General features: G+C 40.5%; 1 protein-coding gene across 1 annotated transcript; it reads right to left on the minus strand.

The window, feature by feature from the left end:
- Window positions 1-17,358: 17,358 nt before the first annotated feature.
- NLRP3 (NLR family pyrin domain containing 3) lies at window positions 17,359-53,163 on the minus strand (the record flags this gene model as incomplete). Its single annotated transcript, XM_080804786.1, has 9 exons — window positions 17,359-18,001; window positions 21,216-21,386; window positions 21,861-22,031; window positions 40,758-40,928; window positions 42,285-42,455; window positions 44,665-44,838; window positions 46,948-48,712; window positions 49,200-49,298; window positions 52,881-53,163. 9 exons carry the CDS (start codon window positions 53,161-53,163, stop codon window positions 17,902-17,904), a joined length of 3,105 nt encoding a protein of 1,034 aa, XP_080660912.1. The 3' UTR covers window positions 17,359-17,901.
- Between the last annotated feature and the right edge of the window lie 18,926 nt (window positions 53,164-72,089).

A 72,089-nucleotide genomic window follows, 5' to 3' on the forward strand; every position in this document is an offset into this window, starting at 1 on the left:
TGATCGATTTTCTGTTTCTAGAATTGTTGCTCTTCTTCTCTTCGATTTCCCATTGGATTTGTAGTTGTTCACAATGGTTAGATAAGCTGTCTAGCTGATCTCCTGCTACCTGATGTTGTCTCAGCCTGCTACTTCTCCACCATCTTGACTCCCCCAAGAAAGAATTCTTGAGATGACTTTGGTATAAAAAGGTGATTTTATTAAAGCACGAAGACAGGACCTGTGGGCGGAAAGAGCTGCACCAGGGTCATGAGGAATGGCTTTCAAGTTGGGAGGGGTTAGGGAGAGGATAAGTCTCTAAGGAATTTAGGCTAGCCTTGAAAGGCTAGCTATTGTTGAGAAAAGTCACTTATTACTATCTAATAAAACTTTAGTCATGAGACCCTTCAGATATATAGTGGTAAGCCATATGCTTGGGGGATGATTGCTAACATGTATCTAGAGGGTAGGGATAAAGGAAGTTTCCAAAATAATTTTCATATGTTAAAGTAAACTTTCAGGATCCTGGGAGGTCAGGCTAAGATTGCCAGTTGCCCTTAACAAAGTATCAACATCAAGGCAGTCCCTCAAGAAATAGGTCCCTCAAGAAATATCACTCTACCTGTTTGAAGGACTTGTCAATGGGCTGTAGGTAGTAAGGAAATTTAATAATTTTTCTTCTGTCTTTGTTTCCCACATTAAAAACTATATAATGTAACAAGCCAAGAAGGAAGAATAAGATGTAGGAGGTTGAGTAAAGAAGAGACAACCTTGTTATTATTTGAAGGCATTATCTATATAGGAAAAATGAGTAGATCACTAGATGAATCCACTAGACAAACCACTAGAACATTAAGACATCTCAGTATAACTGTTTGACTAAAGATAAATAGTAAATATTTACATAGTAACTTACTATTTAAGTTGTAGTTTATTTATGTTTATAAATAAATATATATATGCATATACGTGTGTGTATATATATATACACATATGTATGTGTGTATGTGTGTGTGTGTGTGTGTGTATATATATATATGTGTGTGTGTGTGTGTGTGTGTGTGTGTATATATATATATATAATCACTTTCACAATCCAACAGTGACACTACCCAGGCAACCCACCCAACTGAACCCAGGAATAGAAATGTGGTTATATGGGACAGATCTACAAAGGACCCTCTTTGAAGTTTGGACCCCTACGAATTGCACAGGAAACCAAAAAAAAAAAAAAAAATTCTGTGAATGTTCTATCAGCAGAAACACTGGCAGCTTGGAAAAGTAAGGAGGCAGATACAGAGTGAAAGGAAGGAAGGCTGTCAATGTAAGATTCCACTGGCAGGAAAAGGGCCAACTGAGCTATATATCTGGAAATATATATTATTCTTCAAGAAAAGGAAAGAATAATCCCAGAGGTGGTCCTAGTTTAACAAGGCTGTCATTGACATCAGGACCCAGGGGGTAGAGTCTCAGAGGTGGGACTGTCTTTTCCCCGGTCCCAGAGCATAGACGAGGAGGGCAGAGGACAACCAAAGAGGATTATTCTCAAGCCTTCAAATCTAATGAAATTTGCCATCAAGTTGCATACTTGCTTGGGACCAATGCCCCTGTTTCCCTTCTGATTTCTCTCCCTTGGAATGAGAGTGTCTATCCTATGCCTGCCCCACCATCATATTTGGGAAACACATGGCAAGATGTCTGGCTTCATGGGTTCACAGCTGGAAAGGATGAATCATCCCTCAAGTCTCACCTATATCTGATTTAGATGCTGTTCAATGAAATTGGGTGCTGAAGTGAGTTAAGACTTCAGGGGATTTGGGGAGACAGTGAATAATTTTACATGTGAGAACATGAATGTGGGGAGAGATCACATTTATGAGTTGAACTGTGTTTCCCAGAATTCATATATTGAATTCCCAATCCATACAATCTCAGAATATGACCTTATTTGGAAAAACAACATTGCAGTTGTAGCTAATTAAGATGAGGTCATACTAACGTATAGCGGACCTCCTCCTTTCCTACAGGTATTTCTTCAAAGTTTGGTTACTGGGAAATCTTCAATCGAATACCTTGATTCTGGGAGTGAGTGGTACCATTGTAACCCAACTGTACATTTTGCTATTACGGATTGTATGTATTTGCTGGGGCTGCCACAAACAGCATAATCTAAACAATAGACATGTATCATCCCACAATTCTGGAGGGTAGGAATCTGACTGTGGTATGCCAGCAGATTTGGGTCCTCTCAGGGTTATAGGAAAGAATCTGTTCCATGTCTCTCTCCTAGCTTCAAGTGGTCTGTGGGAAATGCCCAGCATTGAATGGCTGGTACATCTCTGTCATCATTCATCCTCACCTGGTGTTTTCCCTGCATGCATGTCTGTGTCCAAATTCCACTCTTTTACATTAGGTCATGTTAGATATAAATTAGGACTCATCCCACTCCCTGTGTTCCCATCTTAACTAATGACATCTGCAACAGCTTTATTTCCAAATAAAGTCAAACTCTGAGGTACCAGGGGTGAGGATTTTAACCTCTGAATTGAAAAGTCCTGGGGGGGGGCAGGGGACACACTACACCCCATAACAAAAGGAAACAAATACAAGGGAAGCCTAATGAACTGGACTCTACAGCTAGATACAGAGGCTCAGTCCCAGCAGGACCTTCTGAAAGACTTGTAGAATGTATCTCAGAAAAGGGGTGAAGGGGGGCCTGGGTGACTCAGTCATTAAGCACCTGCCTTCAGCTCAAGTCAGGATTCCAGGGTCCTGGGATCAAGCCTTGCATTGGGCTCCCTGTTCAGTGGGGAGCCTCTTTCTCCCTCTCCCTCTGCCCCTGCTTGTGTTCCTTCTCTCTTTATCTCTCTCTCTGTCAAATAAATAAATATTTTTAAAAAAGAAAAAGAAAATGGGTGGAAATCTTCATGGGACCCCCACCAGTGTTGGTCAAAGGCAGCTCCACAAACATTCACTTTGTTGTATTGACAGATTGAGCAACAGGGAGTGGTTCTGCATGTGCCCTAAGCAGTGTCACAGAAACCCTATGAAGAATCACAGGCGGCCCACTGATGTGCCATGCTGTCAGATTATATCTCCTGCAGTTTGTGGCATGTGTGGGCATAATGATGGCTGGAGGGAAATGTGGACCAGAGCCCAGCATAATAAGTCTTAAGCTGGGGCTAAAATGTTAACTTTACAATACTCAAAAATTTTACTTTTTAGTGTAGTTTAATTTACTAACTTGTCCTTTATACTGTGTGCATTTTAAGTCTATTCCAAGAAATTCATTCAACTTATATCTTAGATATTTTGCTCTATTTTCTTCTAAATGCCTTTATCCCCCCCGCACCCATGGAAACAATGTTCTTTTATGGTAATTCCATTCTGTTAATTTAATGATCAATGTCAATATGCTTACATGACATGCAATGAAATTTGTTGGCTTTTTTAATCCAGGTTTATATACGGTATATAATGTAATCTTTTGAAACAAGTATGCATTGTGAAATAACCACCACCAACAAGATATTTAACATATCCATCATTTCACATAGTCGCCCTCTTACTCTGTGCATTTGTGTGAATCTGTGTGTGTGAGTGATGAGAACACTTAAGATCTAACTTCTTAACAAATTTCAAGAGTGCAATATAGCATAATTAACTATAGTCAGACAATTCTACATTTAGATCTACTTTTAGAGGAATCTATCAAAATCCTAGAAAATACAGGCAGCAATCCCTTTGACATCACCCACACAACATCTATATTAGACGTATCACTGAAGGCAAGAGTAAGAAAAGCAAAAATGAGCTATTGGGACTTCATCAAAATAAAAAGCCTCTACACAGTGAAGGAAACAATCAACAGAACTCAAAGACAACCTACAAAGATATTTTCAAATGACATATCTGATAAAGTGTTACTATCTAAAATCTGTAGAGAAGTTATTAAACTTAACCCCCCCAATAATCCAATTAAGAAATGGGCAGAAGACATTTCTCCAAAGAAGACATACAAATGTCTAACACACATAAAAAGATGCTCAACCTCACTCATCAGGGAAATACAGATCAAAACCACAAAGAGATACCACCTCACACCAGTCAGAAAGGCTAAGATTAATAACTCAGGAAACAACAAGTGTTGGTGAGGATGTGGAAAAAGGAGAACACTCTTACACTGTTGGTGGGAACGCAAGCTGGTGCATCCACTCTGGAAAACAGTATGGAGGTTACCCAGGACATTAAAAATAGAGCTACCCCAGGACCCAGCAATTGCCCTACTGGGTATTTACCCAAAGGACACAAACATTGTGATCCAAAGGGACACTTGCACCCCAATGTTTGTAGCAACAATGTCCACAATAGCCAAACTGTGGAAAAAGCCCGGATGTCCATGGACAAATGAATGGATAAAGATATAGTATATATATAATGGAATATTACTCAGCCTTTAGAAAGGATGAAATCTGGCAATTCATAATGATGTGGATGAAGTTAGAGTCAAACAAGTCAGTCATAGAAAGACAAATAACATGATTTTACTCACATGGAATTTAAGAAAAGAAACAGGTGAACATAGGGAGGAGAAAGAGAGAGGCAAACCATGAAACAGACTGTTAAGTATGGAGAATACACTGAGGGTTGATGGAGGGAGAGGAGTGGGGGGTGATGGGCTAAATGGGTGATGGGTATCAGGGAGGGCACTTGTGATGAGCACTGGATGTTATATGTAAGCGATGAATCATTAAATTCTATTCATGAAACTAATATTACACTATATTTTAACTAACAGGAATTTAAATAAACACGTGAAATAAAAAAATAAAATCAATAAAATCAATATAATTTAAAAAAATAAACTGTGTCTTTACTACATAGGGAAATTATTTGTATGATATGAGTAGCAGTGTTCCCATGTTTATGGCTATTTGTCACAACCAGGTTCCTTGACTAGTCCTTCCTTTCTTCATCATTTTCAATGTCACAGATGACATTTCCATGCATTCCAATGGCAGCACATGAACTCTATCCTGCCTCTACTGCATAGACCAATTACAACACCTTAATATCTAGTACAGAAGATCCTCCTATGTTGTCAAAATTCCCCTCAATACTCTCCCCATCTATTTTTCATACACATTTTCAAAATCATCTGGCTCAAATCTATTAAAATCCTTGTTAGTATGTTACTAACAATTGCCCTACATTTTTGTTAGTTGGTGGAAATTGGGGAGAGAACTTGCATTGTTGTGTTACTGAAACTTTGGAACCTTGTCATCCATAAATAGTTCTCCATTTACTTAGTTCTTTTTTGTATAGTTTTTATACAATTTTTGATAGATTTACTTCAGGTACCTGATAGTTTTTTTTTAAGATTTATTTATTTATTTGACAGACAGAGATCACAAGCAGTCAGAGAGGCAGGCAGAGAGAGAGGAAGAAGCAGGCTCCCCATTGAGCAGAGAGCCCGATTGTGGGGCTTGATCCCAGGACCCTGGGATCATGACCTGAGCTGAAGGCAGAGGCTTCAACCCACTGAGCCAACCAGACATCCCAACTCCCCAGTATTTTTTATTAGATGGTCAGACCACTATCTAATTTCTGTTCTTTATATAGTTACTATTTTTCTTTTGCAACTGATTAGCCAACTGTGGAGAGATGCTTTCTAACTGTGTAAGTATCCTGCTCTTCACTTATATCTCTCTTTAGAGTTTCGCATCCATTTGCTTCATACCTTATCCAATCTTGACTATGATAGTTGAGAAAAATGATTTGTTTTCCAATTGCATGCTGTTGATGTTTGTATAGCAATCTTCTATCCAGAAACTTTACTCATTTTTTAGTTTTACTGGTATAGAAAGCCTCATGGATTTTTCCAAATTAATAGTCACACTGTAGCATCTTTATTTATTCAGATATTCCTCTGGTGGTTGACAGGTAAACTCTTAATTCAGTTGTAAGTTCCTGGTGCCCAGAAGTTTTTCTCTTTCCAGATTAAATGTGTTTTAATTACATTTTACTCAGCATGTCACAGTGTATGTAGCAGGGAGACACTATGCAATAGTTCACTTCACCAACATGCAAAAAACAAAAATCTACATCAGAGTTACTCCCAAGTGCTAGTCCTAGACAAGAAAAAAGTTTGCAACAGAATATAAATCACACACTGCTTCCTTTATTGATATAATCTTACCAAGAAAAAAAAGCTTATCTAAAAAGCATATTTTGTAATGTGATTGATTTACATTCTTGCACAAGTTCCTTATATCAACAGTCTACAGGCCATGCTTGAGCAGCAGAAGTCTGGATGGCTCATTTAACAGAGGAAGCAGTGTTTCCATCCTGAACAATCCCATGTAGGTCAAGAGTTGTCCCATGTGTAGAGAAGAAATTAATCAATATGAAGTATGGCAGGGGCGCCTGGGTGGCTCAGTGGGTTAAAGCCTCTGCCTTTGGCTCGGGTCATGATCCCAGGGTCCTGGGATCGAGCCCCACATCGGGCTCTCTGCCCAGCGGGGAGCCTGCTTCCCTTCCTCTCTCTCTGCCTGCCTCTCTGCCTACTTGTGATCTCTCTCTCTCTGTCAAATAAAATAAAATCTTTAAAAAAAAATATGAAGTATGGCAGATGAATTGCTCCTCAGATTAGATAAATCCAAGATAAGCTCTTATAATTGAAGGCAAAAGGCATTTTTTTTAATTTATAAGAAAAAGTTTAATTATAAAAAGGAGGCTGTAATTTAAAAGACTGCAAAGACATAACATGCCTCATTAAATTTTGTAAAATACTGTTTTTTTAATTTATTTTTTTTCAGCGTAACAGAATTCATTGTTTATGGACCTATTTTTATTGATTTTGAGGGGCGTTCTTAGCATCTCCTGGATTTTGATGTTTGTTCCCTTTGCCATATTAGGGAAATTCTCTCCAATAATTGTCTCCAATATACCTTCTGCTCCCCTCTCTCTTTCTTCTTCTTCTGGAATCCCAATTATTCTAATGTTGTGTCGTCTTATGGTGTCACTTATCTCTCGAATCCTCTCCTCGTGTTCCAGTAGTTGTTTGTCTCTCTTTTGCTCAGCTTCTTTATTCTCTGTCATTTGGTCTTCTATGTCACTAATTCTTTCTTCTGCCTCATTTATCCTGGCAGTGAGAGCTTCCATTTTTGATTGCACCTCATGAATAGCTTTTTTGATTTCAACTTGGTTAGATTTTAGTTCTTTTATTTCTCCAGAAAGGGCTTTTATCTCTCCGGAGAAGGTTTCTCTAATATCTTCTATGCCTTTTTCGAGCCTGGCTAGAACCTTGAGAATTGTCATTCTGAACTCTAGATCTGTCATGCTACCTATGTCTGTATTGATTAGGTCTCCAGCCTTCGGTACGGCCTCTTGTTCTTTTTTTTGAGGTGAGTTTTTCCGCCTTGTCATTTTGTCCAGGTAGGATTTGCTTTCTCCTGCTGTGGAATTCCGCTGTTCTTGGTGACTGAAGTTGGTTTTGGATGGTTTCTTGTTGATCTTCTGGGGGAGGGGCCTGTTGTAGTGATTCTCAAGAGTCTTTGCCGCAGGCGGAATTGCACCGCCCTTGCCAGGGGCCGGGCTAAGTAATCCGCTCGGGTTCGCTTTCGGGAGCTTTTGTTCCCTGAGCGCTTTCCGTAGAGTTCCGGAGGACGGGAATGAAGATGGCGGCCTCCCAATCTCTCGGCCCGGAGGAGCCGAGAGCTTGGGGTTCCGCTCCTCAGTGCACTCTCAGAGCAAAGCGCCCAATAGCCCCGCCTCCCTGGCTTGCGGTCGCGCCCCGAGGAAAGCAGTCAATTGTTGGAGCTGGAGAAAAGCGCCGGGTCGCTTTTGTCTCCGTGGCCTCCGGCCGCGCTCCGAGCCCACCCAGCCTGCGACCGGCACAAGGTAACCCGGGGCTTAGAGCTCACTCCTCGGCTTTGTCGCTATAGCCGGCTTCCCCGCTCTAATACCTGCGAGCTCTGCGGCACTCAGACACCCCCAGTCCTTCTGTGACCCCGCGGGTCCTGGGGTTATGCTGACCCCGCCTGGGTTTCCCCCCAGTTTAGCCTCTGGAGCGATGTCTCCCAGAGGAGCCGACTTTTAAAAGTCCCGATTTTGTGCTCCGTCGCTCCGCCGCTTGCCGGGTGCCGGCCCCTCCCCCCGGGGTCTATCTTCCCGTCGCTTTGGATTCACTTCTCCGCAGGTCCTACCTTTCAGAAAGTGATCGATTTTCTGTTTCTGGGATTGTTGCTCTTCTTCTCTTCGATTTCCCGTTGGATTTATAGGTGTTCACAATGGTTAGATAAGCTATCTAGCTGATCTCCTGCTACCCGATGTCATCTCAGCCTGCTACTTCTCCGCCATCTTGACTCCTCCCCAGAATTCATTGTTTATGAACCACACCCAGTGCTCCATGCAATACGTGCCATCCATAAAACCCACCACCTGACTTCCCCAACCTCCCATCCCCCACCCCTTCAAAACCCGCAGGTTGTTTTTCAGAGTCCATAGTCTCTCATGGTTCATCTCCTCTTCCAATTTTCCTCAACTCCCTTCTCCTCTCGATCTCCCCATGTCCTCCATGGTATTTGTTGTGCTCCATAAATAAGTGAAACCATATGATACTTGACTCTCTCTGCTTGACTTATTTCACTCAGCATAATCTCTTCCAGTCCTATCCATATTGGTACAAAAATTGGGTATTCATCCTTTCTGATGGAGGCATAATACTCCATAGCATATATGGACCACATCTTCCTTATCCATTCATATGTTGAATGGCATCTTGGTTCTTTCCACAGTTTGGCAACAACGGCCATTGCTGCTATAAACATTGGGGTACAGATGGCCCTTCTTTTCACTACATCTGTATCTTTGGGGTAAATACCCAGCAGTGCAATTGCAGGGTCATAGGGAAGCTCTATTTTTAATTTCTTGAGGAATCTCCACACTGTTCTCCAAAGTGGCTGCACCAACTTGCATTCCCACCAACAGTGTAAGAGGGTTTCCCTTTCTCCACATCCTCTCCAACACACGTTGTTTCCTGTCTTGCTAATTTTGGTCATTCCAACTGGTGTAAGGTGGTATATCAATTTGGGTGTTTTTTTTTAATTTTTTATTTATTTTAAGCGTAAAAGTATTCATTGTTTTTTCACCACACCCAGTGCTCCATGCAATCTGTGCCCTCCTTAATACCCACCACCTGGTTCCCCCAACCTCCCATCCCCCGCCCCTTCAAAACCCTCAGGTTGTTTTTCAGAGTCCATAGTCTCTCATGGTTCAACTCCCCTTCCAATTTCCCAGAACTCCCTTCTCCTCTCCATTCAATTTGGTTTTAATTTGAATCTCTCTGATGGCTAATGTTGATGAACACTTTTTCATGTGTCTGATAGCCATTTGTATGTCTTCATTGGAGAAGTGTCTGTTCATGTCTTCTGCCCATTTTTTGACATGATTATCTATTTTGTGCGTGTTGAATTTGAGAAGTTCTTTATACATCCTGGATATCAGCCTTTTGTCTGTACTGTCATTTGCAAATATCTTCTCCCATTCTGTGGGTTGCCTCTTCGTTTTGTTGACTTTGCTGTGCAGAAGCAAAAGGCATTTCTACATTATGCTTTTATTTATGAGTATAGGTTCCATGTATTCTAAAACCTTCTTTTGCATGATTTTTAACTTCCTGTCCTATCAGAGCTGAAATTTTTACCAGCAGAGTTAGGGTTAAGATGATTTTTCCCCCATTTATTACAAGTGAATCATTTGCCAAAGAGATTTTTTTTAATGCATAAAGCAACTAAATTTATCTTTAGTAGTTTAAAGTAAAAAGATTTCTAGTCACCTTCTTTTAAAATTAAGGGAAAGAGGCATCCAAGATGGTGAAATAGGAGACCTTAATTTCTTCTGGCCCCAGGAATTCATCTAGATAGCTATCAAATCATTCTGAACACCTGCTTACTCAGCTGGAGATTGGAGAAAAGAATAGCTACAAATACAAAAAGACAAGCGATCATTTTCCATAAGGTAGGAGGTGCAGAGAAGTGAATCCAAGGCGATATATGGGAAGATAGACTCCAGGGGGAGGCAACCTCCATCAGCCAGCTACTAGCAAATGATAGAGCAAAGGAGCACAAAATCAGAACTTTTAGGAGTCTGCTTCTCTGAAGGGCATCCCTCAGGCAGCCAAGCAAGAGGTAGAACACTGGCTGGGACTGTGTGGTCCCAGGAGTCTCAGGGTCACAGGAAACCCTGTGCAGCAGAGCTCCCAGGTATCAGAATGGGGAAGCCAGTCCAAAAGTTGAGCCCAGGAGTGTACTTTCAGCTCAGGCATGACATAAAATGTGACCCACAGAATCGTTGGCCCCTACTCCTGGAGCAGGGGCCCAAAAAGTGGCAGAACCAGGGAGAGCCCCCTTCCTCCTCTAGGAGGAATGGTGAGTAGCACACCACAGGAGGCTTCTGGGTTTGGAGACTCAAAACAAGGTCATATCCCTGAGATAGAAATGTTCAGTCACAGGTTGGGTGAGCACAGATTGTGGCCAGAGACCAGGGAGACAGGAGTGATTGACTGCTTTTCTCAGAGGGCTCACTGAGGAGTGGGGCCCCAAGATTTCAGCTCCAGGCCCAGAAATTGTGAGGCTGCCATTTTCATTCTCATCCTCTAAACCTGCAAAGAAAGATTTTGGGGAGCAAAAGCCACGTAAAACAAAGAAGAGCAGGGGCGTCTGGGTGGCTCAGTGGGTTAAGGCCTCTGCCTTCGGCTCAGGTCATGATCCCAGGGTCCTGGGATCGAGCCCCGCATCAGGCTCTCTGCTCAGCAGGGAGCCTGCTTCCCCTCCTTCTCTCTCTGCCTGCCTCTCTGCCTGCTTGTGATCTCTGTCTGTCAGATAAATAAATAAAAATCTTTAAAAAAAAAAAAAAAAAAAACAAAGAAGAGCAGATTACTTAGCCAGGCCACCTGGATGCAGCAATTCCATCTGGGGAAAAGTTATTTGATAATCAACACAACAGGCCCTCCCACAGCAGATGTGTGAATCTATGGAGTTTGGTACAGACAGAGGTGGATACAGATTGACTTGGATGATTTGTTAAGGGGCATGGACCAGGACACTGAAACTCTGCACTGGAGATTCCTGCATGGCCACATTTGCTCTAGCCATCTAGAGAGAAGCAGAAAGATACCAGGGGACAAAAGCCACACAGCGAACCAGCTCACATTAAGTTCATCCCCTTGACAAGGGGTGGGGCAACTCCACCTAGGCTAAGCACCTGAGAAGCCAAGCAACAAGCCTTTCTCCAAGACTGACTGGAAGAACAGATGAATAAGCTTTTAAGCTTATTTCCCAGAGGACTGTAAAACTCCAGTGCCAGGGGAAATAATATAAGGAGCTCCAGGTGTTCCCTTCCAACTTGCTTATACTTTAGGCTAAAATGTTATATTTCTTTAATAGTTTCTTTTCTTATTTTCTTTTTTTGACCCTGCTGCCATTTCAAATAGATTTGTATTTCCCAACCTATGTCTTAAGTCACTTTTTAACTTTTTTTTTTCACATATATATTTTATAGATTTCTTATAGGCTTATACCCCAAACATACTCCTTGGATTCACTTCTCTGCACCTCCTACCTTGTGGCCCATTTTTCACTCTATTCAATTTTATCTTGATATATGTGCAAGTTTTGATTTTTTTGCAATGTAGGGATATACTGTCTTCTAACGCACAGACCAAAAATCAAGCAAAAACAGGCAAATCACCCTGCTGTGTCCACTCTGAGAGGTTATCATCTCTCTCCCTGTCCCCCCTCTTTTTTTTTCTCTTTTATCTTTGTTTTGTATTGTTTTGGATCATCTTGGCTTTAATGGTGTATCTGTGGTAGCTTTAGACAACTTTGGATTTTTGTGGGGGTGCATTTCGCTTGGGTCATGGTTGATATTTTGGACTCTGTACATTCCTTCAACCATTTCTCAACAGAATGACTAGGAGGAAGAACTCCCAACAAAGAAAAGAACCAGAGACAATGGTCTCTGCCACAGAACTAATGGATATGAATATAAGCAAGATATCAGAGATAGACTTCAAGGTAGCAATTATGAAGTCAATTGTCAGGCCTCATAAAAGCATTAGCAACTAGGGGCGCCTGGGTGGCTCAGTGGGTTAAGGCTCTGCCTTTGGCTCAGGTCATGATCTCAGGGTCCTGGGATCGAGTACCGCATCGGGCACTGTGCTTGGCAGGGAGCCTGCTTCCTCCTCTCTCTCTCTCTGCCTGCCTCTCTGCCTACTTGTGATCTCTATCTGTCAAATAAGTAAATAAAATCCTTTTAAAAAAAAAGCATTAGCAACAATATAGAATCTCTGAGGGCAGAAATGTGGTCTAATAGGCCAAACTTAAAAATGCTATGAATGAAATACAGTCTAAACTGGATACTCTAACCACCAGGGTAAACGAGGCAGAAGAACAAATTGGTGTTCTAGAAGATAAGCTGATAGAAAGGAAGGAAGCTGAGGAGGATAGAGATAAACAGCTAGAAGCCCATGAGAACAAACTTAGAGAGATCAATGATGTCATGAAATGCTCCAATGTCAGAATTCTTGGGATCCCTGAGGGGGTGGAGAGAAAGAGAGGACTAGAAGATATATTTGATCAAATCATAGCTGAGAACTTCCTTAACTTGGGGTAGAAAACAAGTGATCATGTCCAAAAGGCAGAGAGGACCCCTCTCAAGATCAATAAAATAAATAAAATCAATAAAAATAAAGCAACACTGGCATATAATAATAATATCAATTATTAAATTGATAACAATAAATCAATAAAAATAAAGATCAATAAAATCAATAAAAATAAAGAAACACTGGCATATAATAATGAAACTTTCACATCTTAGAATCTGTCCTGAGAGCAGCTTTGGAAAGATATTTCTTACATATGGAGGGAGGATCATCAGAATAACATCAGACATGTCCACAGAAACCTGGCAACCCAGTAAGGGCTGACAAGACATATTCAGGGTACTAAATGAGAAGAACATGCAGCCAAAAATACTGTATCCAGCAAGGCTGTCATCCAGAATGGATGGAGAGATAAAGAGTTTCCAGAATAGGCAGAAACTGAAAAAATATATGACCACCAAGCCAGCCCTGCAAGAAATATTAAGGGGGATTTTATAAAAGAAGAAAGATCCCAAGGGTAATATAGACCAGAAATTTAGAGAGATAATCTATAAAAATAGGGATTTTACAGGCAATATGATGGCACTAAATTCATATCTGTCAATAGTTGCCCTCAACATGAATGGCCTAAATGACCCCATGAAATGACACAGGATTTCAAATTGGATAAAAAGACAGGACCCATCCCTACATAGTCTACAAGAGACTTATTTTGAATCTAAAGACACTTCCAGATTGAAAGTGAGGGGATGGAGAACCATTTATCAGGCCAATGGACCTCAAAAGAAAGCTGGTGTAGCAATTCTCATATCAGACAAATTAGATTTTGAACCAAAGACTGTAGTAAGAGATGTGGAGGGACACTATATTATACTGAAAGGGTCTTTCCAACAAGAAGATATAACAATTGTAAATATCCATTCCCCAACATGGGAGCAGCCAACTACGTAAGTCAACTGTTAACCAAAAAAAGGATCACATTGATAATAATACATTAATAGTAGGAGACCTAAACACTCCACTCACAGAAACAGATAGATCGTCTAAGCAGATCAACAAAGAAACAAGAGCTTTGAATGACACATTGAACCAGAGGGACTTCATAGATATATACAAAAATTCCACCCTAAAATAACAGAATATTCATTCTTCTCCAGTGCACATGGAATTTTCTCCAGAATAGACCACATACTGGGTCACAAATCAGGTCTCAACTGATACCAAAAGATTGAGATTATTCCCTGCATATTCTCAGACCACAATGTTTTGAAACTTGAATTCAATCACAAGAAAAAATTTGGAAGGAATTCAAATATTTGGAAGTTAAAGAGCATCATGCTAAAGAATGAATGGGTCAACCAAGGAATCAAAGAAGAACTTAAACAATTCATGGAAACTAATGAGAATGAAAACACATCAGTCCAAAACCTATGGGATACTGCAAAGGTGGACCTAAGGGGGAAATACATAGCCATCCAGCCCTCTCTCAAAAAAGTAGAAAAATCCAAAATGCACAAGCTAACCCCACACCTAAAGGAGAAAGAACAGCAAATAAGACCTAAGACAAGCAGGAAAAGAGAAATAATAAAGATTAGAGCAGAGTTCAATGAAATAGAAACCAGAAAAAAAAAATAGGACAGATCAACGAAACTAGAAGCTGGTTCCATAAAAGAATAAGATCAATAAACCACCATCCAAACTTATCCAGAAAAAAAGAAAAGAAAAGAAAAAAGAAAAAGGACCCAAATTAATAAAATCATGAATGAAAGGAGAGACGTCATGACTAACAGCAAGGAATTGAAACAATTATTAGAAGTTATTACCAGCAACTATATGCCAACAAATTAAGCAATCTGGAAGAAATGGATGCCTTCCTGGAGACATACAAACTAACAAAACTGAAATGGGAAAATATAGACAACTGAATAGGCTGATAACCAGTAACAAAATTGAAGCAGCAATCAAAAACCTCCCAAAAAACAAAATTCCAGAGCCAGATGGCTTCCCAGGGGAATTCTACCAAACATTTAAAGAAGAAATAATACCTATTCTACTGAAGCTGTTCCAAAAAATAGAAACAGAAGGAAAACTTCCAAACTGCTTTTATGAGGCGTTACCCTGATCCCAAAACCAGGCAAAGACCCCATCAAAAAGAATTACAGACCAATATCCTTGATGAACATGGATGCCAAAATACTCAAGACCCTAGCCAATAGGATCTGACAGTACATTAAAAGGATTACCTATCACCACCAGGTGGGATTTATTCCTGGGATGCAAGGGTGCTTCAACATTTGCAAATCAATCAATGTTATACAGCACATTAATAAAAGAAAAGAGAAGAACCATATGGTCCTCTCAATTGATGCAGAAAAAGCATTTAACGAAATACAGCATCCTTTCCTGATTAACGCTTCAGAGTGTAGGGGTAGAGAGAACATACCTCAATATCATAAAGGTCATCTATGAAAAGCCCACAACGACTATCATTCTCAATGGGGAAAAACTGAGAGATTTTCTTTTAAGGTCAGGAACACAACAGGGATGCCCATTCTCACCACTTTTGTTGATCATAGTACTAGAAGTCGTAGCCTCAGCAATCAGACAACAAAAAGAAATAAAAGACATTCAAATTAGCAAAGAAGAACTCAAACTCTCTCTTCACAGATGACATGATACTTTTTGTGGAAAACTCAAAAGACTCCTCAAATTACTAGAACTCATACAACAATTCAGTAAAGTGGCAGGATTCAAAATCAATGCACAGAAATCAGTTGCATTTCTATACACTAACAATGTGAATGAAGAAAGAGGTATTAAGGAATCAATTCCATTTACAATAGCACCAAAAACCATAAGATACCTAGGAACAAACCTACCAAAGATATAAAAGATATATATTCTATAAACTACATAACGCTTATGAAAGATACTGAGGAAGACACAAAAAGTTGGAAAAACATTTCATGCTCATGGGTTAGAAGAATAAACATTGTTAAAATGGCTATGCTGTGGAGAGCAATCTACACTTACAGTGAAATCCCTATCAAAATGCCACTGACATTTTTTTTTTGCAGAGCTAGAATAAACAATCCTGAAATTTATATGGAACCAAAAAGACCCCAAATGGCCAGGGATTATTGAAAAAGAAAACCAAAGCTATGAGCATCACAGTGCTTGACTTCAAGCTATATTACACAGCTGTGATCATCAAGAAAGCATGCTATCAACACAAAAACAGACACATAGATCAGTGGAACATAATAGACACCCCAGAAATGGACCCTCATCGCTATGGTCAACTAATCTTTGACAAAGCAGGAAAGAATATCCAATGGAAAAAAAAGACAGGCTCTTCAATAAATGGTGCTGGGAAAATTGAACAGCCACATGCAGAAAAATGAGACTGGACCATTCACTTACACCATATACAAAGGTAAACTCTAAATGGTTGAAAGACCTCAATGTGAGAAAGGAATCTATCAAAGTCCTAAAGGAGAACATAAGAAGTAACCTCTTCAACATTGGTCACAGTGATCTCTTTCAAGACACATGTATAAAGGCAAGGGAAACAAAAGCAAAAATGAACTATTGGGACTTCATCAAGATAAAAAGCTTTTGCATAGCAAAAGAAATAGTCAACAAAACAAAGAGACAATCCGCAGAATGGAAGAAATAATTACAAATGACATTATGGATAAAAGACTGGTATCCAGATCTATAAAGAACTTCTCAAACTCAACACCCAAAAAGCAAATAATCCAGTCAATAAATGGATAGATGGGCAGAAGAGTTGAACAGACATATCTCCAAAAAGAAGACATACAAATGGCTAACAGACAATGAAAAAAGTGTTCAACATCACTAGCCATCAGGGAAATACAAATCAAAACCACAATGAGATACTACCTTACTCCCATTAGAATGGCAAAAATTGAAAAGACAGGAAACAAGTGTTGGTGAGGATATAGAGAAAGGGGAACTCTCTTACACTGCTGGTAGAATGCAAGCTGATACAGCCACTCTGGAAAACAGTATGGAGGTTTCTCGGGTTATTAAAAATAGAATTACCTTAGGATGCAACAATTACACTACTAGGTATTTACCCAAAAGATAAAGATATAGTGAAAAGAATGGGCACATACATCCAAATATTCATAGCAGCAATATCCACAATACTCAAATTGTGGGAGGAGACAAGATGCCCTTCAACAGATGAATGGATAAAGAAGATGCGGTCCATATATACAAGGGAATATTACTCAGCCATCAGAAAGGATGAATACCCAGCATTAGCATCAACATGGACAGAACTGGAGGAGATTATGCTAAGTGAAATAAGTCAAGCAGAGAAAGATAGTTACCAGATGGTTTCACTCATATGTGGAACCTAAGGAATAGCACAGGGGAAGGGAGGGAAAACTGAATTGGAAGAAATCAGAGAGGGAGACAAACTATGAAAGACTCAACTCCAGGAAACAAACTGAGGGTTACAGATGGAAGGGGAGTAGGGGGATGGGGTAGCTGAATGATAGGTATTAAGGAGGGCACATGTTGTGATGAGCACTGTGTGTTATATGCAACTAATGAATCGTTGTTCATTAAAAACTAATGATGTACTATCATTGAACATAATAATAATAATAAATAATTTAAAATTAATTAATTAATTAAGGGAAAGAAACTATTTAAATCAATAAATACAAAAAGGTTTTAAATTTTCTGACTTTTCAACCAGCTACATAAACATGAATTATTTTATTAGAAAATATAACTGTTACAAAAATTAAAAATAAATAAGTTGCTGCTACAAAACTGCAACATAATATATAGTTTACCAGTTCTCTTATAGTCAGAAAGATAGGAGTGGGTGATAATGGTGATATGGATGAAGATGAAAGGATATGAGGGAAAGGAGATTTAGGGAAAGTAAGAAGAGAAAAACAGAAAAAGTGCTTTATTACATGAGTTAGTTATATGAGGTCACCAACAGGAACATATCCTCTGACTAAGGTTCTATAATGAGAACCACCTCATTTGGATGACTTCATTGTCCTGGTGTCTTCAAGCCAGGGGAAAGGAGATGCTCATATCCTCTTGTAAAACACACCATCAGCAAGATTTCACTGTCCAACCCTGGACCAGAGGAATCGTGGAGTTATGGTCTTCACCTTGGTTGGAGGAGTGCTCAATCTCACTTCTCCACACCTGGATAACAGGGAGCCAAAATGCTGGCATCTGGCAGCTGGCATCTATCACTACCAAAAAGGCTCAAAGACAATGGTCAACTCAGGCTTTTCTTCTTGAAGTGTTTCTAATGCACATTTTGTATCATAATTGAAATACATTTCACACAACCTGTAAGAACAAATTGACAGCCTTGTGTTATATTCTTCAAAGAGCACTCTCAGAGTTTTTGCTTTAAAAACCTCATCTCCTTACTTCCCTTAACCTAACATACTTCTAAGCTCTCTGATGCTACATTTCATGCCTATTGTTTTTCTGTTATTTTTTTAACCTTCAAGTTTGGAAATGTTTAAACATGTTAATTTAGAGAGAATGGTAGTGAATCCCTATGCCTATTACCCAAATTTGACAATTAATAACCCATTGCCAGGGACGCCTTGGGTATCTCAGTCAGTTAAGCATCTGCCTTCAGCTCAGGTTATGATCCCAAGGTCCTGGGGTCGAGTACCATGTCATCAGGCTCCCTGCTCAGTGAGGAGTCTGATTCTTCTCCCTCTGCCCTCCTTCCCTGCTCATGCTCTTGCTCTCCCTCAATCTCTGTCTCTCAAATAAGTAAATAAAATCTTTTTAAAAAATACATTTAAAAAAAACTCATGGCCAATCTTGTTTCATCTATCACCCACCTACTCCTCATATCAATGGATTATTACAAACACAGCATTGCATGCATCTATAAATGTTGCACTACGTGACACTAAATGAAGATTTTTAGAAACACAACCACAAATGCCAATATCACATTTAAAAAGTTAACAGTGATTCCTTAATATCAATATATGCCCAGTGTTTAAATTTCCTCAATTACCTGATATATTTTTTATATTAGGTTCATTTAATCAAGAGCGAAATAAACTTCCCACATTGCAACCATTTTGTATACCTCTCAAGTCTTCTTTGATATATAATTTCTTCCCTCTTGTCTCCTTTTTTTCTTAAGTTTCCCTTGCAACTTAGCTAAGAAATCACACCATTTGTCCTGCACCATTTCTACCAATCTTGATTTGGTTGTGTTATGGATTGCATGTTTGTGTTTCTTCAAAATTCCTACACAGAAGCCCTAATCCCTCATGTGATGGTATTTGAAATGGGACATTTGGGATATAGTTAAGGTTAGATGAGGTCATGAGAGTGGGTCATCACAATGAGATCATTCCCCTAAGGTAAGAGATGCCAGGGCACACAGTGTCTCTGTCTCTGTCTCTCTCTTCCACGTAAGTACATGGGTAAAAGGCAGCCACCTGCAAGCCTGGAAGAAAGCTCTCACCAGAACCTGAATCGGTTGGCACTGTGATCTTAGACTTCCCATATTCAAATCTGTGAGCAATAAATATCTGTTGTTTAAGGCACCCTGAGCTAATGAGACAGGTTGATTGTATCCAGAGGTTCCTTGGTCAGTTTGGAGCCTGTCCCTCATCTGCAGAGTGTCCCTCAGGGCTAGGTCAGTGACTTCAGATACAGTAATGTCTCAGCTTCATTCTGGCCTACTCTTCCCTTTTTCATTCTACTTCTCTTCACTCTGAGAATGTTGGCTTTTCCTGCAGTACCTGTGCTCCACTGTGTCTACATAAGGATGCACACTTCTGTTTATTCAAGCCTGCATTCCAACTGGTTATCAGCCTTGAGGTCATGAACTAGAACAGAAGCCCAGGACTAATAGAATTTATATGATTTGTGTAAGATATAGATAACAAATAAGCAAGAAAGTGATGTAGCAAGTATGTATGATGGTGATCACACTATGGAGGAAAATAAGAAAAAAGGAGGGGATATGCTGGACTGTTATTTTCAGTAGGATGGCCAGAGACAGACACAGAAGAAGACCTCCAAGCAGAGGATTTAAGGATACATGGGAACAAGACACATGGATATCAAGGGGAGAGAGGTTCAGGCAGAGGGAACAGGAAATGCCAAGTTCTGGAGGTGACCATATTTTTGCAAAACTGCAAGATCAGTGTATGTGGAGCAGAAGGAACATGGATTAGGAGACAATGAATTTGCAGAAAGAGCAGAGGCTTGATCACAGGAGGCCTTAGGCACTGCCGTGGATTTGTGGATATTACTTTCAATGTGATAGGAAGTCACTAGAGCATGTGGGCAGGAATGATATAATCACTTGCTCCTGTTTGAGCTGCACCCCGCATCTGCCATGGTCAGGATAGTAATAGATGCAGAGAAGCCTGGCAGATGCCATCAGAACAATTCAGACAAGGGGGACAGTGGCTTGAACTAGGGTAGGAGTCATGAAGCTGGCATGTTATGGAAGCAGAACAAACAGGACATGCCAATGAGCTGACGTGCATGTAAGAAAACACAGGTGTCAAAGTTGACCTAGAGTGATGGGGTTTTTGTTGTTTTTGTGGGGTTGTTTTGTTTGTTTGTTTTTGGCTTGAGCAATTCTCACTGAGTAACCATTGACTGAGATGAGGAAGAAGCAGAAGAGGGGCCAATACAGGTTTGGATTTGGACATGTAAAGTTTAGCACATTTATTAGACATACAAATGAAAAGTTCAGACTAACATTTTGACATGGAATTCCTGCAGGTATAAATTGGCTGGCACAGCATATATATGGTAAAGCCAGAACACTGGATGATATCAACATGGGATAAAGTATAGAGAAAAAAAAATAGCTCAAGGATTGAGTCCTGGTGTTTCAGCATGTGCAGGTCAGGATGATAAAGAGAATCCACAAAAGGAGACTGAGCAGAAATAGCAAATGAAGGAGAAAAAAATCCAGCATGGAGAAGGTGTGGCCCCTAAAGCCAAGTGAGGGAAAGTTCTTCGGTTGAGAACATGATTGTCAGGGTTGACAAAGGTACAGGACTCACTAGGAAGCTCTTACTGGAGAGGTAATGAATACCAGTGGTATCACTAGTAATGAAACACAACACAATGCACATAAGCTGGCTTATGGAATTTCTAATCTTGACGTTTCTGGAACTTTCTTTTCTCATTTTCAAATCCTAAGAACACCCCCACTGTGCAAAGACCTTTGCAATTAAGAGGATCCACGGACTGCTCTAGGTCTACAAAGTACCTTTGGTTCCTTACAGGGTCATATAATTTTATTTGGTCATTTTCACTGGGACTTGGGTTTCTTTCAGGAATATGAATGGAAACTCTTTGACACCCAACTGAATCTTAATTATTCTAACTGTCTGGATGACGTTAAACATGTGGTTTGTGAATCATAAAAGGTCTGCAAAACAGACACAGACCCAACCTCAGTCTGAATACAAATGAAGCCATCCTGGGTTTTGATGACTCATCAACTTGTCCTTAGTACTCTGAACACGCCACATGAATCCGTGCAACGCATACTTACTTCAGGCTTTTTAGGAGGCAGCCCTGCTGTTTCAACACCTCACAGAGCAGCATGACCCCTAGATCACCCAGGTCATTACTGCCCAGACTCAGCTCCCGCAGGCTCTTATTGGAGGTCAGAAGTGTGGAAAGATCCCAGCAACAGTGTGAGGTGAGGCTACAGCCATCTAATCTGCAAGAAAGAGGGTGATTTAAGGAAAATGTCCCCTTAACTATCCTCCTAGACCCCCCAGATCTCAGCCTGCAATGTTTCAATTGCACAAAAAGCACAGGATTAATGAACTTGGAACAATTTTTTGTGCCCATAGTTATTCTTCTCCCCATTTCAGATGAAGGCATTTTTTCCAGTCTCCTGGATTGTGCAGATCAAATCAGTAATAGTTTGTGAACTGATTTTTCCCAAATTCTATGGCTCTCTACAAATTTCCCTTAAACACAAGGGCCATATTGCCCTATTCTTTTGTGGTGAAATCTAGTTTTTACCTTTATACCACCAAGAAGTAGAACTCCTCCCGGTCCCATGATCCTGTAATAAGCCAAACCTTAGGAGATCACCATCACTTCTCAGATAAAAATCATCCCACCATCATTCTCCCCACCTTAGCCACCATGCATCCCCATCACTGTAATTAGCTAAGGGACTTACTCCAATATCTGAAGCTTACAGTTGGGGTGCAAGAGGCCCTCACAGAGTAGCTTAACTCCTGTGTCTTCAAGAGCATTGCCCCGTAGGTAAAGGTGTGTGAGCTTCTGGTTAGTGCTGAGCATTGACGACAAAGCTGGACAACAAGCTGACGTAAGGCCAGAATTCATCAACCTGGAGAAGGAACAAGGAAATGAGGCCTCAATATTCAGCCTTTCTTGAACCCTGCAAAGCTATCTTAGCACAGGAATCTCATCTCATCTAAAAAGTACATCCTTGGGGCACTTGGGTGGCTCAGTTGGTGAAGCGTCTGCCTTTGGCTCAGGTTGTTATCCCAGTGTCCTCTGATCAAGCCCCACATCAGGCTCAGTGGAGAGTCTGCTTTTCCCTCTCTCTGCCCCCCACCCCAAACTGGTTCTCTCTCTCTCTTTCCCTCTCTCTCAAATAAATTAAATCTTTAAAAAAAAAAAAAAGCTGCATTTTTCTCCTTCAAGGTCAGGACCCAGCCTCTTGGATATAATCTGAGGAAAGCATGACTCTTTGTCTCTGGACCCGTAAGAGAGACAAATAATAGTCACAGTAGATGCTTTGCTGGGATTGGTGGAAGGGACAGAAAAAGCAAACTGATTCAGATTTCTTCCACATTCTTCTTCCTTCTTACACATTCTTCTTCCTTCTTACACATATTCTCTCTGCCATGTATGCTCTTTACCACCACACCTTCTAGAAATACATCCCAGATTATCCTTCACTGAAAATTCCAACAACATTGCAAAGAGTTGCCTTATTGGATTCTCACATTAACTGAGTAAGGCAGCAGTGCAGCTGTAACTATTATGTGTCTTTTGCAGACTAGAAATCAGGTTTATCAAATCCTGTCTTTCTCTTAAGGTGAAAGACCAAGTGTTTAGTGGGGAGGGACATGAATTTAAGCCTTATAGGGCCATCCCTCTTCTGTGGCCCTTCTATCCATATCACCCTTCTTTCTGCACTGGTAGGGGGCTCTCAGAGCAGAGAATTCTAGATTTTTATTATACTCAGTAGGACTAAGAAGTTTGGTGGCTGCATTTGGGTCAAATTGAATATATCCTCTCACCCAACAGGAACATGAGGGTTCTAGGAGAGAGAGCTGCATCCCTCTAGCACAGAAGCTCAGAGCTGGGTATACAGTACACAGAAAGCCACTTATGCTAGGCCTTCAACGAAACCATGACTTAACAACATCTCGTGCAATCACATTCTTTCCTGCAGAAATCCTTAACAATAACATGTTTATAAGTTCCAAGATGTCTTAGAATCAGGAAAAATAGAAACATAGAATGTAGCACCAGCAGGTGATCAAAAGAAAACAGAAGTACTTATCTACTTACTGGTTTCCATCTCGGCAGTCAGGGATGAGTCGTAATTTAAAAAAAAAAAAAAAAGAACAATTGAATATGCAAGACAAAGAGGGGAATAAATCCCAAGATGGATGAATTTAAAAACAAAACAAAACAGGGCAAGGCTTCTAGTAAGAACTTTATTTCCAGCTGAGAATAATTTCATTAGATGGTCCTTAATTAATGTGCTGAAGGGATTTGCAAGATTATTAGCTATTACGAGCCAAATGTTTGTGTCATATTGAAATCATATGTTGAAATCTTAACCTTCATTGTGATGGTAGGAAGTGCAGCCTTTAAGAAGTAATTACATCTTCGGGGCACCTGGGTGGCTCAGTGGGTTAAGCCTCTGCTTTGGCTCAGGTCATGATCTCAGGGTCCTGGGATTGAGCCCTGCATCGGGCTCTCTGCTCAGCAGGGAGCCTGCTTCCCCCTCCCTCTCTCTGTCTGCCTCTGCCTACTTGTGATCTCTATCAATAAATAAATAAAATCTTAAAAAAAAAAAAAAGAAGTAATTACATCTTCAGGGTGGAGTCTTCATGATGGAATTAGTGCCCTGATAAAACAGACCCCAAAGAGTTCCCTTGCCAGTATTGTCATGTGAGGACACAACAATAAGGTGGCTGTTTGAAAGCCAGGGAACAAATGATCTACAGGCACCTTGATCTTGGGCTTCCAGCCTCCAGAACTGTGAGTCATGTTTGTTGTTTGAGTCACCCAGACCATGGTATTTTTGTTAGAGCAGCCTGAACAGACTAGATGAAGATGAAGAACAGCAAAGATGAAGACCATTCCAGAAAACTGAAGATACTCATCCAAAAGGAAAGGAAAAAATATTTTGTAAGCTACAAAATGGCAAGCTTTGCCATCATTTCCAGAAAATGATTAGAAGGGATTATGAACAGGTGTTTGACTAGCAGTGCACTAGGAAATGGCAGTACAAGGTGGTTTTGTTAAATATAAGTCACATCTCAATTATCAAAATGTTAATTACCATTGAGATGGAGTGATGGATGCATGGAGTGCATAATGAAATGTTTAGGCAATCAAACAAGTTCTACCCAGCAATCAGCTTGATTAGAGGAATGTAACCAATATAACACATCTTGGTCTCAACCAATCCATTCGATTCAGTTCTACATTCACGGAGTAAAGATATCTTGCCATGTACTGTATTGTTAAATGATTGTGGTTTTTTTTAATTACTAATTATATGCTTATGTTATAAAAATGTGTCAGAAAGAAAATTGAGGAATAAAAAATGCAACAAGTCTGTTTCATTTCTACACAATAATAATATTTGGCTGAAATAATGACTTAAAATGGGATTGTCTCATAGAATTACAACAAAACCAAGATGTAGGTATCATTTTTGTCCTTATTTTTAAATGGAAAAGCTGGGAAATTATTTGAAAAATAAGAAGGAGTTTCCTAGATGGACTATGATGATGGGTGAATACTTTGCATACTAGGCAAAGGGAAAGTGGTAAGCAAAGGAAGGAAGGGTAAAAGAGGTCACATTCTTAGAATTAAAAGCTACTAAATATGACTCAGAATGGAGTGAAGAGTGTGGCAGAAGCAATGATCTAAAGCTGATCAGGGACAACGTTGTATACTATGCTAAGACACAGCAACTACACTCTTACTTCAAAGAACTTTTGAAGTTTGTTTGTTTTTCCCTTTGTTTGTTTTTTTAAATTTATTTGACATAGAGAGGGAGCTAGAGAAGAAATACAAGCAGGGGGAGTGGGAGAGGAAGAAGCAGACTCCGTGCTGAGCCCGGAGCCAAATGCAGGGCTCAGTCCCAGGACGCTGGGATCATGACCTGAGCCAAAGGCAGACACTTAACAACTGAGCCACTCAGGTGTCCCCTTTTGAAGTTTTTTTGAGAAAAAGTGTGATATTATCAAATCTGCATTTTAGAAAACTCCTCTGATGTTTTGCAAAAGAAAGAAGCAGGTAAAGGGAACTCAAAGTAAAGACAATCTACAGTTTTCCTCTGTTTACTGGCTAATCAGCCTTCTGGAAAGTCCCAGTATTCAACAAGGCAGTAAAGAAAAGGCAAGAAGGGGACAAAGGATGACGGTGGAGAGTAAGTTATACGAATTAAAGAATTTTGCAACTGCTCACTATGAGGCACTTATGTAATATGGGAGGGGTAGTGCAAAATGCAACCAAAAATAGAGTCCTAAAATTCAGGACATGTGGCCATACCTAACAAAATATAAAATGCCTTAAAGGGTGACTTCATTAATTATGTTTATAGGTTTCCATCTCAAAAGAAATATCCACACATAAATAAAGTTATATATACAAATATGTTTTTTCATAGTTACTTGTAATAATAAAAAAGGAGAAAGTCACCCAAAGTTTATCATTCAGTAAGAACCTAAATAAATTACTGTAATGCATACTATGTAATATTATGCCCAAATCTGTAGTTCTGTATATGTCAGCATGGTAATAAATTCCTGATGAATTTAAGAAGATAGCATAAAAAAGACTCCACAAAAGATTCCTCAAGAAATTAAAAATAGAGCTTCCCTATGACCCTGCAATTGCACTACTGGGTATTTACCCCAAAGATACAGATGTAGTGAAAAGAAGGTCCATCTGTACCCCAATGTTTATAGCAGCAATGGCCATTGTCGCCAAACTGTGGAAAGAACCAAGATGCCCTTCAATGGATGAATGGATAAGGAAGATGTGGTCCATAGACACTATGGAGTATTATGCCTCCATCAGAAAGGACGAATACCCAACTTTTGTAGCAACATGGACAGGACTAGAAGAGATTATGCTGAGTGAAATAAGTCAAGCAGAGAGAGTCAAGTATCATATGGTTTCACTTATTTGTGGAGGATAACAAATAACATGGAGGACATAGGAAGATGGAGAGGAGAAGGGAGTTGAGGGAAATTGGAAGGGGAGGTGAACCATGAGAGACTATGGACTCTGAAAAACAACCTGAGGGTTTTGAAAGGGCAGGGGGTGGGAGTTTGGGGAAGCCAGGTGGTGGGTATTATGGAGGGCATATATTGCATGGAGCACTGGGTGTGGTGAATAAACAATGAATTCTGTTACACTGAAAAGGAAAAAAAAAAAGATAGGTGGGTGGATGGACAGATAGACAGATAAATGTTCATGTAAAATGTCTGGAAGTTTGCTCATCAGCTCTTTGTAATTGGTTCTCTCAAAAGTGGGCTGGGTAAGAACTTTTGCTTCTTACTTCATGTGTTTATATTATTTGATATTTTATCAATTATCTACATCTCTCTCAAAAGAAAAGAGTAAAAGGAATATTCTCAAACTCATTCTATGAGGCCAACATTAACTTAATATCAAAACCAGACAAAGATATTAAAGAAAAAAATTACAAATATCTCCTATAACCATAGGTTCAAAAATCTCAACAAAATATTACCAAATTGAATCCAACAATGTATAGAGAGAATTACACACTTCAATCACATAGGATTTATTCCCAGTATACAAGGCTAAATCTACCTTTGAAAATTACTTAACATTTAAAAAAAAAATTAAGGGGCGCCTGTGTGGCTCAGTGGGTTAAAGCCTCTGCCTTCATCTCAGGTCATGATCCCAGAATCCTGGGATCGAGCCCCGCGTCAGGCTTTCTGCTCAGCGGGGAGCCTGCTTTCCCCTCTCTCTCTGCCTGCCTCTCTGCCTACTTGTGGTCTCTGTCTGTCAAATAAATAAATAAAATCTTTTAAAAAATAATAAAATAAAATAAATTAATGTAACACATCACATCAAAAGACTATACAAGATAAATCACATGATGATATCAATAGATGCAGGAAGAATTTTTGACAAAATTCCAATATTCATTCATGAACAAAGTATTCAGCCAATTAAAAATAGAGGGGAACTTCCTCAAATTAACAAAGAATATCTACAAAAAGTCTACTGCAACAACATATATAGTGGAGAGGAACTCAAAGCTTTCCCACTTAAATCAGGAAAAGACAAGGATGTCCCCATTCTTTAATTTTTTTAATTCACCTAATGGAAGTCCTAGCTAATGCTATATGACAACAAAAGGAAAAACACAAAGAAATATACAGATTGGAAAGGAATAAATGAAACTGTTTGGAAATGGCATGATCTTTTACATTTTAAATCTGAAAGAATTTACTAAAAAACTCTTAAAATGAAATATATGCTGACATATATCACAAAATATGTACAAGATCCATATGAGAAAAACTACAAAATTCTGATGAAAGAAATCAAAGAAAAACCAAATAAATGGACAGACAGTGCATGCTCATAGTTAGAAGACTCAATTTTGTCAAGATGTCAGTTCTGCCCAATTTTATCTATAGATTTGATGCAATTCCCACAAAATCCCAGAAAGTGTTTTTAAGATACTGACAAATTGACTCCGAAGTCTATATGGGTGGACAAAAGACCCAGAACAATCTACACGATATTGAAGAAAAAGAACAAATTCAGAGAACTGACATTACTGAACTCCAAGAGTTGCTATAAAACAACAATAATGAATACAATGTGGTACCGCCAAAGTAACAGACAAAGTAATCAACAAAGCAGAATAGAAAGCTCAAAAATAGACCCACATAAACATAATCAATTGATCTTTGCCAAAGAAGCAATGGACCAAAGTTAATCTTTTCAACAAATGGTTCTGGAACAACTGGACATCCACGTGAAAAAAAATAAAAAATTTTAAAAAGTCTCTTGACGTTGATCGTAATGCACTTCATATATTTATGTAAAAAAATTTTAAATTAATGCAAAACAGATCTAAATGTAAAACACAAAATTATAAAACCCTTAAGATAACAGGAGGAAACCTAGATCACCTGTGCTTGACAATGAGTTGTTAGATACAATACCAAAGGCAAGATGCAGGGGAAAAAAAAATCAGTAAGTTAAACTTTATTAAAATTAAAATTATCTTCTGTAAAATACCATCAAGAGGATAAAAAGACAAGCCATACTGGGAGAAAATATCTCCAAAGACATATCTGGTAAAGGACTGCTATTTAGAATATACAAAGAACCCTTCACACCCAATAAGAACATAAAAAACCTGATTTAAAATGTGCCAAAGACACCTTACCAAAGAATACACACAAATGACTAATATGTTTATGAAAAGACACTCTACATCATAAGTCATCAAAGAAATGCAAGTTAAAACAAAAAGAAAAACAAAATATGACTACATGAATATTACAATTGCCATGATAGAAAACTGACAATGCCAATTGCTGGTGAGGATATGAAGCAACACAAGTGCTCATTCACAGTGTTTGGGATGCAGAATGGTACACACCGTCTTTAGAAGGCATGTTTGAGATTTCTTACAAAACTAAACATCCTTTAATTATATAATGCAGCAATATCTCTCCTTGATATTTATCCTGAGGAGCTGAAAACTTATTTCCATGCAAAAACCTTCACACAGATGTGTATGCCCCCTAATTCATACGTATCAAAACTTGAACACAAGAGGTTCAGTAAGATGACGGAGTAGGAGAAATTCAGAAGATGGCTGCAGAGTAGAAGGACCCTAGGTTCATCTCTTCCATGAACACAATTAGATATCTAACAAATCATCTTAAAAACCTCCAGAAACTGAGCTGAAGACTGACAGAGCACTCTATAGAACTAAAGGGACATAAGAGAGCACATTGAAGAAGATAGGAAGGTCAGAGACGTGGTTTGAGGGAGAAATGGATCATGGGTGGGATGGGAACCATGGTAACAGAGAAGGGTGAAAGAGAGGAGAGCACATAGGGGAAGTTCAAGGAGAACGATTCACCAAAGACATTGGCTGGGAAACTGAGAAAGACTGAATTTTGTGAGTTCTTGAGAAACAGCAGGGCTTGAAGCTTGGATTTTAAAAGTCAGCAGGCTTGGCTGGGATACAGCCTAGAGGGTGCTACCCTATTCCTAGAGCAGATTACATTGAAAGAGTGATTTGAAAATGCCTGGGGCACACAGTGGGGCAATTATTCCCTCTTCCTGGAACACTTTTCCATTCAAGGAAGCATTCAAGGAGACCCTCTCCAGGAACAAAGGAAATAGTTAGTGCCATTTCCTTCCTCTATCCCTCAGCATAAACACAAATCACCTGCAGAAAGCAAGGCAGAACTCACATCGGCTGCCTAACCTGCTTACACCAAGCCCCGCACCCCTGTGCTCTGGAGACTCTGCCCTTCTCAGTAAAGTTTGCCTCACTCTCAGCATGGTGGGCCCTTCCCCCAAGAAGACCACACATACCACAGCCCACACCATATCTACTGACCAGAGAGTTCTGTAGTGTCCCCTGATCTCATGGAAGTGGTATCAGGTTTCATTTTATAAACAGACAAGAACACACCACATTAAAACTTACCACATGCAAGTCAGGGACCAAACACTGCCCACAGCAGGGAAGGAACGCTTCTTCAAATGACTGGCCCGAAAGAGCAGCCAGAACACAACAGCATGGTGCACGCAACACACACCAGAGATACCCCCTGAAGCACCAGATGCTTGACACTATATGATCTCTCCTTGACGAAATGCCAAGATGGAAGAATTTATCCCAAATGAAAGAACAAGATGAGGGATGGCCAGAGATCTAATTGAAACAGTTATAGGTTATGTGTGGTAGAGGATTTAAAGCAACCAGCATAAGGATACTGACTGGGCTTGAGAAAAGAAGACACTTACCACAGAGATAAAATACCACAGTGAGACCCTTACCACAGAGATAAAAGTTAAAAAGAATCAGAGATGAAGGACACAATAAACGAGACTAGAAACAGACTTGATGTAATGAACAGCAGACTGGAAGAAGTGGAAGAAGGAATTAGTGGCATATAAGACAAGATAATGGAAAATAATAAAGCTGAACAAAAGAGAGAAAGAATTATGCATCATGAGAAAAGACTTAGAGACTCAGTGACTGCCATCAATCATAATAACATTTGTATTTTAGGAGTCCTGGAAGAAGAGAGAGAAAATGGGACAGAAAATTAATTTAAGAAACTAAAAGACATCCTACTGAGTTAGAGAAGATATTTACAAATGGCATATCTGCTAAAGGATTAGTATCCAAAATCTACAAAGAACTTCTCAAACTTAACACCCAAAAAACAAATAATCCACTTAAAATAGGGGCAGAAGACATGAATAAACATTTTTTTCTAAGAAGATATACAGATGGCCAACAGACACATGAAGAAAATATTTTCAACATCACTCAGCATCAGGAAAATACAAATCAAAACTAAAATGAGACATCACCCCACACCTGTCAGAATGATTCAAATCAACACAAGAAACAAGTATTGATGAGGATATGGAGAAAGGGGAACCCTCTTACACTGCTGGTGGATATGTAAACTGGTACAGCCACTTCAGAAAATAGTATGGAGGTTCCCCAAAAAGTGGAAAAAAGAACTACCCTTTGATCCAGCAATTGCACTACTAGATATTTGCCCAAAGGACACAAGAATATTAATTCATAGGGACACATGCATCCTGATGTTTATAGCAGCATTATCTACAATAGTCAAATGATGGAAAGAGCCCAAATGTCCACAGAATGATGTATGGATAAACAAGATGTGGTGTGTGTGTGTGTGTGTGTGTGTGTGTGTGTGTGTGTAATGGAATGTTATTCAACCATAAAAAAAAAGTAAATCTTGCCATTTGCAATGACATGGATGGAGCTAAAGAGTATTATGTTAAGCAAAGTAAGTCAATTAGAGAAAAGCAAATATCATATAGTTTCACTCATGTGTCGAATTGTTTTAATTAAAGATTTTATCTATTTATTTGTCAGAGACAGAGAGCACAACCAGGGGGAGCTGTAGGCAGAGGGAGAACCAGGCTTTCTGCTGAGCAAGGAGCCCAATGTGGGACTCAATTTCAGAACCCTGGGATCATGACCTGAGCTGAAGGTAGACACTTAAACCGACTGAGACACCCAGGCATCCCTCATGTGTGAAACTTAAGAAACAAGACAAATGAGCAAAGGGAAAAAGAAACAAACCAAGAAACAGACTTATAACTATAGAGAAACACTGATGGTTACCAGAGGGGAGGTGGGTGAGGGGTTGAGTGAAATGGTGATAGGGATTAAGAACACTTCTTGTGATGAGCACTGACTGTTGTATGGAAGTGCTGAATCACTGTACTATACATCTGAAACTAATGGTACATTGTACATTAACTAATTGGAATTTAAATAAAAACTTTTTAAAAAGATGGTGTTATAAGAGGATCCTGAGTTCACCTTGACCCATGGACACACCAAGAGCTACATCTGTACAAACAAAACTCTGAAAATAATTGGAAAACTGGTGGAAAAGATATTCCACAGAAAGAAGGCCACATGGAAAAAAGATAGTCATGGAGGCCCAGTTAAGAACAAAATGCCTGGCAAGTCTAACCACAAATGAGATGGACAACACAAGCATGAGGGACTCAAACTGTGAAGACAAGTCACCATAACATCTGGCTTTGAAAATCAGTAGGACTTAACTCTGGGCACTTTAAAAATCAGCAGACTTAAATTTAGGAGAGCCAGAGGACAACAGAAAATGTAATCCTTGCCCTAAAATAACCAACATAATAGAGGTACCTGGCTGGCTCAGTCAGAAGAGTGTGGGATTCTAGATAGGTTTGTGAGTTTAAGCCCCATGTTGGGTACAGAGACTAATTTAAAAAAAAAAAAGCGTTAAAAAAATTAAAATGTTTTATTTATTTATTTATTTATTTATTTGAGAGAGAGAGCGAGAGAGCACCAGTGGGAGAAGGAGAAGATGGAGGGAGAGAGAAAGAACCCCAAGCAGACTCCCTGCTGAGCAGGAAGTCCAAAGCAGGACTCAATCCCATGACCCATGAAATCATGACATGACTAGAAATCAAGAGTCAGACACTTACTGTCTGACACTTACTGGACTGAGCTACCCTGGTGCCCCAACTTAAAAATATTATTTTAAATAAACAACATAAAAGATAATATAGCCCAAAACACAACACACAACTGAAAAGTGCCTGGTCAGGGGGGAGGAGCCTGGGTGGTTCAGTAGATTTTTGGTTCAGGTCATGATCTCAGGGTTGTGAGATTGAGATCTGTGTCAGGATCCATGCTCAGTGGGGAGTCTGTTTGAGATTCTTTGCCTCTCCCTTTGCCCTTTGTCCCCTTTTTAATTAATTAATTAATTCATTAATTAATTAATTTTTAAGTGCCTGGGGTATATGTGAAAATGATTTATTTTCTTATCTAAGATCACCTTCTGGAGGGGCAGTAGTCTTCAGAAGATTTTTCTGAGAGTAAAAGTGTTAGTTGGCACCATTTCTCTTTTCCTTCCTCACCTAGATAGCTGGAAACTAGCTGGAGCCAGCACTAACATTCTCCACCTACCTTACTAACATTGCATGCCCTACTCTGTGTTCCCCTGCGGATCCACCATATCCAAATCACCCACCTCAACAAGTGTCCACCCAAAATGGCTGCCCCACCCAAACCAGCAAACCAGCCCAGCAGGGACCTGCACCACTCCAAGGCGACTCTTGTCCTGCAGAGATAGGAAGATAACCCCACACACCAGTGTAGCCCCAGTTTCAGCAGCTAAGCCTTTCAGCTGGCTGCACAGGAAGAATGGCCTGCCTTTCCACGTACCCATATCTGTAGCAGACAGGCTAAGTCCAGAAAACTAGCCTGATTGTTGACCCCACCTACTTATAAGCCTGTAGCAGCCTCAGAAGCCTCCTCAACAGAGCAGGAACTGCATCTGCATCCATCCACTGCACCTACAGTAGGCACAAGAAGTTGTATGAAGTCCACATAGAAGAGCACACCCGGAATGCTTGATTCTGTTAACCAGGAGCATTGCACCATAAGGAATCAAAGAATCTTTTCCACACACGGTCACTACTTTCAAGACCAGGGGATGTAGACAACTTCCTTAATACAAAGAAGCAAATACAGAGTCACACAAATTGAGGAGGAAGATAAATATGCCCCAAATGAAAAAAAAAAAAAAAAAAGACAAATTTACAGCAAAAGAACTAAATAAAACACAGAAAACCAATATGCCTGGTAAAGAATTCAAAGTAACAGCCATAAAGATAAAGGACTTCAGAAAACAGTAGATGAACTCAGAGAGAACCTCAACAAAAAGATAGAAAATATAAAAAAGAACAAGCCAAATATAAAGAATTCAGTAGCTGAAATAAAATATACACCAGAGGGAATCAACAGCAGATTTAAGGATATAGAATAATGGATCAAAAATCTGGAAGACAAGGTAATGGAAACCAACCAAGTTGAACAATGAGAAAAAAAAAAAAAAAAGAAAAAATTACAATAGATTAAAGTACCTCAGCAACACCATCAAGCATAACATTTACATTCTAGGGATCCCAGAAGGAGAAGAGCAATAACATATTTGAAGAAATAATAGCTGAAAAATTCTCTAATCTTGGGACAGAAATAGACATCCAGGTCCAACAAGTGGAGAGTTCCTAACAAGATAAACCTAAAGAGGTTCACACAAGAATGCATAACGATTTAAATGACAAAAAAAAAGTAATGATAAAGAAATTTTTTTTTAATTTTCAGCAAAAGCATTTTAGGCCAGAAAATAGTGGTATGATATATTCAAAATGTTGGAAGGAAAAAGTCTGCAATCAAGAATATTCTACCTGCCCCTGGGGATAAAAATACATTATATGTTTATTAAAATAAAAAAATTTAAAAAAAAAGAATATTCTACCTGGCAAGATTATCTTTCAGAATAGAAAGAGAGACACAGTATTTCCCAGATGAAGAAAAGTTAAAAGAGTTCATTACTACTACATCAACCTTACAAGAAAAGTTAAACGGGTTGCTTTCAATGTAAAGAAAAAGCCATAACTAGAAGTAAGAAAATTATAAAAGAAAAAAAAATTGATAATAGCAAACATTCAGTAAAGGTAGTAGACTAATCACTTATAGTCAGTATGAAGGTTAAAACATGAAAGTAGTAAAATCAATTATATCTACAGATATCAGTGAGGCGATACACATACTAAAAAAGGAGACAAAATATGACATCATATACATTAAAACATGGAAGGGGAGTAAAAATTTAGTGTTTTTAGAATGTGTTCAAACTCAAGCAACCATTAACTTAATATAGACTGATAAATGCCAAAGATGCTATATATGAACCTCATGGTAACTACAAGTCAAAAACCTATAATAAATACCCCCCCAAAATGTTTTTAACTTAATCTACACATAACACTGGAGAATGTCATCAAATCACAAGGGAAGAGAGCAAGAGGACAAGAAAGGAACTACAAAAACAACCAGAAAACAATTAACAAAATGTAAATAAACACATGCTTATCAATAACTACTTTAAATGTAAATGGACTAAGCACTCCAATCAAAAGACATAGGTTGACTGAATAAACTTAGAAAAAAAAAAAAAATAGACCCATCTACATGTTCCCTGCAAGAAACTTACTACAGACTTAAAGAAAAAAACAGACTGGGACACCTGCATGGCTCAGTCATTAAGAATCTGCCTTCAGCTCAGGTCATGATCCCAGGGTCCTGGAATTGAACCCCACATCAGCTTCCCTGCTCAGCGGGGAGTCTGCTTCTCCCTCTCCCACTCCCCCTGCTTCTGTTCCCTCTCTCACTGTGTCTCTCTCTGTCAAATAAATAAATAAAATCTTTTTTAAAAAGACAAAAACAGATGAAAAGTGAAAGGATTGAAAAATATACCATACAAATAGAAAAAGGAAAAAAAAAAAGCCAAAGTGGTAATACCTGTATCTAACAAAACAAACTTTAAAGCAAAGATTGTGGGGTGCCTGGATGTCTCAGTGGGTCCTGGGATCAAGCCCTGCAATGGGCTCTCTGCTAAGCAGGGAGTCTGCTTCCCTTCCTCTCTCTCTGCCTGCCTCTCTGCCTGCTTGTGATCTCTGTCTAATAAATAAAATCTTAAAAAAAAATAAATAAAGCAAAGATTGTAACAAAAAAAAAAAAGAAAGAAAGGCACTATATAATGATAATGGGAAAATCCAATAAGAGGATATAACAATTGTCAATATCTATGCACCCAACGTAGGAATACCTATAAGTAAATCAGTTATTAATAGGCATAGAAGGAGAAAATGACAGTAATACAATTATAATAAGGGATTTTAACACTCCAATTACACCAATGGACAGATCATCCACACAGAAAGTCAATGAGAAAACAGTGGCTTTGAATAACACATTGGACCAGATGGACCTAACAGATATATATAGAACATTCCACCCAGAAACAGCAGAATACACATTCTTTTCAAGTGCATATAAAACATTCTCCACAAGACAAATCTCAATAAATTTAAGAAGTTTGAAGTTATATCAAGCATCTTTTCTGACCACAACAGTAAAAAACCAGAAATGAACTGCAAGAAACGATCTGTGAGGAACACTAATACATGGAGGTTAAACAACATTCTCCAAAACAATGAATGGGTCAACCAAAAAATCAAAGAAGAAATTTTTAAAACCATGGAGACAAATCGAAATGAAAACAGAGCAATCCAAAATCTTTGGGATGCAGCAAAACCTGTTCTAAGAGAAAACTTAATAGCAATACAAGCCTACCTGAAGAAACAAGAATAAATAAATTAAATAGAGACTAAAGAAACAGTGCAAAAGATCAATGAAACCAGGAGCTGGTTCTTTGAAATTATAAACAAAATTAAAAACCCTTAGCCAGACACATTAAGAGAGAAAGGAGACTCAGATACACGAAAATAGAAATGAAGGAGAAATAACAACTGACACCACAGAAGTACAAATGAATATAAGAGAACTTTATGAAAACGTATATGCCAACAAACTGGACAACCTATAAGAAGTGGATAAATTCTTAGAAACATAATTTTCCAAAATTGAATCAGGACGAAATAGAAAATTTGAACAGACCAATTAATGAAATTTTATCAGTTATCAAATATAATTACCAACAAATAAAAGTCAGGGCCAGATGGTTTTACCGGTGAATTCTACCAAATATTTGAAAAATAGTACTACCTATTCCTCTCAAACTATTCCAAACAATAGAAGAGGAAGGAAACTTCCAAATTCATTCCCTGACTCCAGCATTACTCCAATACCAAAACCAGACAAAGACACTAAAAAAAAAAGAAAGAAAGAAAGAAAGAAAGAAAGAAAGAAAGAAAGAAAGAAAGAAAAGAGAGAGAGAGAGAACTACAGGCCAATATCCCTGATGAACATAAATGAAAAAATTCTCAACAAAATATTCAACAATACACTAAAAAATCACTCATTATGGTCAAGTAGGATTTATCAGGGATGCAAGAGTGCTTCAATATTTACAAAACAATCAATGTGATATGTCACATTAATAAGAGAAAGGACATATGATCATCTCGATACATGTAGAAAAATCATTTGACAAAATACAACATCCATTCATGATAAAACCTCCCAACAAAGTGGGTTCAGAAGGAATATATTTCAACATAATAAAGGTCATATGTGAAAAACTCACAGCTATCATCATATTCAATTGTGAAAAACTGAGAACTTTTCCTCTAAGACCAGGAATAAGAAAAGATTGTCTACTCCCACCACTTTTATTCAACATATTATTGGAAATCCTACCTGCAGGAATCAGACAAGGGAAAAAAAAAAAGGAATCCAAAGTGGTAAGGAAAAAGAAAGATTTTCATTATTTGCCAATCAAATGATTCTATAAACCCTAAAGAATACAACAAAAAAACTATTAGAACTGATAAATGAATTCAGTAAAGTTGCAGGATGCAAAATTAATATACAGAAATTGGTTGCATTTCTATACACTAATAATGGAACAGAAAGAGAAATTGAGAAAATGATCCTATTTAATATATCACATGATATATATGTGGAATCTAAAAAACAAAACAAAACAAGAAGTCAACAAAAAACAGAGACAGAATCTTAAATACAGGGAACAAACCGGTGGTTCTGTGAGGGTGGGGCAGGTTGGGTAAGCAAAATAGGTGAAGGGGATAACTTCTGGTTATAAAATAAACTAGTTACGAGGACAAAAAGCACAGTATAGAGAATATAGTCAATAAAATTGTAATAACTTTGCATGTTGACAGATGGTGACTGTATTTATCATGGTGAGCATAGCATAATGTATAGAATTGTCAAATCACTTTGTGGTACACCTAAAATTAATATAACATTGTATGTTAACTCTCCTTCGATTAAGAAACAAAAAACAGTGGTTGGTCAGGATTAGCAAAAGGGAAGGATTTGGGGACAATGAAAGTATTTTCTGTGATACTACAGTAGTAGATACATGTCATTATACACTTGCCCAAATTCATATGATGTACATAACTGAGAGTGAATTCCGATATAAACTGAGCACTTTATGATTATGATATGCCATTAAGTCCTTAACTGTAATAAATGTACCACTGTGGTCAGCAATGTTGATAACAGGGAGACTATGCATGTAAGGGGGCAGAAGGCATATAGGAAATCTCAGTACCTTCCCCGCAATCCTTCTGTGAATCTAAAACTGCTCTAAGGCATAAAAATCTATTAAAAAAGAAAAGTTAATGAACTATACCTGAGTTTAAGACCTTTTTTCGGAGCCATCTCTGTACACATTGTTTTTGAAGCTAAGTGGCATATAAAAGTTCCCAGAGAGTGTACAAACATCAGTAAAAAGAAAACCAGTGGTGAAATTCCCCAGACCACAGGATGAGAGGTCAATGCAGAACCCAGAGAAGGAGAAGTTTTAAAATTCACAGGAAGGAATGAGCAATTCCCCAAAAACAAGAGAGAAGAGTTTCAGGAAGATGAGGAGAATTAAAGGCAGCAGATATCAACAAAAAAAGAGACTGGGAAGGATGTATACGTCAGAACCAGGATCACTGAGGACCAACTCAGAGTCTATGTTCTGGGCCTCTTCCCTTCTATTTTTTCCCTGGGTTTTGTTTTTTGTCTGTCTGTTTGTTTGTTTGTTTTTCTCTGACTCCTTCACCACTCATACTTTCACTTCACTAGGTACTTGATCCCACGTCACTCAAGAGGCATTTGATGAACACTTGGACAAGAAAGCAGACCTCACTGTCAACTCCAGTTTTATTATGTCACTTGCATGTACTGTATATTGTTTGTCTATTGTCTAGTGTCTGTTGCCTGCTCTACCAATGTTTGTGAAAAATGACTCTTGGTCTGTCTTACTCACTGCCACTGTCAGCAGCTACAAGTGAGCCTCGAGCGTGCCCAGAAATAAAGGGGCCAAAATATGTCTGTTGAACAAATAGGGAGTAGCAGAAGCCAAATTGCTGAGGTAGAGTAAGAAGGAGAGGATATGGAGATGTTGAAGATAGGGCTTTCCAAGGAAAGAGATGCGGTGATATCTGAGGATGGGTTGATGGGACAGGTAGAAGAATATCAGAGTGTTGTGAACATATGTAGGTTGTAATGATGAATTAATGTATTATTCCTCATTAAAGACCCTTTCTGTTATATTTTGTCTTGGTGCTGATATGGTTGGTATTTATATCAGTAATGTCAATGAAGACATTTACAGTTTGCTTGTTGTAGGTAGAGATAACATTGACAGAATCACAATTCAAAAATGCCTAAGCAATCTGTCCAAAAAAAGATAAGATTGTGAGGCCCAGACAAGGATGTAGATGCCCCCTAGAAAGCCTGACAGCAAGACAGCATGACTCAGTGTTGCACTAGTGTTAAGGGAACAGGCAGGGGGTTACACTGGGCTGTGTCCTCATGGGTTCCACTGCCTTCTCTCCAAGTGTCCTTGGGAAAAGGTCTTAAGCTCTCTTGGTCTCATTTTTTTCCTATTTGAATTAGAGACACTAATATCTATTTGGCATAATTTTTATGAAGTCAGCTGAGATAATCCATGTAAAATGATCATGAAAGAGCCATGATACATGTTTAAATACATGATTATCAGTAGATATTTTGTGTGTCATAATGAGAAATACATTTAGTCTTTGTCCCCAGTTCCTGCACAGAGCTTCTAAAACCCTTGGAATGTCCTAAGTGAAGCAGACTCTTTTCCTATTCAAAGGAGCCCCTTCTGATCACAGGTAAGTTTATAGTAATGAGGTGACTGAAGGTAAGTCCCACAGATAGCCTTGGGATGGGGCTGGTCACCAAAATGATCAGACGGTTGGTGAGGTGGAACTTTCAGCCCATCCACCAACCTTGAGGAGGCAGAAAGGAGGAAGGCTGATCAAACTCTATAAAATCTCTTAAACAATGAGATTTGGTGACCTTATGGGTTGGTGAATGCATCCATTGCTGGGAGGGTGAAATGACCCAACTACATGGGGACAAGTGTCCCTGTGCTCCGGACCCTTCTCGGCTTCACCCTGTATCACTGTTTATATGTATTTTTTTATAATATCTTTTATAATAAATGTAACTGTAAGTTGTGTTTCCCTGATTTCTGTGAGGGGTCCTAGCAAACTTTAAAACCTGAGGTAGGGTGTGTAAAAACCCCCAGGTCATAACTGAGTCAGAAAGAAGTGCAAGTAACCTGTGCCACTACTTGCATTGATATCTGATATTGTCAGTGTGGGAACATGTAGGACTAGGTCCTTAACCTGTGGGGTCCGCACTACCTCTGAGTAGATAGTGTCAAAACTGAATTGACTTGTACGGCACCCAGTTGGAAGTCTGCAGAGATTTGGTTGTTAATGTTAGAAAACACACCAGAATTTCACGTTATTATTTACTGCAGAATTCCAATATGAACATGTGATCTGATGTGACTGCCAAAAACACAAGGAAATCAGAGGCTCCCTCTGTGACAGTTACAGGGCCCTGCCACAGGAGGTGAAAATTCCGCCATACATCTTTAGGAGTATCGGGTTCAGGTCTGGGCACTGTACTTCAAACAGGGACATGAACAGAACAACCCTTCCCTAGGACAACGTGACTATGTAGGTGAAGGCGTGAAGCTATATCCTTCTTGAGAATTTAGAGATGTCCAGGCAAGAGAGGAGAAGGCCTAGAATGTGAGTGTTGTCTCTGGGGAACTGAGATCAATACCTCTCAGCAGAGCCCTGGGTAGCAGAACAAGGACCAACACACAGAAGCCAAAGGTGTTATGTAGAAATAAGAACTCTCTCCTACTGCAATGGCCACATGTGCAGCAATGGCTGGTGTGCCTGGAAGAGTCCACACACGAAACCAGTGACTATCCATGTGAATGTCTGAGAAACAATGGTTTCCCCCAGTGGGAGATTGAGCTGAGCAATCCCTAAGGCTTCTTTCAGTTCTATAGTCACAAATACCTTACTAGTAGAAAGCAGTATCTAGTATTCCAACCACTTTATATACTGTCTCCTCCATTCTCTACCCTCAACTCTGTCTGATCATCCTACTATAGAGCAACCCTCATCCATGTTTCCCAAGCAATACATCCCTGAAGAGAAGCTGATTTCTGCTGAGATACCGATGAAGACTTACCCCAGTTTCTGCAGCTTACATTGTGGATGCTTTGCTTTTTCACATAGAATTCCAACTCCTGCATCTCCCAGGGCATTTTCCCCCAAGTAGAGTCTGGTCAGGGAGTGGTTGGTGCTCAGGACGGATGCAAGGTCCTCACAACATGCTGATGTGAGACAGCAACTGACCAACCTTCCATAAAGATGGCAGAATGTCATACATTTCTCTCACCTCACCGTCTGTGAGTCACGGAAGCACTTGCTCCGATGCTGCTTCTAGTCCTTTCCACACACGGGAAGAGTGTCCAAACTGTATATTAACAGTTTATTTCCTTTTGTTTGGTGTAATAGCAAGTAAACACCTTCCAAGCCCATGCCAATACTCATTCTTACCAGCTCCCTACACTTTTTTTTTATTGTGGTAAAATTTACATAACATAAAATTTACCATTGTAATCCTTAAGTGCACAATTCAGTAGCATTTAAGTACTGCTCCTTGTTGTGTAACTGTGACCACCATCCATCTCCAGAAGTTTTCCATCTTTCCAAACTGGAACTTAGTACACACTGAACACTAACTCCTCACTCCTCTCTCCCCAGCCCCCAGGACCCACTATTCTACCTTTTGCCTCTATGAATTTGATTATTTTAGGTCATTCCTGTAAGTGGAATCACACATATCTGCCCTTTTGTGTATGGCTTATTTTAATTAGTATAATGTTTTCAAGATGCATCCATGTTGCAACATGTGTCCGAATTCTCCTGAAGGCTGTATGCATATATCTACCACATTCTTCTACCCCCAAGCCCACCCCCTTACCACATGTTTAATCCATTCATTCACCCATGGGTATTTGAGTTGTTTCTACTTTCTGGCTATTGTGAATAACGGTGCTATGGACACAAGTATACAAATACAGGTTTGGATGCCTGATTACACTGCTTTTTATATACCTGGAAGTGAAGTTGCTGGATCATACGGTAATTCTATGTCCACTTTGAGGAACTGACATACCAACTATACTATTTTACATTCCCACCAGCAATTATGATGGTTCCAATTTCTCCTCACCTACACTTATGTTTTGTTTTGTTTTGTTTTTTTATAATAGCCATCCTAATGGGTGCGAATTGGCCCTACCATTTTCAAGTGCTTTCTCTTATTCAAAGTTTAAGTCTCCCAGAAACATTTAGTGAAGGGCTTCATAAAATATCAAGTGTGTTAACACCTCTTTTCTGTTCTGTGTGGAGACCAAGAGCTTGTCATAAAGTCCCAAAACTCTCCTGGAGCAATGCATTACACTGGTTGTATTTTCTCAGCTCGACTGTAAATACCTTAAAAGTGAGTATGATTCATTTGGTTACTTAAGTTCCTTTCTAAGACTTAGTATATGGCTCTTCCCACAACAAACACTAACTGAATGAATTACTGATAAACACCTGGAAATCTTCTGAGCAGTAAATGCTATTTTCATGCTAAAACTATAGCGCATCATAGATCCCTGAAGCCACAGCTCATGTTTCCTGAAGGAAAAGAGCTCAGACTCACCAAAGCTTCTTCAAATTGCAGAATAGATGCCTCAGCCCCACACAAAGAAGTCTAATTCCAAAGTCTCCCAGGGTGTTGTGGCTCAGATCCAATTCCATCAGCTTCTGGTTGCTGCTCAGGACCGAGGAGATGTTGAAGCAGCAGTGATAGGAAAGGCAACACCGCCTCAACCTTCATGCCAAGGACAGAAGCAGAAAGCATCAGAACACAGGCTGCTTCTCTAACACTGCCTTCTGGTCTATGCTAGTTTTCAGCACCAAACAGGGCGATTTGTGGTCTCATGTTACAAAGGGAAAATTTTAAGGAAAGAAGTTAGGTGAGAGGATGACCTTACCGGAACTCCTATATGCGGGCTGAGACTTATTGTGAAGTTAGCTCCCAGGCTTATGAACTCATAGCCTGAGACCACAACCACTGAGTCTGTCAGTGAACTCCCTCCATAAATAATGGTCAGCTCTACAATGTATACAGGCATGTCCCTGTTTTATAAATGAAAAAGGAGGTAAATATGTGTGTTCCACCTCTGTATCACATGTTCTTCACTGTGAAAATCCCTCAGGTGGACACTGATCTCTCTGGGATTTTCAACTCATCTACTTTTCTGTCAATCTTGTCTCCATTGTTCTGTTTAATGATTAAATCCCAGCCCTCCACCTACACTACACCAAACTAGCAGGAAGCTCTATTTCTTGATTTGATTTACAACCCCCCCCACACACACACACAGACACACACACACAAAGACACCATTTTCACCATCATCAACAGCAACAACTAGGAGTCCCTGTGTCACAGGAGCTAGAACAACATTCTTCTTTCCAGATGAATATTTCATCATCCTAGAGCCTGTGAAACATCTTCCTCTATACCCCTATCTTCACACCAACTAGAGCTAAATGCATGACTAAACCTCTATTAACTTGCAAAGTATCTCATCATCACCCATGTCTCCCTATTTGTGTCTCACTCTATGGAATCACACAGGGGCACCCTCCAGGACAGTGGGAAGACTGGCATGGGATACAAGCAGGCAAGGAGCCAAAACCAGCCAGAGCCTTGAAGGCAAGAGGAGGATTTGTAATATATCAAAATAACAAAGAGAAAGCATTCAAGCAAGGGAATGACATAATTAAAGTAGAATTTTCTAAATAACCCTCTGACTTCTGTATGGAGAACAGGTTGGTGCTGTATGGAGAACAGGTAGGTGGTAAAGGTGGATGTGGGAAGACCAGACAGTCAGTAGTCACTCAGTATGTACTTTTGAGCACTGATGTGTGCTAAGACACTTGTCCAAACAGTGTCCACTTGTAGGGACAGTGGAAAGATGAACACAAATCCTGTCCCATGATCTTGAATTGTATCACAATATCATGGCAACCAGTCATGGTTACTGGGCCTGGGCTACTGGTTTGTATAGGAGATAAAATTGATAAAGTTGGTGTTGGGGTGGGTATAATGATCAAGAAAGGGATGTATGAAAACACCCTGGAGTGATGGGCTTTAGTGCTGGCTATGTAGCTCATCAAAAATGCAGATGTGTGATGGAAGAGAATTTGTGGGATGGCCCAGACACTCGTGTCTTCTCTTGGGGAATGTGAGTCTGATTCACAGTGTGAGTCCAGAGCAAGCACTCTTTTTAAGAAAGCTGAAAGAGATTCTCTGTGACATTTCAACTTATACAAAATGTTTTGATGGGGTCCAGCCCAGGTAGACATTGTATATGATGAAACTCTCCAATTCTCAGCCATGATGATGGCCAGTGAGGAAACAGAAGATATTGAAGGCCATGCACTTTTTGTCCTATCACCAAGAATAACTTACTTTCAGTTCCCCTTCATTCTTCCCCATTCGAAACTTTCTAAACAACTGACCTCCAATCCATTTTTCCTTCCTACTTGTTACAGGCTGAACTGTGTCCACCCCTCCAAAAAAAAAAAAAAAACATATGTTGAAGTCTTAATCCCTAGGATTTCAGAATTGTGACTATGTTTGGAGATCACGTTTTAAACCTTTAAATGAGGTCATGAGGACAGGCCCCAATCCAACACAACTGGTATCCTTTAGGAAATCAGACATGAACACAGAGACCACATGAAGACTTAGGGAGAAGACCACCACCTACAAACCAAAAAGAGAGGCTTCAGGAGAAACCAATCCTGCTGACACCTTCAGCTTGGACTTCCAGACTCCAGGACTATGGAATTCTCCAGGAATATGAATTTCTATTGTTCAAGCTTCTTGGTCTCTGGTACTTTGTTACAGCAGCCCTACAAAACTAACAAACCACTGATCTGGACCCAGAGGTCTTCCTCCACTCTGCTCTCTGTGTCACTCACAGATATGCATGCACACACAAACACACACACAAACAGTTTCTTACCACAGTCTCCGAATATTACAGCCAGGTCGCTGGAGCATTTCACATAACACCTGTACCCCTGGGTCCCCCAGAGCATTGTCACTGAGGTTCAGTTCAGTGAGGTTCAGTGAGTTAGTGCTCAGGACTGAGAAAAGCCCCTGCCAAAGGCTGAGAGTGACATGACAATTCACCAACCTAGAAATTGTAGGGAAGGAAGAAAGAAAAGAAAATCAGGAGTGTCTGGCACCAGTTCAAAGACCTCCCAAGGATTAAGAACTGATTCACAGAACCAAAGATTGCCTACCAAGGAATGACAAAGACCAGGGGGCCCTGGTAAGACTTTCCTGCATACCTTATTATGGAAACAGTGTGAGTCTGTGACTGGCTGCTTTGGCACACCCTCCAGGACCTCCCTCAGATGTCTTTCTCCTCCCTCTGTCATCAGACAGCTGTCCTGCCCATGGCCTTGTTTTCTGTTAAGTGATCCAGAGACTACACTGTGAGATCCAGATATCACATTGGCTGCATAATCGCATCACCAATGCTCTCAAAAGTCCCAAGGCCACACCATAGGACTAAAGTCAGAATCTCTGAGGCAGGACCAAGTATATCAATATATATCGATATATCAATATCAATAGTTTTAAGACTTCCACGTGGTTCCAACATGCAGTCCTTGTTAGAGTACAGATTCTGGTTCTGTGTGTCTAAGACTGGGCCTGCAATTCTATACTTCTGACAGCATGGGGTGGATATCCACGCTGCTGGTCTTCACAAGGTTCTGGAACACACAAAGCAAGTTCCTGCCCTCAGAAGAAGGTAGCTGCCACCCAATCAAATGAGCATCAGGCTTTTCATCAGGAGTTTTAATTTGAGTCTCTGCCAGCCTTCTTTATAGCTCTGTAATCTTGGTCAGGTTTCTTTCCAACATAGTTTTTAGGGACCTATGAGACAGATGTGCTTCCTTCCCTCATTTCCTTTCTCTCACCCTCTCTAGGTATTCTGAATCATTTGCCATCATAGGGACATACTTGTTTCCCCAGCCTCTGCCCTCTGAACCCACTATTCCCTCTGTTTGAGCTGTCCCTTGCCCACACTCAGGTTTCTAATACTCCGTGTGTCAGAGTCCAGCTGTTCAAGGGCTTCCCACCATGTGTTTCTGGTGCATTCTATATGTGTTCTTGCCATAGCCCATCCTCTCTATTGTCTGTCCTTATTTCCCAGCTATCCCCACAATTGAACCTTAAGTTGCTATGAGCAGGGCCTGGGTCTTCATCACCACTGAAGCCCCAGCAGGTGGTCCTGGATGACCAAATGATAAATTAAAAGGTCATCCTGCTAGTGATGCCAAGGATGAAAGAGGGAGCTGAAAATTCATTATTCTTGGTGGAAGGGCTGGTCCCCTTTCTCCTCAATTTTATCCCATATCAAGTGCTTTCTGTGCAGGTGAAACCCAAGCTTTCACAGAGCACCCACCCTCCCACGGCAGCTGTGGCAGTTTCCAAGCAGGGACTTCAGAGGTCAGATAACTGAACTGCTTTGCTGTCCCAACACAGCAACTTGCCTCCGATCTCCTACATTAGTGAACAGACCCCAAAGAGGGAGCTGTTGGTGACATCCTGGTTGTAAACCCAGTGCAGGAGCTTAAAAGTACCCTCTCCTTCCCAGCCCTATGTCCCTCAATTTTCCCTCATTATATCTGTTCCAATGAAGCCATGTCCTTTGGCATAGTCTCCTATGTACACTGTTCCTCAGACACCAGACTCTACTGCCAAAATCCCTTTATCTTCTCCTGCACTCACCCACATCCTACTGGTCCTTCAAGGCAGGCTCAGAACTTACTCCTCTGATAAACCTCCCTCAGCACTCAGAACTAAAGGCCTTCTGTCCTCTGTGTTCCTGGGACAGTCACTGGGGTTGTTTGGCTCCTTGCATGTTAACTGAATACTATGCCCTAGAGCCCCAAGTTGACTGCAAGAAATTTGAGTTTCCAACATTTTTTTCAACTCTCTAACCCACATAATACCTTGCACTGAGTTGGCATCTACCAAACACTTGCTTATTTTCTTCGTTGGCTTTTCTCCTCATCCGTTTATCCACTTCCCTTTCCTCTACTTGCCCATCTCTGCCACTGAAGGAGGCTGGTAGAAATGGGGGGGGGTGGTATTATTATGTAGCTGTGGCAACCATATTGTAAAGACAGTTGAGAAGCAGGCAGAAAGAACAAATGCCCAGAGAAAGGTGGCTAGATGGCAGAGGGCAGCCCTACAATTCTGATACCTGCCTGAAGGCAGATCACCTTACCGGTGAATACAGGCAGCATGAGGATCCAGGCGGACACAGTGATCCAGCTCAGAGTGCTGCATTTCCCCTTCTTCCTCCTCATCCTCTTCCTCCTTCGAGGAGTTATGAAGCAGCCTCAGGGAAAGTGATTCCACGTTGTGGCAGTTCTCAATACAAAAGGAAGAAACCACATGGTCCATTCTGGTGGAGAGACTGATCTCAATTTTGGGGAAATGGCCCATGGCTTTTTGCACAAAATCTTCCTCTTGCATCTCATACAAACAGTAGAACAATTCCAGCTGGCTGGGCTGGATCTGAAGATTCTTGGCCTTGGCTTTCTCTTTAATCCATTTCAGCAGTTCCAGCCTGAGGTGCTGCGAGATCTTGCAACTCAGTTTTTTCTCCAAGTAAGAGGTTCTCTCCTGGTTTACAAGGCCAAAGAGGAAACGGACAACAAAGATCAGATATCCCTTTTCAAATTTGCCGTAGTTTTCAAGAAGGACAGTCACGTCTCGGCTGGGAAGCTTGGAACTTCTCCATGGCAGGTTCCTCAACCCTCCCTGTTCCTCCTCTTCCAGCAGGTAGTACATGGCCGCAAAGAACTCCTGGAAAGTCATGTGAATGAAGCTGTAGAATTTCTCACAGTCCACTTCTTTTTGGAATAGGTTCATCCGCAAGAAAGCAGACACATCGGCCCTCTGAAGGCCATGATTCCTAAGGTCACACTCTTCAAACAGGATTTTCTGATTCCAGATTCCATCTGCAGCCAATGAGCAGAGACCTCGGATGTTGGCAGAGACTTGGCGCTTCTGGTTCTCTCCATGAGATTGCAACAAACTGGAGAGGAAGAAGACATACACAGCAGTGGTGGTCTTGGATGTCTGGGCAAGACTCTTGCCACTGTCCATCTGCTGCTTTAACCCAGTGCATACAATCCAGCAGACCAAGGGGATAAAGCACATGGTGAAGAGGATCTCGTTCTCCTGAATCAGCCTGAAGGCCTCTGTGGCTTGTTGCTCATCTGAAAAATACTTAAAGAAATATTCCTTCCTTTTGGCCTCTGAGAAACCCAGGATCTCCACATGACGGGGACGGTCCAGCAAATGCTGCAGTTTCTCCAGAGCCACAGGTCTTGTGGTGATGAGTAAAGAAGCCTCAGGAAGGAGCCTCTTTCTGATGAGGCTGCTCAGGAGAATGTCTCCCCGCTCCACCTTCTGCCAGTTTGTGCACAGAGTCTCTGTGTGCTCATCAAAGGCACCCTGCAGCTCATCGAAGCCATCCATGAGGAAGAGAATCCTGGAAGGCTTGCTCACAATCTTATGTATGGGTGGGTTTGGGTCAGGGCAGCAGCTGATGATCAGGTCCCCCAGGCTCCTCCGTGTCCCGAGGCTTACCTCCCGACAGTGGATATAAAACAAATAGTCAAACTTGTCCTGGTAAATTTTCTCAGATGCCCAATCCAACATGATCTTCCTGGCCAGTATTGTTTTCCCAATGCCTGCCGCTCCCTGGAATACCACTGTGTGAACAGGCTCTGAGTGTTGGTCATCGGGCTCAAACAGCAATTCCATATTCAGGGAACTCACAGGGCTGTCCAGCGTCCTGGCTGAAGTCCTGCCAATGGCCAGGAGCTCATGCTCCCTCTCCTGCTGGCTCTGGTGTTCTTTGACAAGACGCAGCCTGGTGTAGCGTTTGTTGAGGTTCACACTCTCACCTAGACGGGCATTCCTGTCTTTAATACACTGGAATCTGCTCCTCACATGTTTTTTGTACTTCTTACAGTAATCTGGGGTAAAGACAGAAAGGTAGAATTTGGAAAAAGTCCAAGCATACATGAGCTATCAACAAGGATCCGTGGTCCAGGGGGAGTGATGACCAGAGCTAAGGGAAGGGAGATGCGGATTCTTTTCACTGTGTGGGTCTGGACAGCCCCAGAAAATCTAGGATGTCAAAATCTTCCTATACACAGTTGAGCAGGAGAGCAGCAAAGTGCCACAGGCACTGTCACTTGCCAGAAAATCCTTCTTATTCAGTTTTATTCCTTTAGGTAGTCTGCAGCCCATACCTTTTAGAACCCGAGACACTCAATCACCTCCACTTGGTTCTGGGACTACAAGGAGCCGTGTGAACACTGATCTGTTTTTTAGCTCTAATGGATTCCCTGAAATGGGCCTTTGCTCACCAAGGAGAAGGAACATTTAGAATGGTCAAGCTTCTCAGCTTCCAAAACTGGGTTTCCAAATGCAATAGGAAGCCCTGTCCCCATTGCTTACCTTTCCTTTTTTTACAAATAGAGATTCTGGTTAGGTACCCCAATAAACCCATCCACTCTTCTTCAAGGCTTTCTTCCCGGCATACCACATGTACATTATCTGGAAGAAAAAAAAAAAAAGAAAGAAAGAAAAGGAAAAGAAATACAAAGTTAAAAATCAGGACACCTGAATAAGTTGATGTAATTGAGACCCAGTACTCAACACCTGGCACAGCTCAAAGTCACCTATCCCAGACATCTTGCAAACAAAAACATAGCTTTGAGCTGCAGATGACAGGTGTACAGTTGAACATCCAGTTTGTGGCATTTGTGCACTCCTAATTTCAAAGCAATGGGTGTCACTATCACTTACCCAGTTAGCATTGTGTCCCCACAGTATCCAGTCTCAGGATCTCTCCCAGGCTCAGAAATCAATCAGCAAACACATGAGACAGGCAAGGTTTCTCCTATCCTTTGTTTTTGGCAAACTTCCCTTGGTGCCCTGGTTTTGAGGCCATCCCCACACTAAAAATCTAAATATCCCCAAAATGGCTAAGGGCCAGCAGGATTCTCCTCCTCCCCTGCCCCCAAATGCCTGGATTAATCATACACACATTCTGGGTCTTCAAGACAGAATTGTCAAGCTGGTTTGTCTAACTCAGTGGTTCATAATCCCGACTGACTTGAAATTCACCTAGGAGGCTTTAAAAAAGCTCCACCCCCAGTAAATATTTTTCAGTCTATCCAAGGTGGTGACCAACACCATTATATTTTTTTTTATTTTTTTATAAACATATAATGTATTTTTATCCCCAGGGGTATAGGTCTGTGAATTGCCAGGTTTACACACTTCACAGCACTCACCATAGCACATACCCTCCCCAATGTCCATTACCCCACCACCCTCTCGCGACCTCCCTCCCCCCAGCAACTCTCAGTTTGTTCTGTGAGATTGAGAGTCACTTATGGTTTGTCTCCCTCCTGCTCCCATCTTTTTTCATTTAATCTTTTCCTACCCTGCAAACCCCCCACGTTGCATCTCCACTTCCTCATATCAGGGAGATCATATGATAGTTGTCTTTCTCCTATTGACTTATTTCGCTAAGCATAATACCCTCTAGTTCCATCCACGTCATCGCAAATGGCAAGATTTCATTTCTTTTGATGGCTGCATAGTATTCCATTGTATATATATACCACATCTTCTTTATCCATTCATCTAGGTTCTTTCCATAGTTTGGCTATTGTGGACATTGTTGCTATAAACATTTGGGTGCACATGCACCATTATATTTTGAAAGCTCCAACATGCATCTACAGCTAAGAATCATAGATCTAAACAGTCACTAAATTACACATCCTAAAGAGGAGGCACTTCACTGGAGAAACTGAGGTACAAAAGAACAAGTGCTAAGCACCAGGGGAAATATTTGGGAAATGAACCCAATATCTACATAAAGGATTCCTGGTAGGCATCTACTCAGTCTGAATGCAAAAGCTATTGGTGACCCCAATTACAAAACAAAATCTAAACATTAACTCAAGCCAAAATCATGACTTAATTCTTATCTAAAGCCTTACCCTATAATCTGGTCCTCCCCAGCAAAAGACAAACAAACTTCTTACTAGGTATAATTCTTCCATCTCATAGCCCAGTTACAGAAGCCAAAACAGCCTAGTGGTTAAGAGCCAGACTCCAGCCAAAGACACACGCAGCATTGAACCCAGGCCTTGGCTCTGACTGAAAGAGAGCCACAAGCAACCAAAACGTCTTTCAGGCTCACTTTACGTGGCTGGTTGAGCTCCAGAATTATCTTTTATTTGCAAAACTGAAATTCTATAGTCATTAAAAATTCCCCAGTTCCTACTCGGCAGCCCCTGGCAACCGCTTCTTGTCTATAAATTTATCTACTCTAGTACATGTTACAAACAGAATCATACTGCATTTGTCTTTTCATGACTGGTGTGCTTCGTTTAGTAATGAAATTGAAAGTTCTTTCAAAAGTGCAGCCTGAAGGTGCCTGGCTGGTGTAGTTGGTAGGCCATGAAACTCTTGATCTAGAGGTTGTGAGTTCAAGCCCTACATTGGCATGTACAGACTACAAAAAAAAAAAAAAAAAAAAAGGCAAAATGCCAGTTTTGTGGTGTTTTTGTGAGGAATGACGAAAATCCATGAAAACTGCTTAGTAAACTCACTTCTGTAACTTAAATTTGGTTAGCGAGCATATAAGCACTGACACAATCATAATTGTGTTATTATATGCAATTTGTTTATAACATCCTCCTACCGTGCACCCCTGCCTCATGCCTCCATGTGGTGTGTCTCTCCCTTATTTCACCCATATCGCTGCTCCACTCACCATGCTTCTCCTAATCTGCTGATTCGTTTTTATTCCTCTTTTCCACTAGTTCAACGTCACCATCCTGTGATTCTCTAGAGTCCTCTGAGCCCTTGCTTGTGCTCTTCCCGTGATCTGAACACCAAGCCGAAAGAATAAAAACTTCACCCCCAGCATCTCCACAGTCCTAGGGGTAGACGAGCCCTGACTTTCATTTTTAAAGAAAATTTCATTTCGTTTCATTCTAGTTTCATTTTTAAAGAAACTAGAAAAAAGAAAACTGTTTTCCTCCAACTTCTCATAGCACTATCATGAGAAGAAAACAGAGGATAAAGCCAAGATGATAAAAGGAATTATCGAAAAACAAACACACTAACTTCATTGCATCAAAAGATACAATCAACAGATGAAATGGTAATCCATGCAATGGGAGAAAATATTTGCAAATCATATATCTGATAGTGTTAGTATCCAGGATATATAAAGAACCCTTATAAATCAACAACAAAAAGACAAATAACCCAATTAAAATATGGGGAAAAGTTGAATAGACATTTCTCCAAAGATAAGCAAATGGTGAACAAGCACATGAAAAGTCATTCAGTATCAGTAGTCAATAGGGAAATGCAAACCAAAACCACAATGAGATATCACCTCACACCCATTAGAATAACTAGTATCAAAACAAAAATAAAATAAAATAAACATTGGTGGGGATGACGAAAAATTAGAGCCCTTGTACACTGTTGGTGGAAGTGCAAAATGGGGCAGCCACTCTAGAAAACATTATGATGGTTCCTCAAAAAATGAAACCTAGAGTCACTCTATCATACAATAATTCTACTTCTGAACATATAATCAAAAGGACGGAAAGCAGGGTCTCCAAGAGGTTTGTACCCTCATGTTCCTAGCATCATTATTCACAATAAACTAGAAGCAATCTGAATGTCCACTGACGGATAAATAGATGAACAAAATGTGATACACGCATACCACAGGATATTATCCTACCTTAAAAAGGACTGAAATCACGTCATACGTGACGGCATGGAAGCAGCTCGAGGACTTTATACTACATAAAGTAAGCCAGACACAAACAGACAAATACTTCATCATGCGGTTTATAAGAAGTACCAAGAGTAGCTAAATTCATAGAGACAGAAGGTGGTGGTTCCAGGGTCTCAGGGGAGGGGAAAAGGGGAATTGTTTAATGGGCCCAGGGTGTTGCAAGATGAAGACAAGTTGTAGAGACGGATTGCACAACATGAATGTGCTTAACACTGCTGAAATGGCTTAAAAAGGTCATTTTATGTCATATGTATTTTGTCACGATTTTAAAAATACGCAGTCTTCCTTCCACTCACCCCATTCCGGCGCATCCCTCTTAGCCTTCTCATAAAGGTCTCTCCTGTTGATTGCAGCAAAAATCCACACTGCCATGGCCCATGCCTTCTCCTCACCGTTGAAGTCAATCATCAGAGTGGCCAGATCCGTGTGGTCGGCTTTCTCTGTCTGGCCCCGGGGGAGTGGTCGGCACCCCTTCTGAGAAGGGTAGTCTTGTAAGTGCATCTTGAACTTCTTAAAGTCTGCATCCTCCAGATCCTCCAGGTAACGGGCCAGCTTGCAACGGACACTAGCCATGTTCATCTGTGGCTCTTCTCAGGGTCCTTGCGTATAGATCCACACCAGGAAGCTGGATGGTGAAAACAGTGCACATGTAAGGAAAGTCTTCTAAAAAGTCTATCCTCTTTAGAGAGAACTAAACCATGAAAAACCCACAATACAAAGGAAAAAAAAATATACATATATATATATATAACTGAACTTTAACGGGATGCCATCTTTAGTTTTGAAAAGTGACCCAAATACCCACCACAACGTTTTCCTGTTGGCTTGACTCAGGGGTGTGTCCTGAGCCATGGAATAATGGTGTCCCTATGGAAAGAAACAGTAGTTAAACCTACAAACGCAATCACGTCCACAGTACTATATGCCCAAACTGCTTCACAATGTCACCTCAACAGACCATGGGGAGAACTTTGTTCTTACTGTTTCCTGGGCTGTGTTCTAGGACAAACTCTTCCTCGGCGTCTGTTTCTTCATCTATAAAATGACAGAATGGAAAATATGCCTTTTCTGTTCCTTCTAACTGAAAGGCTCTGGTTCCCTGTTTCTGTTTTGACCCAGGAAGTGAGTAAGTATAATGGTAATAGAGCAGCACGTGGCTAGACAGAGAAAGGAGAAGACAGACATGCACAGAGAAGGAGATGGTCTTCGACTGCACTTCCATCCATCTATTGATAGATAGAAACAAATGAGATGACATTTGGGATGCATAGGGGGAATGATAAACACATGACACTTCCTTGAGATCTCCTGGCAACATTCACAATCATAGTCATTGTTAGAGCTCATGGTTACTGAGAACCTCTCATGGGCAGGACCCTGCACTAATGTGTTTTCTTTTTTTTTTTTTTTTTTTTTTTTTTTAAAGATTTTATTTATTTATTTGTCAGAGAGAGAGTACACACAAGTAGGCAGAGAGGCAGGCAGAGGCAGCGAGAGAAGCAGGCTCCCCGCTGAGCAAGGAGCCCAATGTGGGACTCGATCCCAGGACCCCGGGATCATGACCCGAGCCGAAGGCAGCGGCTTAACCAACTGAGCCACCCAGGCGTCCCACTAATGTGTTTTCTTAACTCTTGCAAAGCCTTAGGAGGTACACATAGGCCTAGACCCACTTTATGGAAGAGGAACTGAGTCTTAGGAGAAATTAAGTGAGTTTCCCAGGGTTTCAAAAAAAAAAAAAAAGAAAGAAAAGGGTTCAAAACCAGAATTTAGATCAGGGTCACTGATTTCTGAACTTATGTCCCTAAATACTACTTTCACAGCATGAAAATGTGTGTGACTCTTCCATCCACCACTTACCTAGGTTCCTTAGTCAGATACCAACAAACAAGATCAAAGACAATAAAATAGACGGTTAAAAGGCAAAAAACACTTTCCCAGCATTTACCACACACAGCGTCTTGTTACAGAGTTCGTGATCTGTTTTCCTACATAGACTTAGGGTTCACAAAGAGCAGAGATCAGCTGCAGTGTCTTTCTCTGTTCTATGTCTCCCATATTTTGGATTAATGAATACTTTGGCTTTGTTTGGGTTCGATCCCCTCACATTACTGAATTTGGGAAAGCACACCGACCCAAAGCCATAAATGATGTTAACAGGAGAGAGAGGGCCTATGGAGCTGTGGAACAGTGCATGTGGGAATTTAGTGTGACCACAGTGAGTGTGCAAGAAAACTGAAGCATGCTCACCTCTCCTTGTACCTTCATCTTGCCTCTCACTTTTGGATGGACACAACCACCAAGTCCATTCCTTATGCATTTGAAAGGGAGGTGGGGCATGTCCAGATAGATCCATCGGTTTTACAGACCTTCCCAGGTCCCCCTCCATCAGTCTTTCCACCCGCACCAGGGCTCTACCTCTCCTCTGTGACCCCTATCCCTAAGTCTCATGCACCCTATCCTGACTTTTACCTCCTGTGTCCCTTGGTGTCCAGGACATGTATTTCCTCATACACATCCACTCCTTGGGCGGGGGGGGTGCTTGGCAAATCTGCTGCAGTTGTGGGTGTAAGCTGTACACTCCTTCCCTCACCCCCTGCCCCTACACACACACACACACAGACACACACACACACACTTGCATAAATGCACAGAACCCAATAATGAGAAACATAAAAGGAATTTCCAGAATCATTGTTGAAGCGCAGACTTGGAAGTGGTCAGAAGAAATCCTTAGTGTGTTAACCAAGACAACTCTGGCCCTCAACATCCCCTCCTCATTTCTCCCCAGACCCTTCCAGCCATGCAGCTCCACAGAGCTGGACTCACCCAGACGACAGCCTCAGAAACAGCCCAAGAGGAAACTTGATGCGTTTATAATGGTCACAGCCCAGCAGGAGCAGGAAGGATGTGGCCTCAGCATGGAGTGAACAAGCTTGCATCACAGACAAAGCCAGAGACTAACAGTTACTCATATAGCTGGATTTTCCAAACCAAATGAATAGTGTTCTTATCTCTGGCTGTAGCCAGAGATGTCTGCACTGTCCTCAGTGGCCATTGGGGTAGGGATGTTCCCTCTGGGTCTCACAGCGGCCATGGGAGGGTTCTGAATGGCAGAGAGCAGACTGGGATGGAGGATCCTGTGGGGGCTGGCAAGTAGAGGATCAAAAGCCTGACCAGCCATCAAGCCATCAGATGGAGGCCATTGGCAGGCAGTAGGCTCTCCTCATCCCCTCTCACTGTCTGTAACCACTTTACTGAAATGAGAATATGCTTGTGGAAACATCACCTCCACCAGACCACATTTATCTCCTCCCAAAGTTTCGTAACACCCTTGTATTATTGTTGTTATTTTATCATTACTTTTTTGTGTGTATGGTAAGAACACTTAATACAAGATCTACCTTTTAATAAATATTTAGTGCACAGCACAGAATGATCAGTTATGGGCACTGTGCTGCACAGCAGATCTCCAGGACTCGGTCATCTTGCATCACAGAAACTTGGTTACCCTGAACGATACTTCCCCAGTCCTCCCTTCCCCAGCCCATGGCCACTACCATTCCACTCTCTGTTTCTATGATTTTGACTAATTCATATTCCACATATACGTGACATCATACAGCATTTATCTTTCTCTGTATGACTATGTCACCTTGCATAATGCCCTCAAGGTCTATCCATGTTGTTGCAAACACCAGGATTTCCTTTTCTTTCATGGCTGAATAATATCCATGCTGTGTGATACAGATATATATATACACATCATCTTCATCAATTCTTCCATTTATGGACACTTAGCCTGTATCCATATCTAACTATTGTGAGTAATGCTACAATGGACCTGGGAGTGTAGGCATCTCTCTGAGACCCTGATTTCAATTCCTTTGGACAGACACAAACTCTGCTCCCTGACTCACTGACTCACTTGTTCTACAAACACTTAAAGAGCACCTGGTGTGTGCCAGGCATGACTGCAAGCCTGAAAAGCACCTTGCTGGGCCCAGGAAGATCTGGAGGTCAGAGAAGCACCTAGACCCCGTTTCCCAGCACTCATGGTGGCCGCAGGACCAGAGTGTGCCAGTGTCATGTGTTTCACAGAGCATGGCGGAGGACAGGTGCTCAGCTTCCCAGGCCAGTGCAGGGCCCTTGAGTGAGAGGGACATGACTTCATGTCCAGGGGAGGGGTGCTGGAAAATGGTTTTGTCTCTGTGCCGATGGCCCTGAAGGCAGAGAGTTGTCCTAGGGATTGAACAAATGACTAAATGAGCACAACCTGATTCAGTGAAGCTGGAGTCAGTGACTAAGTCCTGCTACTACCATTGTTATACAATTGTGTGCAGAATGTCCTGAGACATTGCCTACTCCTACCATGGCAAGGGCAGAAGACCAGACCTGAATGCCAAGCTCTACCGGCCCAAGGAGTAGCAAGCACTTCAGATGGTCAGGACAGAGACACAGACAATCATGCTGGACCAGGAAGCATGGATTTTTTTTTTTTTTTTTTAGGATGAGACAGCCTTTCCTTTTTGTTTTCTATCTTTCTGTACTATTTGAATTTTATTTTGTTGCCATAACCAGGCATTACTCATATGAGTAAGAAATAAATTAATCAGTTAATGGACACCACTTCTTCAGAGTAGATCTAAAAGAAATCTTCACTCTTTTTAATGTACTGTTGGATCCTATTAGCTAGGATCTTGTTAAGAATCTTGGCATCCATATTCATCAGGGATATTGGTCTGAAATTCTCCTTTTTGATGGGGTCTTTGCCTGGTTTGGGGATCAGGGTAATGCTGGCTTCATAGAAAAGGTCTGGAAGCTTTTCCTTCTGTTTCTATTTTCTGAAAAAGCTTCAGGAGAATAGGTATTATTTCTTCTTTGAAAGCTTGGTAGAATACCCCAGGGAATCTGTCAGGTCCTGGGCTCTTGTTTTTTGGGAGGTTTTTGATCACTGCTTCAATCTTGTTACTAGATATTGGTCTATTCAGATTGTCAGTTTCTTCCTGTCTCAGTCTTGGAGGCTTATAGCTTTCCAGAAATGCATCCATTTGTTCTATGTTGCTTAACTTACTGGCATAAAACTATTGATAATAATGTCTGATGATTGTTTCTATTTCCTTAATGTTAGTCATGATCTCTCCCCTTTCATTCATAATCTTATTATTTGGGTCCTCTCTCTTTTCTTTTGGATTAGTTTGACCGGTGGTTTATCAATCTTATTGATTCTTCAAAAAACCAGCTTCTAGTTTTGTTGATGTGTTCTAGTGTATCTCTAGTTTCTATCTCATTGATCTCCGCTCTAATCTTATTTTCCTTCTTGTGCATGGGGTTGGTTTAATTAGCTGTTGATTTTCAAGTTCTCTAAGGTGTAAAGAGAGCTGTTGTATTCTGGATTTTTCAATTTTTTTTGAGTGAGGCTTGGATGGTTGTGTATTTCCCCTTTAGGACTGCTTTTGCTGTATCCCATGGTTTTGGACCGATGTGTCTTCATTCTCATTGGTTTCCTTAAACTCAACACACATAAAACAGATAATCACATTTTAAAATGGGCAGAAGAAATGAACAGACACTTCTCCAATGAAGACATACAAATGGGTAAGACACATGAAAAAATGTTCATCATCATTAGCCATCCGGGAGATTCAAATCAAAACCACATTGAGATACCACCATACACCAGTTAGAATGGCCAAAATTAGCAAGACAGGAAACAACTTGTGTTGGAGAGGATGTGGAGAAAGGGGAACCCTCTTACACTGTTGGTGGGAATGCAAGCTGGTGCATCCACTTTGGAAAACAGTGTGGAGATTCCTTAAGAAATTAAAAATAGAGCTTCCCCATGACCCTGCAATTGTACTACTGGGTATTTACCCCAAAGATACAGATGTAGTGAAAAGAAGGGCCATCTGTACCCCAATGTTTATAGCAGCAATGGCCAGAGTCACCAAACTGTGGAAAAAGCCAAGATGCCCTTCAACAGATGAATGGATTAAGAAGATGTGGTCCATATATACAATGGAATATTATGCCTCCATCAGAAAGGATGAATATCCAACTTTTGTATCAACATGGATGGGACTGGAGGAGATAATGCTGAGTGAAATAAGTCAAGCAGAGAGAGTCAATTATCATATGGTTTCGCTTACCTGTGGAGCATAAGGAATAACATGGAGGACACTGGGTGAAGGAGAGGAAAAGTGAGCTGAGGGAAATTGTATGGGGAGACAAACCATGAGAGACTGTGTACTCTGAGAAAAAACTGAGGGTTTTGGAGGGGAGGGGCACACGGGATTGGGTGAGCCTGGTGGTGGGTATTAAGGGGGGCACGTATTGCATAGAGCACTGGGTGTGGTGCATAAACAATGATTCTTGGAACACTGAAAAAAAATTGAGCTTTTACCTCAATAGAACAGAAATATTTTAAATCCTATACTGCAGACAAATTGGAGCAATACTGTTTTAAAAGATTTTTCTTTCCCCCTTATTATTACATTTGTTAACGTATTAGGAAGAAACAACAAAATCCTGTGTAGGCTTTTTTCTAAAAAAATTCAACATTCTTTGTCCAGATTTTAGATTCTCAGAATAATTGCAAAACAATTATTCAAAAGCAAAAACAAATAAACAAAACCCACTTCCAACAACCCCCAACCTCTTCTCCTCCCTCTCTCACCCACAGACCCAGGCATCCACGGGGGCTTGGTTTCCGGAGTGTCACAGACACAGAATCCAATGGCATGTAGCCTTTTGTGTCCGGGTCCTTCCATTCCTTGTGACCCCATGAACCTCATCCCTGCTGCTGCATCTCCATTCCCCTTTGCAGCTAGGATGGATCCCATGATGTGCACAAGCCACAGTGTGTTTGTCTATTTTCCACACAAGCACATGTGGGTTGTGTCTCATTTTTGGCAAATGTTAATGAAGCCACTATAAATACTCATATGCAGATTTTTGTGTATGCTTTCATTTCCCTTGAGTAGATATCTAGGAGTGGAATGGCTGGATTGTGTGAGAAGACTGCGTTTAAATGCTAAGGAACTGTCAAACTATCTTCCAAAGTGGTTCCACCACCAGCCATGCATGAGGACTCCAGTCCCTCTGCCCCCTTGCCAGAAACAGTTGTGTTGTACTTGGTTAAGCCATTGTAACAGGTTTGTAGGGAACTAGTGAAATTAAAGAAATCATTTGAAAATTGGTGCAGTTTGACTAGTTGCAATTACTTAGGGACATTAGTCATTGGGAAGCTGAGGAAGAAAAGACATGATCTCCAGCCTTCGCAATGCTTAACCTCATTTCCTTCTATCCCTATTGGCTGGTCCATGCCCTTTTCCCTTTCAAATGCGGGAATAGAAAAGTCAACATGAATAATAAGCAAGGATGGCCAGTCACAAAAGTAAAACATAATTTCTTCTTCGTTTGTATTCATACCTCCTTGAAAAACAGAGTGGAGAACCACAATTTTACACAGTGAACTGAAGAAAAAGCCTATTTAACACTCGAAGCTCCACTGTAAGGAAAACCCAAAGTTGCCACAAATTCTTTCTCATTGAATGAACTACAGGAAACTAAAAGAAAACAAAAATAAACCAACTCTGAGAAACCAATGACTAATAATGTAAGCCACAGGGACAGCAGCCTACCAAATGTGAGGGGAAAAGAAATATGGCCAGCACAGATATGCTTTGCCCTCCCTACATCATAGTCCACAAGACCAGGACAAGCCCTTGTTGAGCAGATGGGAGCAGAGCCAGGAAATGCGACACAGGTTTTTCTGATCCAAAAATCCACACACCAGACCTGGGGACAGAGACCCAAACACGGAAAGTCAGGATCATATTGGAAAACCCAACCAAAGCAATAATAACAGAGCAGGACATCCCAAACCTCACCCTGCTCCCTGCTCCCTCCACCTACCCTGGGAAAACCAAGCCACATCAATCATCCCCTCTGGGTGGGCAGAGGAGACAGTTTCACTTCTCCCACATGGGTTGCAAGAAGTACACTGGTTTCCTGGAAGGGAAATTCTCTCAGTCTGCAGGATGGCTGTTACTTTCTGTCTGTCAGCCCTCCACTGATCAGTACAGAAGCCATTAGCTACCTGTGTCTACTGAGATTCAACTTTATTTTTCCCCACTTTTCTAAGGATTTTTTTTTTTTTTAGTTTTAAGCTTTTATTTAAATTTTAGTTAGCTAACATATAGTGAAATATTAGTTTCAGGTGTACAACATAGTGATTCTACAATTCAACATATGAGTGAAGCCATATGGTATTTGTCTCTCTCTGACTTATTTCACTTAGCATAATACTCTCTAGTTCCATCCACATCATTGCAAATGACAAAATGTCATTCTTTTTGATAGCCAAGTAATGTTCCATTATGTATATGAACCACATCTTTATTCTTTTTTTTTTTTAAGATTTTGTTTATCTATTTGAGAGAAAGAGAGATAGTGAGAAAGAAGACGAGCAGGGTGGAGAGGGAGAAGCAGGTTCCCCACTGGGAGGGGAGCCTGATGCAAGGTTATATATCCCAGGACCCCAGGATCATGACCTGAGCCAAAGGCTGACACTTAAGAGACTGAGCCACCCAGTTACCCCCTGAACCACATCTTTATCTGTTATCTGTCCATGGGCTTCTGGGCTCTTTCCACAGTTTGACTACTATGGGCATTGCTGCTGTAAACATTGGGGTGCAGGTGCTCCTTTGAATCAGTACTTCTGTATCCTTTGGATAAATACCTAGTAGTGCAATTGCTGGGTCATAGGGTAACTCTATTTTTAACTTTCTGAGGAACTGCAATACTGTTCTCTAGAATAGCTGCACCAGTTTGCATTCCCACCAACATCCTTGCAACATCTGTTGTTTCCTGAGTTGTCAATTTTAGCCATTCAGACTGGTGTGAGGTGGTATCGCATTGGGGTTTTGATCTGTATTTCTCTGTTGCTGAGTGATGTTGAGCATGTTTTCATGTGTCTGTTGGCCATCTGTATGTCTTCTTTGAAGAAATGCCTATTCATGTTTTCTGCCTATGTTTTAATTAGATTATTTGTGGTTTGGGTATTGAGTTTGATAAGCTCTTTATAGGTTTTGGATACCTCCCCTTTATCTGTTATGTCATTTGCAAATATCCTCTCCCATTCCACAGGTTGCCTTTTAGTTTTGTGGACTATTTATTCCCCTGTGTGGAAGTTTTTATACTGATGAAGTCTCAATAGTTCATTTTTGCTTTGTGGAGACATATCTAGTAAGAAGTTGCTGTACCTGAGGTTGAAGAGATTGCTGCCTGTGTTCTCCTCTAGGATTTTGATGGATTCCTGTCTCACATTTTGGTCTTTCATCTGTTTTTAGTCTATTTTTGTGTATGGTTTAAGAGAATAGTCCAGTTTCATTCTTCTGCATGTGACTGTCCAGCTTTCCCATCACCATATATTGAAGAGACTGTCTTTTTTCCATTGGATATTCTTTCCTGATTTGTCGAAGTTTATTTGACTATAAAGATGAGGGTCTATTTCTGAGTTATCTATTCTGTTCCATTGATCTGTGTGTCTTTTTTGTGCCAATACCATGATGTCTTGTTGATCACAGCTTTGTAATATAGCTTGAAGTCTGGCATTGTGATGCTTCCAGCTCTGCTTTTCTTTTTCAAGATTACTTTGGCTATTGGGGGTCTTTTTTGGTTCCATATTAATTTTAAGATTGTTTTTTCTAGCTCTGACCAAAAATTGGTGGTATGTTGATAGGAATTGCATTGAATGTGTAGATTGCTTTGGGTAGTATAGACATTTTAACAGTTTTTGTTCTTCTGATCCATAAGCATTGAATATTTTCCCATTTCTTTGTTTCACCTTCAATTTCTTTCATAAGTGTTTCATAGTTTTTGGACTACAGATACCTCTTTGGTATCTCTTTGGTCGGGTTTATTCCAAAATATGTTATTGCTTTCGGTATAAATGCAAATGGGATTGATTCCTAGATTGCTTGTTCTGCTATTTCATTATTGGTGTGTAGAAATGCAACACATTCTTTTACACTGATTTTGTATTCTGTGACTTTACTGAATTTGTGTATCAGTTCTAACTGTTCTTTGCTGGAGTCTTCCAGGTTTTCTACATAGAATATCATGTCATATTTGAAGAGTGAGAGTTTGACTTCTTTGCCAGTTTGGATGTCTTCTATTTCTTTTTCTTGTCTGGTTGCTGAGGCTAGGACTTCTAGAACTATGTTGAACAATAGTGGTGAGAATGGGCATCCCTGTTATGTTCCTGACCTCAGGGGAGAACCTCTCAGTTTTTCTCCATTGAAGATGATGTTAGCTGTGGGTTTTTCATATGTGGCTTTTACTATGTTGAGGTACATTCCCTCTAAACTTACTTTATTGAGGGTTTTTATCATGAATAGATGTTATAGTCCTTATCCTATCTCTTATTGCTTTGGTGTATCACATTGATTGATTTGTGATAAGGAATCATCATTGCAGCCCAGAAATAAATTCCACTGTATCATGGTGAATGATTCTTTTAATGTACCTTTGGATTCAATTTGATAGTATTTTATTAGAAATTTTTGCATCCATGTTCATCAGGGATATTAGCTTGTACTTCTGTTTTATTAGTGGAGTCTTTGTTTTAGATATCAGGGTGATGCTGGTCTCATAGAATGTATTTGGAAGTTTTCTTTCCTTTTCTATTTTTTGGAATAATTTGACAATAGGTATTAATTTTTCTTTAAATGTTTGGTAGAATTCCCCTGTGAATCCATCTGGTCCTGGAGTTTTGTTTCTTGGGAGGTTGTTAATTACTGATTCCATTTCTTTGCTGGTTATTTGTCTATTCTGTTGTTGTTGTGTTTTTTTCCTTCTTCTTCTTCTTGTTTCAACTTCAATAGTTTATGTTTCTAGGAATTTATTCATTTCTTCCAAATTGTCCCATTTGTTAGCATATAGTTTTTCAGAATATTCTCTTATGGAAATTAAAAATAGAGCTACACTATGACCCTGCAATTACACTACATGTATTTACCCCAAAGATACAGGTGTAGTGAAAAGAAGGGTCATATGTACCCCAATGTTTATAGCAGCAATGGTCACAACCGACAAACTGTGGAAAGAGCCAAGATGCTCTTCAAGAGATGAATGGATAAAGAAGATGTGGTTCATATATACAATAGAATATTACTCAGCCATCAGAAAGGATGAATACCCAACTTTCGTATCAATGTGGATGGGACTGGAGGAGATTATGCTGAGTGAAATAAATTAAATAGAGAAAGTCAATTATCATATGGTTTCACTTACTTTTGGAATATAAGGAATAACATGGAGGAAATTTGGAGAAGGAAAGGAAAAGTGAATTGGGGGAAATTGGAGGGGGAGAGGAACCATGAGAGACTGTGGACTCTGAGAAACAAACAGGATTTTGGAAGGGGGTGGGGGGGATGGGTGAGCCCAGTTGTGGGTATTAGGGAGGGCAGGTAGTGCATGGAGCACTGGGTGTAGTGCATAAACAGTGAATCTTGGAACACTGAAAAAACAAAATAAACAAATAAATATAAATAAATAAATAAATAAATAAATAAATGGATATTTTCTTAAGAGTGTATTTATGTGATGTTGCTTGTTTCAGATTTAAGTTAATTAAAATGAACTGTTAAGTTCTAACTGTGTTAGTGGCATTTTCAGGACTCCATAACCATATGATGGGAGACCACAAAATAGGACATGTGCATCAGCTGCAGAGTTTTATTTGTCAGCCCTGGTATGACGCTTTTCATTACCTGGAAGGGCTGCCTGGAGCTTAACTTCTGTTGAAACCTTAAAAAATCTCCTGCAGAGGGGCGCCTGGGTGGCTCAGTGGGTTAAAGCCTCTACCTTCAGGTCAGGTCATGGTTCCAGGGTCCTGGGATAGAGCCCCGCATCGGCTCTCTGCTCCGCAGGGAGCCTGCTTCCTCCCCCGCCTCCCCTGCCTGCTTCTCTGCCTACTTGTGATCTCTGTCAAATAAATAAATAAAATCTTAAAAAAAAAATCTACTGCAGGAAAAAAAAAATCTCCTGCAGAATATTTTATGAGACACTAGGCAATTTGTTGAAGGTATGCATGATATTACTTATTTTATATATATATATATATATATATATATATATATATATATGCATTTTCTAGTACACATGTAGACAAATCTAGAAGAACTATATTTGAGACTGCAAATATCAAGTGAAAGCTTCAGAGGATATTTATTTTCTACACTAATAGGGAATGCAGGGTGCCTGGGTGGCTCAGCTGGTTAAGTGTCTGCCTTCAGCTCAGGTCATGATCCCAGGATTCTGGGATCAAGTCTTGCTTTGCCTCAAGGCTTCTGCCCCTTTTCCTCTGCCCCTCTCCCTCTGCTCATGCTCTCTCACTTTCTCTCTCAAATAAATAAATGATCTTCAAAGAAAGTAGAAAATGTTATTCTTTTGTACATTTCTTTATTAATTGGTTTTTTCCAACAAGCATATATAACTTTGTAATTTATTTTTTTAATATTTTATTTATTTATTTATTTATTTGGGAGATAGAGGGCACATAGGGAAACTACATGGGGTTCAATCCCAAGACTCTGAGATCATGACCTGAGCCAAAGGCAGATGTTTAACCAACTAAGCCACCCAGATGCCCTTATAATTTTGTAATATAAAAAGAAAAACAAAGAGATAATGTTACCTAACCCATGTATCAAGTTGGTGGAATTTTGGTCACCTCAGTATAGGATGGTAGGGACAACTGGACTGCCCTTCTCTTCCAGCCTTCATCAGTATACCAGTCCACTATCTAATCATAGTCTTTTTTCTCTACCCCAGCAAGTACTAATCCTTTCTTTCCTGCTTTCTAATTCATGTCAAGGCCTGAACTACAAAAGTCTAAGTGTGTACTATACTCTAAAATAAGAGTAGAATTCCACAGAAGTGGAGCAAATCCTTTAGGTGGTCAGACCAGCATCCATTGTCTGTCTTCTTCCTTGGTAATAGGACTCCAGTTTTGCATAATTGTCCATCTTTTTCCCCAGAAGACTCAAGAAAAGTGAGCTCTTTCCTCTAACTCCAGGGGTGTATTCCAATTTACATAAGGCAATCATTGGACCTTGTTCTCCTAATGATTTTTTAAGGAGTCAACTATTGAGTAAGTCCTATGAAGACCATAACTTCACAGGGGTGAAAAGGTCTGTGCTCCTATGAAAGAATTTTGATAATGTTTGGTTCTTTACTAATAGAAGAACTTACATCAGGCATGAAACTTTGCCTGAAACAGCTGAGGCCATTTCGTGGCTATGAGAGAGCACAAAACAAGAAGGATGGCAGAGCCAGGAATGCACAGAACATGCCCACTGAAGCAACAAGTCCAACAATAAAATGCCTCTATATTTAAGCCAATTTCATATTTCCTTTTGTTCCTTATATCCAAAGGCAGCACACGGAGTAGATGCCATTTTTGAGATTTGACTATTCTCTTTGAGTTTCCACCTCCCTGGAACTGACTTTGAGCTAAGAATTAGTGGTACAGATGTAATATTGCTGACAATGTGACTGTCTGATAGATGGGTGTCTGTGCCCCAGGACTATGAAATATTTCTCAAGAACTCTCCTGCTATAGGCCACTAGCATCCCTTTACGAACTGCTCATCATAGTTTTCCCTGGGGCACCATGGTCACAAAATAAGGAGTTTTCAGCCAGCTCTGAATTTCAAGTTAGAATGATGACTTTGAACAAAGAATTTCTATGGTCAAATACAGGCTTTTTTTCTTTTTTTGTATGTTCAGTTAGCCACTGTATAATACATCATTAGTTTCTGATGTAGCATTCAATGATTCATTTGTTATATAAAACACCCAGCACTGGTCACAACACATGCCCTCCTTAAGGGGGAGAAATCAGAGAGGGAGGTGAACCATGACAGACTGTGGGCCCTGCAAATACAGGCTTTTTGAGAGAGACAAGTTTTGTTGAGCTCCTAGTAGCATAAGCATTCATGAATTCAGGAAATAAATTTAATCTCATACTATAGCACAGGGAAGACTGTGAGGTGATGTAAGGATATTTTCAAAGAACACGAAATTTTTTTATTAACATATAGTGTGTTACTTGCTGCAGGGGTACAGGACTGTGAATCATTAGGCTTACATATTTCACAGCACTCACCATAGCACATACTCTCCCCAATGTCGATAACCCAGCCACCCCATCCCTACCGCCCTACACCCCCCAGCAACCCTCAGTTTGTTTCATGAGATGAAGATTCTCTTATGGTGAAAATTTTAACATGAGGCTGAATTGGAGAAATGGAGAGTCCCTACATTGGGTAATTTAATGTGTCAAGTTAGCCAGTCCATGGTACCCAGATATTTGGTCTGGATGCTGCTATGAGAGTACCTTTTTAGATGAGATCAAGTTGTGTAACCAGTTGAAAGTCTTAAGAAAGAAGACTGTGATATTCCAAGGAAGAAGGAGTTCTGCCTGTAAGCTGCCTTCAGATTCAAAACTTCAATGTCATTTCTTCCTAGGTCTCCAGCCTGCCCTGCCAGTTTTGGACTTGACAGCTTCCACAGTCATATGAGCCAATTCCTTAAAATCCCCATAGATAGACAGGTAGACTGATTGACAGATGACAGATAGATTGATTGATGATTTATTGATAGATGATTGGTAAGGAAATGTAGATCCATATATAAATAAGATATAAGTACAATATATACATATATATTGCATCTATTCAGGACATTATGACAAAAATGTCAGACCATAAAATGGGTGGCTAAAAAAATAAGCATTTATTTTTCACAATTCTGGAAGCCATGTAGTCCAAGACAAAGGAACAAACAGATACACTGTCTAATGAGGGTCAGCTTTCTAGCTTCTAGGTCATCTCTGTACTGTGTCCTCACAAGGAAGAAGGAGGGAGGGCTCTCCCTGAGATCCTACACAAGACCTCTAACTACAGTCTAGTCACCTAAGATATCCCAAAGGCCCCACCTCCAAATGTCATCTCATTGGGGATTAAGTTTCAACATATGAGTTTCAGGGGGTAACACCAACATTCATATATATACATATATAAATGTACACATCCTACAGATGCTGTTCCTCTGGAGAACTCTAATGCAGTCCTTGAGTAAGGACCCAGAGCCCAACCACACAACTGTGGTGCAATTCCCAGGGTGAGTTTGACAGAAGCTCCTAGTAGGTGGAGGGGGTCTGAAAATAAAAGAAAACATGCCTCACTATCCCAAATGTAGCTCAGAAAGAGCACACACCTCTCAGAGAAGTCCCTCTTCAAAAATAAGGAAATGGTGTGTGAGGTGCCAGGTGGGCAGGCCATGATGTATGCAGAAAACCCTCCGTGGACCAGACCCAAGGAGGGAGCATGCATTCTGGAACAACCAGAAATCCCAGAGCACCCGAGATCAATGAGGACATGGTGCCAGATGCAGCTGGGAGGAAGATGGGGAGCCAGCTGAGGGCAGGGAGACCTCCAAGAGGTCTAGCAAAGACAGAGAACAGCCCAGGAGCTGGGCACCTTCCCTTTACCAGGGACAAGAGAAGGGACAGGAGACATGGGGTCCCAAGGTATCCAGGCTTTCCTTGAAAAAGACTCCATTGTAAATGCAGGTAACCAAAGCAAGTCACATGGTGAAAAGGAGATATGCAGGCAGGGGCAGTGCTGCATAAAGACAAAGGCAGGGTTGGGAAATAAAGCTGTGATTTTTCATGACTGAGTCCATGAGTTCTTGTAGTAAGAAGACTGGCCAAGGCACCCAATGCTGCCACTGTGTTCCATGTCTCTGGAACCACCACCTCCCCAGAAAAGATGGGTTTCCATGGTTGTATAAACCCCCAATTCTTAGACCTCTACACCGGGAATATGGATTGAAGAATATTTGGCTGGTGATCATGACAAATAGTTCTCAGTTCCTAATCTACAAAAGGCAAGTCCTCCGTTCAAACATTCTGTGCCTCATATTTCTACAACATTGTTTTGTTTCCACTTCTTTGCCCGTGTCATTAAGCCTTTCTGTAGAATTACTCTTTACAAGGAACATTAACTTTGGAGACCCTAGTCAGGGGATTCCAACTGTGGCTTGTTGCCTCCTCTTCCTGTTAGTTCTCCCCAACAATCCTGGTTGACAGGGACCAAGGGGAAGGACACGGGGAGTTGTTGAGTGGGCACAAGGTCCAGTTTGAGATGGACAGTGGTAATCATTGCACAATAATGTGAACATTTAGCCCAGAAGAGAGTAAATAAGAGCTGTAGTGTAAATGCTACTTTTTTACACTCATAAAGCTAAAAGTAAGCAATTATACTTCACTTTATAAGATATACCTACATAAACTGCAGATGGATTGAACACAAAAACGTGAATATAAGCATAGAGAAAAGAAAGGAAAATAGATACCATGCATATTTTTGCCTCTCAGGTCACCCCCTTAGAGAGGTGACTGTGGTGGGAAGATATACCTACATCACACTGTTCTGTGCTACCTCTTTGTTCTAAGGGACTTCAGTAAATATAAAAAGATAATAATGCAAAGAGCTGAGAGAGGGGAACCCTCCTACACTGCTGGTGGGAATGCAAGCTGGTGCAACCACTCTGGAAAACAGTGTGGAGGTTCCTCAAAAAACTGAAAATAGAGCTACCCTATGACCCAGCAATTGTACTACTGGGTATATATCCTAAAGATCCAAACGTGGTGCTCCGAAGGGGCACGTGCACCCGAATGTTTATAGCAGCAATGTCCACAATAGCCAAACTGTGGAAAGAGCCTAGATGTCCATCAACAGATGAATGGATAAAGAAGATGTGGTATATATACACAATGGAATACTATGCAGCCATCAAAAGAAATGAAATCTTGCCATTTGCGATGACGTGGATGGAACTAGAGGGTATCATGCTTAGCGAAATAAGTCAATCGGAGAAAGACAACTATCATATGATCTCTTTGATATGAGGAAGTGGAGATGCAATGTGGGGGGTTGGGGGGGTAGGAAAAGAAAAAATGAAAAGATGGGATTGGGAGGGAGACAAACCATAAAAGACTCAATCTCAAGAAACAGACTGAGGGTTGCGGGGGGGAGGGGGGACGGGAGAGGGTGGTGGGGATATGGACATTGGGGAGGGTATGTGCTATGATGAGTGCTGTGAAATGTGTAAACCTGGCGATTCACAGACCTGTACCCCTGGGGATAAAAATACATTATATGTTTATTAAAATAAAAATAAATAAATAAATAAATAATGCAAATAGCTGAAAAGCTGTTAAAGAAGGCAGAGGGAAGCCGTCAACCCTGTGTCATCTCTGAAGTCAACTGAAGACAACAAGAAAGAGAGACTGAGAAAGAACCTCCACTTGATGAGGTCACCAAGCAGGAGAGGCTTGGTGGACACAGGGAGGGAGCACATCTGCAGCGAAATAAAGGGAATCCAGGGTTTTGCCAGGCAGGGGGACATGCATGGGTGGGAAGGAGCCCCTCCAGACCTACCCTCCTTGGAATCCAGAAGTCTAGGTGAACAGGCAAACCACCAAACATGCTTGGAGACTGTGCTCCACAGGCTGTAGCGATGAAGCAGGGACATGTATTTTCAATAGCAAGTACTGGTCACCAGTGTGGAGAGAAAGTATAAGACAGTAAAAACCTAACACAGGCTGACACTGGTCACTGAGAAGTCCAATGAGGTCACCCAAAACCTGTGTCATGCAAGCACGACATGAGTCAAGGACACTTCCTGTTATGCACACCAACCCGGGAAAGGCTCCAGTTTCTACGGTATCAAGCGCAAATGACTTATGGATGCCACTGGGCTGTACTGCCTGCATTTGTGAGAGAAAACTGAGATTCAACTTTCTCCCACCCATGTTCAAAGACCCCTAAATTACAGCCATGGAATGCTTGGGGATAGGTGCCAGCTACTCCAGGAAAAATTCCATTATTTCAAAGAAATGTGATTTTTTTTTTTTTTTAAGGAAACCATCATGAAAACTGTGTAAACATAATTGGGGCAGGGGGGAGCCCAGGGAGGAAAGGTATCTGGCCAACAGAAGATAGTGAAGAACACTCCAATAGGGTGGATATTCGGTAGGCACAATAATGCTCTCACCCTGTGTCCACACGCTGATTCTCATAAGCCGTGAGCATGTTACAGTGTATGGCCCAGGGCAGTTAAGGCAGCAGAGGGCATGAAGCATGGTCATCACTGACCTTAAGTTAGGGCGAGGACCCTGGGTCGTTCAGGTGGGCTTCACATCGTCACAGGGTCCTTAAACAGGGAAGGGAGGGAGGAAAGAATTTACGGTGATTCCATGTGAGGAGGAGTCTGGAAGCTGGAAAAGACAGAGAAACAATCCCTCTGCTAGCGCCTCCAGAAAGGAACATGGTCATTGAAAAGCTTTTGCACAAAAATAAAAAAGGCAATGTACTTCATGGGGAAGGTATTTGCCAATGGTAAAAAGGGGTTAATATTTAAATATATAAAGAAGTTGTAAAACTCAACACCAAAAGTAAATAAAATTAAAATAAGCTGAGTAAAAAGGGGCAGAGGACCTGAATAAACATTTTCTCCAAAAGACATCCAGACGACCAACAGAAACATGAAAAGATGCAACATTACTCATCATCAGGGAAATACAAAGTTAAACCACAATGAGATACCACCTCGTACCAATCAGAATGGATAAAATCAACAAGACACAGGTGTTGGTGAGGATGTAAAGAAAAAGGAGATTCAACATATACATAAAGCTTGTCCCTGAAGACAAGAGCAAATGCAATAGGAAAAAAAAAAAAAGAAAAAGAAAATCAAAGACTTAAAGAAAGCTTTCCTAAAATGAAGGCATGCTTGAATCTACCAGCTAAAAAGCACAATGCATCTCAAGGAAAAATGATTTGTGATGTACAACATGTGGACATGTCTTTCAGAGACTGAGAAATAATCCTATGGCCAAAAGTGAACTGAGAAAAGCATCGGTAAAGCATACCGATCAAGCTACCCCAGACTTGATCAAAATCTCAGCATCATTTGATTGAAATCTTAAAGCAAAGTTTGGCTTAAACTATGGAAAGACCCTAGATGTTTGTCAACAGATGAATGGATAAAGGTGTGGGGGGCACCTGGGTGGCTCAGTCATTAAGCATCTGCCTTCGGCTCAGGTCATAATCCCGGAGTCCTGGGATCAAGCCCCACATCAGACTCCTTCCTCAGCAGGAAGCCTTCTTCTCCCTCTTCCTCTCCCCTGCTTGTGTTCCCTCTCTATCTGTGTTTCTCTCAGTCAAATAAATAATTAAAATCTTTAAAAAAAAAAAGTTGTGGTATACACACATGTGTGCATGCAGTGAAATATTATGTAGCCATCAAAGAAATGAAATCTTGCCATTTGCAATGACATGGATGGAACTAGAGGGTATTACACTAAGCGAAATAAGTCAACCAGAGAAAGATAATTATCATATGATCTCATTGATAGGAGGAATCTGAGA

Source organism: Martes martes (assembly GCF_963455335.1).
Source record: "Martes martes genome assembly, chromosome: 5".
Taxonomy (NCBI): Eukaryota; Metazoa; Chordata; class Mammalia; order Carnivora; family Mustelidae; genus Martes; species Martes martes.